This window comes from Tachypleus tridentatus, chromosome 1, assembly GCF_004210375.1.
Source record: "Tachypleus tridentatus isolate NWPU-2018 chromosome 1, ASM421037v1, whole genome shotgun sequence".
In the NCBI taxonomy this organism is placed as follows: domain Eukaryota; kingdom Metazoa; phylum Arthropoda; class Merostomata; order Xiphosura; family Limulidae; genus Tachypleus; species Tachypleus tridentatus.
Genome location: NC_134825.1, coordinates 172,438,303 through 172,510,391, shown reverse-complemented (window position 1 = coordinate 172,510,391; position 72,089 = coordinate 172,438,303). Strand labels below are relative to the sequence as shown.

At 34.0% G+C, this 72,089-nt stretch overlaps 1 protein-coding gene and 1 long non-coding RNA gene across 2 annotated transcripts in view; both read right to left on the bottom strand.

Moving 5' to 3' along the window:
* Nucleotides 1–4,488, bottom strand: part of LOC143257279 (uncharacterized) — a 5,399-nt gene extending 911 nt beyond the window's left edge. Inside the window, exons 1-3 of the long non-coding RNA XR_013031779.1 lie at nucleotides 3,269–4,488; nucleotides 1,271–1,404; nucleotides 1–240 (exon numbers count right to left, since the gene is read on the bottom strand). The exon at nucleotides 1–240 is cut by the window's left edge and continues 911 nt beyond it. This is a non-coding gene — a long non-coding RNA (uncharacterized LOC143257279). The remainder of the gene's footprint in view (nucleotides 241–1,270; nucleotides 1,405–3,268) is intronic.
* Nucleotides 4,489–32,320: 27,832 nt separating this feature from the next.
* Nucleotides 32,321–49,546, bottom strand: LOC143230354 (uncharacterized). The gene is made up of 3 exons (XM_076463788.1): nucleotides 48,817–49,546; nucleotides 38,058–38,271; nucleotides 32,321–33,499 (listed from the first exon to the last, which is right to left on the bottom strand). Exons 1-3 carry the CDS (start codon nucleotides 49,160–49,162, stop codon nucleotides 33,115–33,117), a joined length of 945 nt encoding a protein of 314 aa, XP_076319903.1. The 5' UTR covers nucleotides 49,163–49,546; the 3' UTR covers nucleotides 32,321–33,114.
* Nucleotides 49,547–72,089: the final 22,543 nt, after the last annotated feature.

The window sequence follows — 72,089 nt, the reverse complement described above, 5'->3', positions numbered from 1 at the left end:
AAAGGGATATGGACCTCGTCATCAGTTGGCTGTTTGTTCAATGTCGATGGAATATGGACCTCATCATTAGTTGGTTATTTATTTCTACGTCAAAGGGATACGAACCTTAGTTGGTTATATTTTCTCAGTCGAAGGGACACGGCTCTCATTATCAGTTGGTTGGTTTTCGACGTCAATGGAACACGAACCTCATCACTGGTTTTTTTGTAAGTCAATAGCCCACGAACCTCAGTAGCAGTTCTGTATGGTTAGAGTTTAGAAAAAAAAACGTTTTGTCACTGTAAGCGAGACTTCTCTTGATGCTTGGTGAAAACTACCTATATAATCAAATCATTTAGAATGTGTTTGACATGACACTTAACAACCAGCTGCCTTGCAGACCTGGTTTAAATACGACTCGTGTTTAGTTTGAGTTAAGTAAATTATTAACTGGTTATCCCTTGAGCTCGTGCACATCCCAGTTCCTATTTATGAAAATGTTTTCTGAATTACTTTTACGAAAACAACCCTTTGAAGAGGCATCAACATTAAAACAATTGTTTTACACTCTTTATTGACAAATATATAAAAAAGAACTGTTAAACTCTCGGACATCAATGTTAATTACTTTTATATATATATATAACACATTCAGTCAGTGACGGTCCTTCTTCTGACCAGCAGGGGTTGAATATTTTATCCGGTTTTACTACAAAAAGATGATCTATTGTGGCAAAGCTGCGAAATTATCCTGATGCTGTGCCAAAGACCGAACCTCTCAGTGGTCAGTTTGTTTGTTTTTGAATTTCGCACAAAGCTACTCGAGGGCTATCTGTGCTAGCCGTCCGTAATTTAGCAGTGTAAGACTAGAGGGAAGACAGCTAGTCATCACCACCCACTGCCAACTCTTGGGCTACACTTTAACCAACAAACAGTGGGATTGACCGTCACATTATAACGCCCCAACGGATGAAAGGGCGAGCATATTTGGCGCGACGGGGATGCGAACTCGCGACCCTCAGATTACGAGTCGCACGCCTTAACGCGCTTGGCCATGCCGGGCCAACACAAGTTTGTGTGTGTATGTGTGTATGTGTGTTTTTCTTATAGCAAAGCCACATCGGGCTATCTGCTCAGCCCACTGAGGGGAATCGAACCCCTGATTTTAGCGTTGTAAATCCGGAGACATACCGCTGTACTAGCGGGGGGCTCTCAGTGGTCAGAGATAATAGGCAGTCAGAAGGATACACCGTACCAACCAATGCACACGATAAAGAAGTGACGAACTCACAGCTCAAAGTAATGGGAGAATTTTGTCGTATTGAACGGATTCAAACCCGGCTTACGGCTTTGAAATTCAGAATTCTACCATAGTCCGCCCGTGGTCTAATGATCTACAAAGAGCAGCGGTATGATTATTCCTGTCTGTAATATACAAAGAGAGGAAAATGTATAATAAAACGTAACAGATAATAACGACACAGCACTTACTTCATAACATACAAAAACACCAAGTCACTAAGTGCTCTACACGTATAAATAACATATTATTCCACTTTCTTCACCACACAGCCTCCAGTGTATGTCATGACTGTAATGTGCGCTATAACATTAATTTTCTTTCCAGTCAACGATAATAATACTTCTAACAGCTGATCCAACTTTACACACCGTATTTCGTAAAACTCAATGACAATAGAATCAGCTTTAAAGTGGAGTAACAATAATCAAAATAGGCCAGTGTTCTTACAAAACCAAAATGATTTATGAAAAATCTAGATTTTTCCACGTAAGCTGATTTTTAAACTAGAGGGAATTCTCAATAGCCGCGGCTTTAATTAGATCTCAAATCGGTTTAGAGTTGGAGCTATAAGCTAAACTTTTGTAAAAATATTACCTCCATGAATAGTCATTATGTTTATAGTTTAGGTAATGCTTACATATCGAGTAAGTTTTTCTCTTGAACCAATTAAAGTTATAAAGGAAAGATGTATATACTGGTGTTGTAATATGGCATCATTGCTTATACACTGTATATTTACAGATTAAAAGAATGAATAAAATATTTTTAACCTTTCGTGTTAGACTTAATAGTTTTCTTTACCTTGAATTTTAAAGCAGCTGAGAAGAATATGAATAAGGTCCAGCATGGCCAAGCGTGTTGAGGCGTGCGACTCGTAATGAGGGTCACGGGTTCGCATCTCTGTCGCGCCAAACATTCTCATCCTTTCAGCCGTGGGAGCGTTATAATGTGACGGTCAATCCCATTATTCGCTGGTAAAAGAGTAGCCCAAGAATTGGCGGTGGGTGGTGATGACTAGATGCCTCCCTCTAGTCTTACACTGCTAAATTAGGGACGGCTAGCACAGATAGCCCTCTAGTAGCTTTGTGCTAAATTCAAAAACAAACAAGAATACTACAATAAAATATTGTTTATTTCAGAAGTTAACGGAAAGCTACACGTGGACTATCTGCGCTAGCCGTCCCTAACTTGGCTAGATCGAGGTCGACAGCTACCACCGCCAACTAATAAAGTATTTTAAATCAAATAATGGGATTTAACTGTCACTCTTATAACGCATGTACGTCCTAAGATCCAGGGCGTTATTTTGCGTTAACGGGACGCGAACCATGTACTACTGGACTTACAGTCCGGCACGAAAGAATAAATTACAAAATGAATAAAATACGGTTATTTAGAATATATTTGATTAAAATACTGCCATCTCAGTGGTATAGCAGTATGTCTTCGGACTTACAACGTTAGAAACTGGATTTCGATACCAAACTTGCTCCCAGTGGTATAGTGGTATCGCTGCGAACTTACAACGTTAGAATCCGAGTTTCGAGACCCCTGGTGAACAGACCACAGGTATCCCATTGCGTAGCTTTGTGCTTAAATACAAACAACAGCAACACCAATTGTGGGCAGAGCACAAATAGCCCATGCTGTAGCTTTGTGCTTAACCAAAAATACACAATTATTAAAATACTAAGAAAACAATATTTGAGAAAAACTGAATAGCTGTTGACTTCTTGCGACACCTAGAGTACATATAATACAATATACATATCAATGTTTTCACAGAAATAACTGAATATGTAATATACACAAGTCGTTGTCATTTACATTATCAGTAAATCACTTTAAATGTATTTCAAGCTTCGCTATTAAGTTACCCCGCTATTAGAAACTGGCCTAGCGCTAATCCCAACCATTAAGACTAACATTCAACCTTTTAAAACGACTTTGAACCCGAAAGCAATTGAAACAATGAGAAGAACGTACCCAATATTAGTGTCAAAGTTCACACTGGCTTATAAACGTCCTTCTTCAACATCCTTCCAAATCAAAGGCTTGCAGAAACAAGTTTTAATATATTCCTCCTCGCCACACAGCACTGTTCAGGAGGCCCTTCAATCAATATAAGAACTCATCAGCTGAGATGGACACGATCAGAGACAAAAGTCTATCTAGCAAGATGATACTGTCTAGTGACACGTTGTGTGTGTTGGAAACAGCGCCAATCCAGGTCACTGAACTTAGTGATACCCTTTATGGGTAAAGGGTATGTCTTCTATAATGTAGCTATGCTTATAGTTGTATAAATTGCATGTCTTTACCAATGTGGACATACGTATTGTTGGGTAAAGAGTATTCCAATGTGGATATGCTTACTGTTGGGTAAAGAGTATACCTATTCCAATGTGGATATGCTTACTGTTGGGTAAAGAGTATACCTATTCCAATGTGGATATGCTTGTTGTTGGGTGAAGAGTATACTTATTCCAATGTGGATATGCTTGTTGTTGAGTAGAGTATACTTATTTCAATGTGGATATGCTTGTTGTTGGGTAAAGAGTATACTTATTCCAATGTGGATATGCTTGTTGTTGGGTAAAGAGTATACCTATTTCAATTGCACATATTCCATTTCCGATACACTTTTCATGGGCCTTTGAACTTTTGATAGACAGGATCCTCCGTGTAGCACGAAGATACAAAATTATCATAAATGGACAACTTCAGATGCGCGTCAGTTCTTGTATATATAACTTTATACCCCACCAAGGAGAGTTCCAAACATAATCACGTTGTTGTCCTCCATACTTCCTCTTTCATAGGACAATTCAAAGTGTATTACCATCAATGTTGTCTGTGAAACATGGCTGATTTTGATATTGTTGGTTGTTTGTACTTAAAGATTAGCAATAGTTGTTTTTTTAAAGCCATTTTTATTCAACTTTATTGTTTCCTGATAGACGCGCTGTCTTATGTCCTTAACCAGACTCATGTTTCATACTTCAATCAACCAACCCTCTTCCAGAACCACTTTTGTGTTGTTGTTTTTTTCTATAACAGGGCTTCCTTTTGTTTTCAATAAATTTCTCGTTTAGTGAACATATTTCCATTCTCAATACTTAGCAAGAATAACACAAAATACTTGAGTAAAATACTGACATGAAAAACGCATAGAAAAAGAAATGAATTCCACAATGAAAATATAAAATAAACAGATTCAGTTTGCGTCAAAAACAAAACGACGCCATTTTAAATAAGAGAACGAGCCTGTCTGAATTAGAAGGAAAGCAAAAAAAAGAGAAGGCGGTAAAGGGAAAACTAAATACTCTGCGTGACAACTCAACTGTAAACTCAACGGTAAGTTAATTTCAAACAGTACGTGTTTAAACAGACCGAATTACTGTAACCCTGTATATTGAATTATAAATAATATGATAAATGTCCGAAAGAAACATGCGTCCAGGTGTTTGTTTGTTTGTTTTTGAATTTCGCACAAAGCCACACGAGGGCTATCTGCGCTGGCCGTTTATAATTTAGCAGTGTAAGACTAGAGTGAAGGTAGCAAGTCATCATCATCCACCGCCAACTCTTGGGCTACTCTTTTACCAACGAATCGTGAGATTGACCATAACATTATAACACCACCATGGCTGAAAGGGTGGGCATGATTGGTAGGAGGGGGATCCGAACCCGCCACCCTCCGATTACGAGTCGAACGCCTTAACCACTTGGCCATACCGTCAAGTATTCAAGTACGCAACCCACAACTACCTCCTTTACAGGTTACTATTGAACACGGCATTATGAATATGATGAGAGTTCTTTACAGAGGAGAGTATATATAATATACAGTGTACAGGGATACTGAAAAAAACAACACCTGTATACATGCAATTCATGGGTCATACAATATGTAAACTGTACTACTTATATTTATTAGTTACATTTACATCTTGTGCTTTTGGATCTAATCTATCTGCTTGTTACAACATACTTGTACATTTCTGTAAAGGCTTGCCATATTTCGATTATATACACGCAGTAAATTCGCATTATACCCAATATTTATTATCCGAGGTCAGGATAATGGATGGACAGAATACATTCGATATAAAAAAAAATATTTACATTGTCCCTGAGATACTCTCGGAACAATATCTGAATGTACATTGGTCCGTATTCAAGGAATTACGTTCACGATAATTTTGAAGTGTGTTTTGTTTGTTTTATGAATTTTGCGCAATGCTACTCGAGGGCTATCTGCGCTAGTCGTCCATAATTTAGCAGTGTAAGACTAGAAGGAAGACAGCTAGTCATCACCACCAACCGCCAACTCTTGGGCTACTCTTTTACCAACAAATAGTGGGATTGACCTTCACGTTATAACACCCCCACGGCTGAAAGGGCGAGCATGTTTGGTGCGGCCGGGATTCCAACCCTCGACCCTTGGATTACGAGTCGAACGCCTTAACACGCTTGGCCACGCCGGGCCTTTGAAATGTGTCTGCACGAGATGTGAGAATCTTTCAGTCAATAGTACAAGTGTGTACAGATATTTTTATCAAGTCCCAAACTTGTTCTGACTCTGTCGTGACGGAGCGCTAGATGATGTTGGTGTAAATAATTCAACAATTGTTATCACACACTTTGTATGTCTCCTATTCAACAATTGTTATCAATCATACACTTTGTATGTAGCCTATTCAACAATTGTTATCAATCATGCACTTTGTATGTCTCCTATTCAACAATTGTTATCAATCATACACTTTGTTTGTCTCCTATTCAACAATTGTTATCAATCATACACTTTGTATGTAGCCTATTCAACAATTGTTATCAATCATACACTTTGTATGTCTCCTATTCAACAATTGTTATCAATCATACACTTTGTATGTCTCCTATTCAACAATTGTTATCAATCATACACTTTGTATGTCTCCTATTCAACTATTGTTATCAATCATACACTTTGTATGTCTCCTATTCAACAATTGTTATCAATCATACACTTTGTATGTCTCCTATTCAACAATTGTTATCAATCATACACTTTGTATGTCTCCTATTCAACAATTGTTATCAATCATACACTTTCTATGTCTCCTATTCAACAATTGTTATCAATCATACACTTTGTATGTCTCCTATTCAACAATTGTTATCAATCATACACTTTGTTTGTCTCCTGTTCAACTATTGTTATCAATCATACACTTTGTATGTCTCCTATTCAACAATTGTTATCATACACTTTGTATGTCTCCTATTCAACAATTGTTATCATACACTTTGTATGTAGCCTATTCAACAATTGTTATCATACACTTTTGTATGTAGCCTATTCAACAATTGTTATCAATCATACACTTTGTATGTCTCCTATTCAACAATTGTTATCATACACTTTGTATGTCTCCTATTCAACAATTGTTATCATACACTTTGTATGTCTCCTATTCAACAATTGTTATCATACACTTTGTATGTAGCCTATTCAACAATTGTTATCATACACTTTGTATGTCTCCTATTCAACAATTGTTATCATACACTTTGTATGTCTCCTATTCAACAATTGTTATCATACACTTTGTATGTAGCCTATTCAACAATTGTTATCAATCATACACTTTGTATGTAGCCTATTCAACAATTGTTATCAATCATACACTTTGTATGTAGCCTATTCAACAATTGTTATCAATCATACACTTTGTATGTAGCCTATTCAACAATTGTTATCATACACTTTGTATGTCTCCTACTCAACAATTGTTATCATACACTTTGTATGTAGCCTATTCAACAATTGTTATCATACACTTTGTATGTAGCCTATTCAACAATTGTTATCAATCATACACTTTGTATGTAGCCTATTCAACAATTGTTATCAATCATACACTTTGTATGTAGCCTATTCAACAATTGTTATCATACACTTTGTATGTCTCCTATTCAACTATTGTTATCAATCATACACTTTGTATGTCTCCTATTCAACAATTGTTATCAATCATACACTTTGTATGTCTCCTATTCAACAATTGTTATCAATCATACACTTTGTATGTCTCCTATTCAACAATTGTTATCAATCATACACTTTCTATGTCTCCTATTCAACAATTGTTATCAATCATACACTTTGTATGTCTCCTATTCAACAATTGTTATCAATCATACACTTTGTTTGTCTCCTGTTCAACTATTGTTATCAATCATACACTTTGTATGTCTCCTATTCAACAATTGTTATCATACACTTTGTATGTCTCCTATTCAACAATTGTTATCATACACTTTGTATGTCTCCTATTCAACAATTGTTATCATACACTTTGTATGTAGCCTATTCAACAATTGTTATCATACACTTTGTATGTAGCCTATTCAACAATTGTTATCAATCATACACTTTGTATGTCTCCTATTCAACAATTGTTATCATACACTTTGTATATCTCCTATTCAACAATTGTTATCATACACTTTGTATGTCTCCTATTCAACAATTGTTATCATACACTTTGTATGTAGCCTATTCAACAATTGTTATCATACACTTTGTATGTCTCCTATTCAACAATTGTTATCATACACTTTGTATGTCTCCTATTCAACAATTGTTATCATACACTTTGTATGTAGCCTATTCAACAATTGTTATCAATCATACACTTTGTATGTAGCCTATTCAACAATTGTTATCAATCATACACTTTGTATGTAGCCTATTCAACAATTGTTATCAATCATACACTTTGTATGTAGGCATATTCAACAATTGTTATCATACACTTTGTATGTCTCCTACTCAACAATTGTTATCATACACTTTGTATGTAGCCTATTCAACAATTGTTATCATACACTTTGTATGTAGCCTATTCAACAATTGTTATCAATCATACACTTTGTATGTAGCCTATTCAACAATTGTTATCAATCATACACTTTGTATGTAGCCTATTCAACAATTGTTATCATACACTTTGTATGTCTCCTGTTCAACAATTGTTATCATACACTTTGTATGTCTCCTATTCAACAATTGTTATCATACACTTTTGTATGTAGCCTATTCAACAATTGTTATCATACACTTTGTATGTAGCCTATTCAACAATTGTTATCAATCATACACTTTGTATGTCTCCTATTCAACAATTGTTATCATACACTTTGTATGTCTCCTACTCAACAATTGTTATCATACACTTTGTATGTAGCCTATTCAACAATTGTTATCAATCATACACTTTGTATGTAGCCTATTCAACAATTGTTATCAATCATACACTTTGTATGTAGCCTATTCAACAATTGTTATCAATCATACACTTTGTATGTAGCCTATTCAACAATTGTTATCATACACTTTGTATGTCTCCTACTCAACAATTGTTATCATACACTTTGTATGTAGCCTATTCAACAATTGTTATCATACACTTTGTATGTCTCCTACTCAACAATTGTTATCATACACTTTGTATGTCTCCTATTCAACAATTGTTATCATACACTGTGTATGTCTCCTATTCAACAATTGTTATCATACACTTTTGTGTGCAGCCTATTCAACAATTGTTATCATACACTTTGTATGTAGCCTATTCAACAATTGTTATCATACACTTTGTATGTCTCCTACTCAACAATTGTTATCATACACTTTGTATGTCTCCTATTCAACAATTGTTATCATACACTGTGTATGTCTCCTATTCAACAATTGTTATCATACACTTTGTATGTAGCCTATTCAACAATTGTTATCATACACTTTGTATGTCTCCTATTCAACAATTGTTATCATACACTTTGTATGTCTCCTATTCAACAATTGTTATCATACACTTTGTATGTAGCCTATTCAACAATTGTTATCAATCATACACTTTGTGTGTAGCCTATTCAACAATTGTTATCAATCATACACTTTGTATGTAGCCTATTCAACAATTGTTATCAATCATACACTTTGTATGTAGCCTATTCAACAATTGTTATCATACACTTTGTATGTCTCCTACTCAACAATTGTTATCATACACTTTGTATGTAGCCTATTCAACAATTGTTATCATACACTTTGTATGTAGCCTATTCAACAATTGTTATCAATCATACACTTTGTATGTAGCCTATTCAACAATTGTTATCAATCATACACTTTGTATGTAGCCTATTCAACAATTGTTATCATACACTTTGTATGTCTCCTATTCAACTATTGTTATCAATCATACACTTTGTATGTCTCCTATTCAACAATTGTTATCAATCATACACTTTGTATGTGTCTCCTGTTCAACAATTGTTATCAATCATACACTTTGTATGTCTCCTATTCAACAATTGTTATCAATCATACACTTTCTGTGTCTCCTATTCAACAATTGTTATCAATCATACACTTTGTATGTCTCCCTATTCAACAATTGTTATCAATCATACACTTTGTTTGTCTCCTGTTCAACTATTGTTATCAATCATACACTTTGTATGTCTCCTATTCAACAATTGTTATCATACACTTTGTATGTCTCTATTCAACAATTGTTATCATACACTTTGTATGTCTCCTATTCAACAATTGTTATCATACACTTTGTATGTAGCCTATTCAACAATTGTTATCATACACTTTGTATGTAGCCTATTCAACAATTGTTATCAATCATACACTTTGTATGTCTCCTATTCAACAATTGTTATCATACACTTTGTATATCTCCTATTCAACAATTGTTATCATACACTTTGTATGTCTCCTATTCAACAATTGTTATCATACACTTTGTATGTAGCCTATTCAACAATTGTTATCATACACTTTGTATGTCTCCTATTCAACAATTGTTATCATACACTTTGTATGTCTCCTATTCAACAATTGTTATCATACACTTTGTATGTAGCCTATTCAACAATTGTTATCAATCATACACTTTGTATGTAGCCTATTCAACAATTGTTATCAATCATACACTTTGTATGTAGCCTATTCAACAATTGTTATCAATCATACACTTTGTATGTAGCATATTCAACAATTGTTATCATACACTTTGTATGTCTCCTACTCAACAATTGTTATCATACACTTTGTATGTAGCCTATTCAACAATTGTTATCATACACTTTGTATGTAGCCTATTCAACAATTGTTATCAATCATACACTTTGTATGTAGCCTATTCAACAATTGTTATCAATCATACACTTTGTATGTAGCCTATTCAACAATTGTTATCATACACTTTGTATGTCTCCTGTTCAACAATTGTTATCATACACTTTGTATGTCTCCTATTCAACAATTGTTATCATACACTTTGTATGTAGCCTATTCAACAATTGTTATCATACACTTTGTATGTAGCCTATTCAACAATTGTTATCAATCATACACTTTGTATGTCTCCTATTCAACAATTGTTATCATACACTTTGTATGTCTCCTACTCAACAATTGTTATCATACACTTTGTATGTAGCCTATTCAACAATTGTTATCAATCATACACTTTGTATGTAGCCTATTCAACAATTGTTATCAATCATACACTTTGTATGTAGCCTATTCAACAATTGTTATCAATCATACACTTTGTATGTAGCCTATTCAACAATTGTTATCATACACTTTGTATGTCTCCTACTCAACAATTGTTATCATACACTTTGTATGTAGCCTATTCAACAATTGTTATCATACACTTTGTATGTCTCCTACTCAACAATTGTTATCATACACTTTGTATGTCTCCTATTCAACAATTGTTATCATACACTGTGTATGTCTCCTATTCAACAATTGTTATCATACACTTTGTGTGCAGCCTATTCAACAATTGTTATCATACACTTTGTATGTAGCCTATTCAACAATTGTTATCATACACTTTGTATGTCTCCTACTCAACAATTGTTATCATACACTTTGTATGTCTCCCTATTCAACAATTGTTATCATACACTGTGTATGTCTCCTATTCAACAATTGTTATCATACACTTTGTATGTAGCCTATTCAACAATTGTTATCATACACTTTGTATGTCTCCTATTCAACAATTGTTATCATACACTTTGTATGTCTCCTATTCAACAATTGTTATCATACACTTTGTATGTAGCCTATTCAACAATTGTTATCAATCATACACTTTGTATGTAGCCTATTCAACAATTGTTATCAATCATACACTTTGTATGTAGCATATTCAACAATTGTTATCATACACTTTGTATGTCTCCTACTCAACAATTGTTATCATACACTTTGTATGTAGCCTATTCAACAATTGTTATCATACACTTTGTATGTAGCCTATTCAACAATTGTTATCAATCATACACTTTGTATGTAGCCTATTCAACAATTGTTATCAATCATACACTTTGTATGTAGCCTATTCAACAATTGTTATCATACACTTTGTATGTCTCCTGTTCAACAATTGTTATCATACACTTTGTATGTCTCCTATTCAACAATTGTTATCATACACTTTGTATGTAGCCTATTCAACAATTGTTATCATACACTTTGTATGTAGCCTATTCAACAATTGTTATCAATCATACACTTTGTATGTCTCCTATTCAACAATTGTTATCATACACTTTTGTGTGTCTCCTACTCAACAATTGTTATCATACACTTTGTATGTAGCCTATTCAACAATTGTTATCAATCATACACTTTGTATGTAGCCTATTCAACAATTGTTATCAATCATACACTTTGTATGTAGCCTATTCAACAATTGTTATCAATCATACACTTTGTATGTAGCCTATTCAACAATTGTTATCATACACTTTGTATGTCTCCTACTCAACAATTGTTATCATACACTTTGTATGTAGCCTATTCAACAATTGTTATCATACACTTTGTATGTCTCCTACTCAACAATTGTTATCATACACTTTGTATGTCTCCTATTCAACAATTGTTATCATACACTGTGTATGTCTCCTATTCAACAATTGTTATCATACACTTTGTGTGCAGCCTATTCAACAATTGTTATCATACACTTTGTATGTAGCCTATTCAACAATTGTTATCATACACTTTGTATGTCTCCTACTCAACAATTGTTATCATACACTTTGTATGTCTCCTATTCAACAATTGTTATCATACACTGTGTATGTCTCCTATTCAACAATTGTTATCATACACTTTGTATGTAGCCTATTCAACAATTGTTATCATACACTTTGTATGTCTCCTATTCAACAATTGTTATCATACACTTTGTATGTCTCCTACTCAACAATTGTTATCATACACTTTGTATGTAGCCTATTCAACAATTGTTATCAATCATACACTTTGTATGTAGCCTATTCAACAATTGTTATCAATCATACACTTTGTATGTAGCCTATTCAACAATTGTTATCAATCATACACTTTGTATGTAGCCTATTCAACAATTGTTATCATACACTTTGTATGTCTCCTACTCAACAATTGTTATCATACACTTTGTATGTAGCCTATTCAACAATTGTTATCATACACTTTGTATGTCTCCTACTCAACAATTGTTATCATACACTTTGTATGTCTCCTATTCAACAATTGTTATCATACACTGTGTATGTCTCCTATTCAACAATTGTTATCATACACTTTGTGTGCAGCCTATTCAACAATTGTTATCATACACTTTGTATGTAGCCTATTCAACAATTGTTATCATACACTTTGTATGTAGCCTATTCAACAATTGTTATCATACACTTTGTATGTCTCCTACTCAACAATTGTTATCATACACTTTGTATGTCTCCTATTCAACAATTGTTATCATACACTGTGTATGTCTCCTATTCAACAATTGTTATCATACACTTTGTATGTAGCCTATTCAACAATTGTTATCATACACTTTGTATGTAGCCTATTCAACAATTGTTATCAATCATACACTTTGTATGTCTCCTATTCAACAATTGTTATCAATCATACACTTTGTATGTAGCCTATTCAACAATTGTTATCAATCATACACTTTGTATGTAGCCTATTCAACAATTGTTATCAATCATACACTTTGTATGTAGCCTATTCAACAATTGTTATCATACACTTTGTATGTAGCCTATTCAACAATTGTTATCAATCATACACTTTGTATGTAGCCTATTCAACAATTGTTATCATACACTTTGTATGTAGCCTATTCAACAATTGTTATCAATCATACACTTTGTATGTCTCCTATTCAACAATTGTTATCAATCATACACTTTGTATGTAGCCTATTCAATAATTGTTATCATACACTCTGTATGTCTCCTATTCACTCTCCTAATTCTATTCCGGTATCCTTTTTTATTGTTTCCAACATTTTCTCCATTCAAAAATAACTTGTCAAATTAGGAATGTGAGTTAACATGAAATGTTAACAACTCTTACGTAAATTACGTAATACCATGTTGAAAGGTATTCTGTACAAAGTAATACCATGTTGAAAGGTACTCTGTACAAAGTCAGGACATGTCACCTAGATTCCTGGTTGAAAGGTACTCTGTACAAAGTCAGGACATACCTGGCTTCCTGGTTGAAAAGTACTGTGTACAAAGTCAGGACATGCTCACCTGGATTTTTGGTTGAAAGGTACTCTGTACAAAGTCAGAACATGTCACCTGGATTCCTGATTGAAAGGTACTCTGTACAAAGTCAGGATGTGCTCACCTGAATTTCTGGTTGAAAGGTACTCTGTAAAAAGTCAGGACATGCTCACCTGGATTCCTGTTCCATCACAAAAAGATATGAATGTCTGGATCACCGCTCTCCTAAGCAGAAATCCACTAGAATCCATCAGTTACGAATGTATGTTCACCATTTTACTGATAAGTCCAAGTTATTGACGTCACCATTTGTGCTACCTCTTGGCCTAACTGTGATTCACGAGCCCTGTATGTCATAAAAAAAGAAAGAAAACGTTTATCGGCATTTTCGCATGGTGGTTAGCATGCGATACGCTACTCGGCATATTCCGCACATTCAGTTATGGGGATGTGATAAGTGTAACAGTCAATTTCGTTGTCTAGTTAACAGTAGCAGTGAGTGCTGTTGACCGGCTGCAGCAGTCAGAAAATTTAGGATTAGGATAGTTATGTCTACATCTTAGGGATCTCATTGACCTGGTCATTTAGGCTCGTGTCGAATAAGATAGAGTTCAGAATGAAAAAAGAACCAATACCGACTGAGGATATGTTCATAAAATAAGCTTTACCTACGACACTATTCCTTTATTTTGTTACAATTTATAACTATATAACAACACGTGACTGCTGAAAAAAAACAAACAAACCCAACTAGAATTACAATTCTATAATGTATGAGAACAAATTATCGCATCGACTCTCCACACAACCTTGAACCAAGGATTTTCTTCGGGTGTTTTACTTAAATACCCAAGGTTTAGTGTTCTGTAATCCAAAGAGCCAGTCAGTAATCTAGCGTTTCAAGTTGCTATACGAAACTGGTTTGGAACGTTTTGGGGATCAGTGACGTCCAGTGGCGCCAGTCTTGGATACACCACGCCTTACTTGAAAATTGACGTCTGTTATGTGATAGACTTGCTTTTTTACGGAAGAAAGACTCTATGTAGCATCGTTTTCCCAACGAAATTACGCGGTTTCTTGGGTATGAGATGTCGGTCATGAGAAAGGAAAATCGAGGTTGCTCTTTTATTAGCGAAGATTATTTATTCTTTGGTTCTGCCCCACATGGACGATTAACCCGTAATTTAGCTCCAAGAATACCAAAAAACTGTAAAAATTGGAAAGATTTAGATTGCATATACATCTGTTCCTGCAAGATAATAACTATAAATACTGCAATTTCCCTCCACCCTTTTTTATCAATTGTGCAGACTGCACAATTGTCGCTATTAGTAAAATTGTTCTCTGTTTCCGACCAGTAGAGGGCTTTTATTGCATGAAAGATTATTTTAATAGAAAATTTGGAAAGTCCACGTTGAAAAGAGTCACTGATTCTGAATGCATGCACTTTTAAACCTGAAGAAGTAAAACGAACACACGTTTCACTACAATTTCTGATAATCAAATACTGTAACAGAGCAGAAAATGGTTGTTTTGTAAAGTTGGAAATTACATTTTGGAAAAAAAGGAAAAAAATTACGAATGCGTTTAAAAACATTGTTATAATCAACTACCAATACCACTTTTCATTGGTAAAAGAGTAGTCCAAAGTTGGCGGTGGGTGGTGATGACTAGCTGCCTTCCCTCTAGTCTGACACTGATAAATCAGAGACGGCTAGCGCAGATAGCCCTCGTGTAGCTTTGCGCGAAATTAAAAAACAAACAATTTATCTTTTATCTTGTATTATTTGTACCGTTTTTAACATCTTTGTATTCTCTGGCATTTTTTTCAGTATTATTTATTGTATTGTGTTGCCGTCGTCTGGTACTTTATAATGGCCTTGTTCTGTCAATGTTATTTTTATTATACAATATTTTATGTTGTAATTTGTTTTTATTTTACAGGATTATACTGTTTCCTTCCCTCTCTGGTATTTTTACCACCACCCCTCCCGGTGGGACAGCGGTAAGCATACGAACTTACAACCCAAAAATCAGAGGTTCGATTCCTCTAGATGGCCCCGTATGACTTTGCTCTGAAAACACATACACCGGTATTTTCAACATTACTTTTAATAGCTTGTGTGACAGCCCTATGGCTCAGCGGTATGTCAAATAACTCCAAACAGGGTTTTGATACAAGCAGTTAACAGAGCACAAATAACCAATTATGTTGCTTAGCGCTTAACAACAAACAAAATCATACTGTTTTCTAATCTTTTTTAATTGGTTACTTTTCCCAACAATGTATTTATTATATCGTTGTTGTGAAATTCCATTATTCGGTTAAACAAGAGTACCTTTAGAGTTGGCGGTGAGTGCTGCTGACCAGCTACCCTACATTTAGTTTTTCAGCTCAAAGACAGCTATATCTCTTCGTGCGTGAAGTGTTGTGGAAAAAATTTGAAACAAAACGACTTTTAGGCTTATTAATTTCTACCGCTTCGCCAGCTTCCAACATTTAAGTCGTAAGTTTTAATATACTGTACTGAATAAATAAATAACGTTTAAGATTGTTTTTGCCTCTCATAGTCCAACCCAACCGACGAGTTATGGCACGAAACGCTTCTTGGGCAGTGACTTGTAACAGACAAAAGATAATATAAATACAGTTCTTACACGTCTATAATTTTGAATCAGAAGTGGCAAAAGAAGAGAAATTTGAAAAGGAAAATCTCTAGTTAATCTGACTTTTGAAATAATCACTTTTGTTCTCTAGTGAATTAATGACGTCACCTCAAGAAATAGTTAACTTCCTGCAAATTTTCCCTTTTTATCAGATTTTAAATGGACAGTCTAGAGTCTGCAACCAATAGTAACCCAGCATTGTTGCCAAAACAATGCTACAGCCAAAACTTGCAGGTTTAACAATATATTCAGTTAAAGTGATGAGAGGGTATTAAAATGGGAAAGTTTACCAGTTAAGATGATAAAACATGTTACGTGTTTTTTAGTAATACCCGTGAGCTCTGGAAGTTCATGCGCTACTTTGATCACTCGTGATTCTTTCGTCAGTATTTTTTGTCAATACTTGAAAGGCAGCAAGTTTTTGAACAGATTGTTAAAAAAACAAAATACGTTTGACTCGAGTTTCTAATTCCTCGCATTGTTTAACACAAACTGACGCAAAGCACGTAATGTTTTCTTTACAATAGAATTACGAAAAATATCCAAACAAGTAACGTGTGCGAATCAAAGAATATATTAGTAGTCGTCATTCGGATCGTTTTATCGTTTCGTTAGATAGCCTCAAAGTGCATCACTGATTAGAGTTAATTGTCATAATTAACACAAACACAATAATCTGGTAACTAAGAAATTAGGCGCAGATAGCCTAACTGCTTCGCGTTATAAAACGCCAAACCAACCAACCAACTAAAAATTAACTTACATAAAAAAAAGCTACAATACAATCAGTAACACCAAACCAAATACAGTGCATATGCTAATTGTAATTGAACAGGCCAAATGTAATACATATACTAATGTACTTATGCGGGATCCCCGAAAATGTCCTGTTTCAAGAGTAAGTAAAATGGAAATTAAGCCTAACAAATATTTTTATTTCTCGCTTTTCAATTTCACATGTGATGCTGTGTTGTAACCTACAGAATATATAATTCTTCTTATGATATATCGCATTCTTACGTTTTACTGACGCCACGACAGTACAAGTTGCAACGTTAAACATTATGTGACGTCACTTTTAGTGTCTACTGACTGACTAACTGACAGAGTGTTGCAAGTGGTTAAAACAGGTGACCTCTCCAGATATGAAAAAAATAATGTATCTAAAGATTTTCACACTCACAAAACATTGCTGAATTCCTAACAAAATAAGATTGGTATACTTCTGCATTCTAGTAAAGTATTTCTCATTACCGTTCTACAGAATAAGTGCATGATGCGTGAGAACTCACAGATGTATTATATTGCAATTTAATTTTTATTGAGCCAAAATACGTGATTTTCTTTTTAAAAACTCACGATGAAAACTGCAGTAACTTAGCTGAGAAAACAGTTTATTTAGGCACTATTAATAGTGGGATTTATACGAAGGTCATTGAAGGACTTCAAGATGAAGAAAAGTTGTGTGCACCATGGTAGTTAAACACTTTTCTGAATGCAGTTAAGCACACCTACTGCACTTTTTTGGATGCAGCTAAGCACAACTACACAGTACCTTCTGATGATATTAGCATACACACACTGTAAGCTTTGATAGAAAGAAAGTGTGAATTTGGATAAAAATTATTTTGTACAAAAGCATCCTGACGCACACGCTGCACTTAATTTTATCTACCATTTTCTAAGAATAGAACTTGCTACGGAAAAGTAGTATCCGCCAGGCCCGGCATGGCCAGGTGGGTTAAGGCGTTCGACTCATAATTTGAGGGTCGCGGGTTCGAATCCCCGTCACACCAAACATAATGGCCCTTTCAGCCGTGAAGGCGTTAAAATGTGACGGTTAATCCCACTATTTGTTGGTAAAAGAGTAGCCCAAGAGTTGGCGGTGGGTGATGATGACTAGCTGCCTTCCTTCTAGTCTTACACTGCTAAATTAGGGACGGCTAGAGCAGTTAGCCTTCTTGTAACTTTGCGCGAAATTAAAAACAAACAAGTATCCGCCATGGTCGTCTTGGGTATAAAGGTTCAGGTGTCGTCTAAAATGATGACATGCACTGCCAATCTTCTCGATCTCCGTCTAAAATTCTTTTCAGCAGAACGTTTCTAGAAGTCGTTTACTTCTTATTCATAACTCTCCATACTTATATAATTTAGCCAATCTTCGTTTTATTGTATGCTCCTTTAAACTGGAAACATGCAAGGTTGACATTACAACTATCCCTTTCACGAATATAGCAAAACATAAATAACAGCTAGATGTGAACGTGGCTGAATACGTATTTTTGAATATAAACAGCATTCTTCTGTTTACCACCACGTTCAACTAAATGTTTCTGAAATCCTTAATATTGCTTTATAAATCATATAATGAGAGTTCTGTTTGGATTATTAATTACCAAGATACATTCAAAAAGAGAACTGGTCAGTAAGTAACTCCACATGTTATTGCGACTTTCGATGGAGTAGTAGCCACTCATCTGAATTGTTTTATTGTAGAAATGCTTTATAACTGTTGCCTTATCACTTGTGAAATTCATGGTACGAAAGAGTTGGTCAATAAGTTACAGGACTTTACGTATGGGTTACAAAACTGGGATAGAGGGACTTTTCAAATACCACTCGGTGTGATTTCTATTCAGTTTAGTTGCCACCCTCAATCCTTCCTGCAAGAAATCATTTTCCAATTACAATACCGAAAATATAACCTTTATGAAAGTACGTTTTCCAATCAACATCATCATGAAGGACACGTGACACCTTCGTTCTGTGCATGAAAGATCTTGTAAACGAAAATCTAAGATCTCACTTTTCATACTGGCACCCAATTTATTAACCACTGTTAGATCTCACTTTTCATACTGGCACCCAATTTATTAACCATTGTTAGATCTCACTTTTCATACTGGCACCCAATTTATTAACCATTGTTAGATCTCACTTTTCATACTGGCACCCAATTTATTAACCATTGTTAGATCTCACTTTTCATACTGGCACCCAATTTATTAACCATTGTTAGATCTCACTTTTCATACTGGCACCCAATTTATTAACCATTGTTAGATCTCACTTTTCATACTGGCACCCAATTTATTAACCATTGTTAGATCTCACTTTTCATACTGGCACCCAATTTATTAACCACTGTTAGATCTTACTTTTCATACTGGCACCCAATTTATTAACCATTGTTAGATCTCACTTTTCATACTGGCACCCAATTTATTAACCACTGTTAAATTCGAAGCTGGACTGCGACATATTACAGCCACGGTCCGTTGGTCATCACTGTCTCATCTTAATAACACATTCCTTTAAAATGCTTCCCTTCTCAGAACCAGAAAGTCCATCACACAGGAAATTTCATACTGATATTTTCCATCCAGCATTTATGGTCTTGTATTGCCATCGAGGCCAGTCCGATAACCAAAGAGAGCATAAACTTCTTTTAATGGCTATTTCCTTCATAAACATACGTTTTGTTCCCCACCCCAGCCCATATAACCTATTTGCGTATATACTACACATTTTATTTTCCCACGTTAAATGTTGTTACTACGTTATTTATTAGTAGTAATACTTGCGTGGTAGCTTTACAAAACTACATTTTCAGACCTGTTAATATGCCCCACTACTCAGAGCTCGGAGCCTTACAGTTTTCTCATCTTGTCCACAGTATACACAGCTAGTAACTTTACTTCCATTATACTCCAATGTTTTTACAACAGTACTTCACCAACTACGAAATTACGAACCTTATGATGATTAGTTACACATAGTTTTCGTTTAACAGGATCGAATGCTATTGAGACGAAACATGGACTACAATTGATTAATTTCTTCACTTTCTTAAGTAGCTGTTAAGCAGTTGGTGTCAACAAAAACCGCATGACTCCCTGATATGAAACCTGAATAATACGCCGTAGATCTGGGTATTTCCACTATATTTGTTCTTAACTAAACAAACAAAAACAGAAAGGCGTACAATTGCATTTCCTAAAATATAACAGATTGTTTCATAATTTATTCAGCTGTAAACATAATCAGTTTCCACAACTGGAAGAAACGTTGCGGAAAGTCAAAAAGCGGTAACCATAGCGTCCATTTACAGCCACCTATTTATCTGCCTTCCTCCCTCGAAGGTTTATGAACTCAAAATATATTAAAACACAAATAGATACTATCTTCTCACGTTTTGCTGTAATTCTTTAACAAGTAATGCACTACGATGAGAAAACTAAAAACATATATGCCATCTGTTTATAACTGTTGATCAATGTATATATATGTGTGTATTTCACAACGTATTAATATTATTTGTTTATATTATATGGTTTATAGACTTGGCACCCTTGAAACTCAACGAGTTAGCCTAACTACATCTCACTTTCAGATATAAATAACACAGCATTATATTTATTTAACTTAACACCTACTTAGTCAGTTACTAGTAAAATAAAATTTCGCTTTCCTTACTGTTTTTTTTTTATTATAACAATAAGTGTAATATTATTTTAAGATTTTGTAAGAATTTATTAGTACTTTAATAATACTCAGTTTCGGTCTGTCCACAAAAGACGCATTTGAACATATGTAAAAATTGTAAACAAAACTCGAAAGGCGAATTTAAATATATATACTTTAGTAGATATTTTGATCGACATATTACAAGCTTATCACATTTTTTCAAAAATTGCGACTTTACGTCGTAGGATAACATTACAAGTGTATTTGTTGATAGTCTTAAATACGGTAAAGTTTAGCCTTAAATAAACTAAAACATAAACTTACGCGAGTTACAATGCTAATTAACTTCCTTACTGCATAAAGGCTTAAATAACATTAGGCCTAAGGTAAATATACCTACATATTTCAGAAAGAGAAAAATGTTGTTATATATATATTGGTTGATTTCGTTGTCTACGATTAAAATTATTCTGTATTATCCTAGAAATCCTGTATTTAAAGAACTGTTCCAGTAAAGATACTGACTTGACTGCAGACGTTTTGTGAGTCTCTGCTTTTAACAAATATATTAATAACATAAAACGTATCCAACCTCTGCACCTCAAAAACAAATACCATGCAATAACGGCAAAACTGTTTTTGCGATTGACGACTCTACAACAGCGCCATTTCGGTTGCTAAAGTCTGTCTATTTGCAGCCCCAATATTTGTTAAATTAGCTAAGAATCAACTTATTTTTACAGTCGCAAAAACTTTATTCTGGTACACTGTCTCTCAGTGCATAACTTCAGAGGAAATTATTGTATCTAACCGAAATTTTGCGGAGTTATTCGTTACAAATAAACGAAGTTTCATTTTTATTTTGATAAAACCTTCTTACATTTCGTTCGCAGTTGTCTCATGCGGCGTGAAATAATCACTGCAGGCTTATCTGTTTTAAAAATTGTTTGTTACTAATAAAAGAGTTAATGGATATAAATATATTGTTTTACGTAATAATTTTACAACACAAGGCTTCAGCGTTTTTAACAGACAACAGTGATAACAATAAACATTAAATATAACCTCAATGACCCTAAGTTTATATTTATTTTTTCGGCTTTTGTATAATTCGTTTTGTGTCGAGATCTGAACCATAAACAACGAGGTATTAGGTTGAAAATTATATCGTACATGAACAAAGTTGAAACCATTAATTATATAAATTTTTCAATTGAATTAGACGCAAAAATAAATAAATAAAGCATGAGATACAAACATTAAATTTATCACACGAATGATAATACTGGTGTATGAACCAATCAAAACTAACCTTAATCCTGACATTCAGACTGAACTTCCCCCTCGACAAACTACTAATGGTCGTCAGTTCGTCGGCAAGATTTTGCAGCACATTTTAATATAATGTTGTTGAAGGAAGGATAATATTTCTCAATAACAGATTTACTTAATAACTCAGAAAATAAGTATGTATATATATATGTATATGTACATTAAAATTCCTAAACTTTACTTTTTCAAACAAAATTCAGTTATTGTTTGTAAATTAGCAAACTGGTTTCGTAACTCCATTGACTTTTCTTCAGCTGTATAATAAGCAAAAAAAAAAAAGTCAAACGTTTGCGAACATTTGGTTTAACACTGATTACATATCGCACATTTAGGTCTGACCTGAAAAATGTACTCGAAACTTACTATGTATATGTGCACATAAAGGTGCATTTCATTTCAATAGATGTAAAAAAAGGGCTGATGTAAATATATATTAGTAGATATTTTCTACAATAACACTGTAAAATCTTATCAAAGTTTTAAAAGGTCTAACAGTAGGTTGTGTAATAACATTATAAGTTTATTTACTGATTGTATTAAATGTTGTAAAGTTTATCCCTAACTAAACTAGGACAAAAAATATCCACAAGTTACAGTATTAATTTTCCTTTTTTATCGAATATAAGCCGTGCTAATAAAGGCTTAACTAATGTTAAGCCTAAGACAAGTGAACCTATATAGATTTCAGTGCCTGCAATTATATTGTTTTGTATTATTCTAAAAGTTCTGTATTTAAAGAAATACTATTGAAATAAAAATAATAATTTGACCGAAAATGTTTTGTGGGTCTCTCTGTTAGTGTTAAATATCTCACAAGTGTTAAACCAAATGTTACATTAATTTATTACACATGTTTAAACTAAATGTTCAAGAACGTTTAACACTTGTTTGTTTTTTATTGTTAAATGTAAGTAACCAGTGAAACTACGAAACTAATTTGCTCTTTATAAATGATAGCTAAGTTTGGTTTGGGAAAGGAAGGACTGGAAATTGAAATGTTATTATATATATAAATTTATTTTAATACACGCGTATATTACAAAGAAGATTACAAAAGTTCGAAACTGTCATTAGTAATATCAGAGGGCTGCAACATGTTTAGCACCAGTTGCATCACAAATCAGGTTTCGATGATCATGTTTACAAACAGTCAAAAGTCAAACAACCGCATGAACGCCATTGGAAACAACGTCCATATTCCACGTTTTACAAATATTGTTAACTTCAGTGACAGCTGTGGGATTAGACGTATTCTAATTAATTCTAGCTACTCGTTAGAAACTTAATATAAATATACACATCTTATTAGGATGACGATGAAATATCGAGTGGCATCGCTTTAACAAATTGTATGAGTTTATTTATACATTGTCTAAAACAAGAGTTTTGTGCCTCCTTTTCCCTAGTGGCTCAAGGGCAAATCTGCAGATTTACGACGCTAAAAATAGAATTTAGATGCTCTTGGTGACCATAGCACAATCCATTATGGATCTTGGCTCTTAACAACGACCAAACTGAGTTTGATGACACTTGTTTAAAGCTAATTCAACAATAAATATTTTCTTTCTTTGTAACTATAGTAATGTAATAGATATAGATATATTATAATAATAAGTAATCAATAAAACGAGTATATTTCATTGAAGGGCTTTACTTATTAACAAGTGAAAACATAATATTGATATTCTGGTGTCACCAGTAATGCTGTTATGAAAAAATATGTTTGCACTTTCAAGTATCACAGTAACCTGTTCATGTTTGTTTATTTGTTTCAGTAAAAGCTACGTAATGGGCAATCTGTGCAGTGTCTGCAACGTAACTCCAGCTCTGAATTTTACCTTTAAAAGCCCTCGAACTTCCCGTTGAGCCTTCAAGGGACAATTTGTTCATGCTAGTGTTACAAGTATGTGTAAATTAGAGTAATATTAAAAGTCGTGTGCATTTATTTTTTAACTGTCATATCACGGAGACATCTAACCCTTTGATACCCCGTTGGGACAACAGTAAGTATACGGATTTATAACGCTAAAATCAGGGGTTCGATTCCACTCGACAGACACAGCAGATAGTCCGATGTGGTTTTGCTATAAGCTAACACCCCCCTCTTCTAACTCTCTAAAATTCAAGATGCTCCAAATGTAAAGTTAAAATTAATTACAACCTTTCTCATCTATTTTTGATGGTATTGCATTACGATAGGCCAGTTTCATTACGTGACGATTAACGTATGGATTCCAGCCCCCACAATTCAGTAATGTTACATGTGCAAATGTTAAATATTTAGGATTCTTTTCCCTAAAGTAGAAATGTATGATTAAAATTTAACATGAGCCTACAACGTCTTACTAACTGACAAACTATTGTCGCTCATAAGTATCTTTTGATCAAGTGAATGTGTAATTATTTTTTCTTCTAAAGATCTCTGAATTACTATATATCGTTCCGGACATTGAACTATTACGTTCTAATAAGATCTTAATTTTTGGACTGTTTTACATCTCTGTTCTTTGGTGCAAGAGCGATGATCAATAATTTTTATTTTCTCAGTACATAATTGATTCTACTAGGCCTCCAGTGGCACAGGGTTATGTCTGCGGACTCACACAGCTAGAATCCGGGTTTCGATACCCGTTGTGGGAAGAGCACAGATAGCTCATTGCGTAGCTTTGTGTGTAATTGCAGAGAAACAGACAAAGACTTCACTAAGTAGTAAGTACATGTGTACTTGAACCGAAATTATCCCAGAAGATTTCATATAAAGTGTCTCGTATATATTCATTCTACACTGTAGCGAAGATAGTTACTATATATGGCTTTATACAATGTAGTTAGTGTAAGTACTATAAGTTACGTGTTACATTTTAGTTAGTGTAAGTACTATAAGTTACGTGTTACACTGTAACTAGTGTGTGTACCCTAAGTTACATTTTACACAGTAGCTAATTTAATTATTACACTTTACATTGCCCATTGTATATAGCAACTATAAGTACCATTCAAGTAATTATCTCAGTCGTATAAATAATTATGCCGTACTGAAACTAGGTCTATTTCTTGTATTCAAGACAGGTGTGGAAACGGATGGATGTGGTGAATTTTAGCTTATACGCTGTACTGAAAAATACTTATATAAATATCAAATATAACTAGTTTATTACCCATGGCGCCAGTGCATTAGATCCGAATGTGACGTATTCATGACGTCATATGTGCACTCTGAGAATGGAGAAAAATAAAGTTCTCCGTAATGGGAAACGGAGGCGAAATGAGAAAATCGTGATCACTATTGCAAATCTACATGCAAACAGGATAAAACATCGCAAAGTTGAGGGTTGCACATCGCGTAATAAAAAAGTTTTTCCAGTATCATATAAGCAAGAGTTCTTTCACAGTATGAATACTGTTGTACGATTTTTATTAATAGATATTATATTTGTAGTTTATAAAATAAGTTGGTGAGAGGGGGGTTTATTGTGTTTTACTTTGCCTTACAAATTTACCGGGTACTCACATTAAATTTATTAGAAATTCTCCCCAACTTTACAGTGCTCTGGTTGAGATTTTTTCAGAGGTATTTTTGAAGTTTTTTAATAGCACATATTGCAAAAGTTTCAAACAAAGTGCCATTACAATACAGATAATTTCAATGCTACAGGCGGAACAAATGATTTATTCGAAGCTCTCGTTTCATCAGACACACAAGTGAGAAGGGTAGTTTAAGTCGTTATGTGAAGAGAAACTCAAGAAAGTTCTCTCAGAACTGAGGAATTCAAATCAGTTTCACGCCCTTTACCATCCCACGAAGTTAACGGAACGCCATGCTTCGAGAATTGCCCTGATTTTCAAGCTCTTGAATTGGGTATTCCAAAATTTTCTTCGTGAGTTTCTGATTTAATAGTATAGTCTTAAGTGCTAATTTTCTTGCTCTGCTGAACTCTAATGGTTCGGTTGTCAGAGGCGTTTCTTCACTTTCTGTTCGTTTGATATTTTGACTTTTCTCACGGAAGTGTTTCATTTTTTCCACCAGAGGGCATCGTTGATATATCCTTAATTTTTGTTGGCTTGTTTGTTAAACACAAACCTACACAATGGGTTATCTGTGTCTTTAGACTTACCAATGATCCACTAACAAACTATATCTTTGATAGCAGTAAACGAGTATTCATAAACGATAGACTTATTCTGAAAACTACCCGTCCTTGGACGGAAGTTATGTAAATTAATGAAAGGTCATCTTAGGACATGAAAAAGCTGTTTCCCTCATACGCAGTTGTAAAAAACGCACATAAAAACTTCACAGCATAAAATGTAAAACCGCAAACTTGCAACTATCTCTCACCGGCCCAATAGCCTTCATGCCAAAGTTGGTTGAAGACCCATCAAAAGGGGAGGCTAAGCAGTGAAAAAAAAAAAACGCAAACAAAATGTATATCTCCCCATAGACCCAATTAATTCGCTGTTATTTTGCGTTTTGTGGCTCAAAACAACTACGCTATCTGAGCCCCCAATGAATCTCTACACCAGTTTTGGTTAAGATTCATCTATACCCTGTGTAGTAGTTATATGATCACACAACAGATAGTGCTGTTATATTTATGTGTGTATATAGACACACATAAGGTGGATTTATAGCAATACATCATGTGACGTAAAGGTTTTTTGGTTATTATGTCAGGTCACCATGTGACCACAACACCAAGATAAAGGGACCATAACCACGAAACAGACGAAGACAAAGGTGCATAGACAACATTAAAAGTTTACTTTGACAACCACGACAAAGATCTAGAAATATTTGACGCTTAGAATAAGATACCAGAAGTTGTTTGTATGACTATTCAATGTTGACCACTGAAATCCAAGCGGATTATATGCATCATGGAAAAACAGATTAACTACAACGTTTTATAAAATTATCGCTTCGTTTGAATTTTGCCCAAAGCTACACGAGGACTATCTGCGCTAGCCGTAAGACAAGAGGGAAGGTAGCTAGTCATCACCACCCACCGCCAACTCTTGGGCTATTCTTTTACCAACGAATAGTGGAACTGAACGGCACTTATAACGCCCCCACGGCTGAAAGGGCGAACATGTTTGGTCTGACGGGGATTCGAACTCTCGACTTTCAGATTACGAGTCGAGTGTCTTACCACCTGGCCACGCCGGGTCTTCATTGCTTCGTTACACTATCCCGTCATGTATTAGGTCTGTACTACATGCCCCCAGGTGGAACAGTGGTAAGTCTTTGGATTTGCAACACTAAAATCAGGGATTCGATTGCTCTCGGAAAGCACAGCAGATGGGCTGAATATAACTTTGCTATAACAAAACACACACACACAAACACTACGTTACGTAATTACACAGACACCTAAGATTTTCTAAGTATACAATTTAATCATCTGGCATGACATCGTCATGCAGTCATGTATGGTAATCTAATTTGACCTGCTAGAACTAACCATATTCTCAGACCAGTGGGAACTTCATTTATGAGACATTCACGTTCTACAATAATTTTTTCCTCTCAGTGGCACGCACTCTTATTTTCTCATACGAAGCTACAATTTTAAGCGTGTGCAACATTGATGTGAAAATATTTTTCTACAGTGTTGACCTGTTTGTCACCCGTTTACGGAGTTACGACGTTAAAATCCTGGATTCGATTTTCTCCTCGGTTGACAATGTAGCTTTGGCAAAAAGTAGTAACAAAATATGACATTCCAGTTAATACCAAATTTATTCAAAAACCAGGCACAAAACTGAGGTCTATACTATGTAAAAACTACACTGACAAACACCACACCAACATTATTTATAAAATACAATGTGATAACTGCTACGACTTCTATATTGGAGAAACAAGTAGAAAAATGGAAACCAGATTCAAAGAACACAAAAAGTCATTTTCACACATTTTCGAACACTGCAAATCAAATAAACATAACAATACCATAGAAAACACCCAAATACTGAATGAAGAAACAAACATAAACAAACGCACAATTAAACAAGCCTTACTCAAACAACAACCCATCACCAAAATAATCTAATACAAAGGCACACCTTTATACCTATATTAATAAATATAATCAAACATCTAAACACGCCCTCTACATTCCTACACTCAGTTACACAACTCCCTTCAAACACGTGGTCAGTTACCTCTTTCTTTCTTTGTGAACCTGACGATGATCGTTGTTCGCTCCTCGACATAAATTTTTCTCAACCCAAACAAACCGTTTTACATGTATATTTTTCTCTACAAGTGGGTTTTCTCGTCATCACTGATTAAAGTTGAACAGCTATATTTGTTGTTACTTGAGATAACAACAACAATCGAATATAAATATGAGTAGTGGGCTTGTAAGTTTTAGTTTTAATAATTAATTATTTGGTTTGTTTTGAATTTCGCGCAAAGCTACTCGATGGCTATCTGCACTAGCCGTCCCTAATTTAGCAGTGTAAGACTAGAGGGAAGGCAGCTAGTCATCACCACCTATCGCTAACTCTTGGGCTACTCTTTTACCAACAGATAGTGAGATTTACCGTCACATTGTAACGCCGCCACAACGAAAGTGGCGAGCATGTTTTGTGTGATGTGGATTCGAACCAGCGACCCACAGATTATGAGTCAAGTGTCTTAAACACTTGACCATAGAGGGCCAATAATTAATGAACTTCTACGTGTCTTCCGTCACTCGCTGTAATTAATTTAATTCTAAGTTCAAAGTATGAAATAACAACAGAGCTACTCAACTTCGTTTCTGTCTGCAGCGAATCAGTGGATATCTGATGGCTTATGACGCAAAAACACATATGTTTGTATGTGATACAGATTTACCAGTCGCACGTGTGCTTCTTTTCTTGAAAACAAGATAATCCGACGTTTTAAAAGTGTTTTATACAAATCAAACAAGTGTTTTCAAAACCTCACTTTAGGAAAAAAAACAACATACAACTACGTTTCGCTGGTTTACCTAACATCGCTTTGTGAATATAACAAACAGTAACAACCATTGTAGTGTCAAGAGGTACTTTCTCAGAAAAGTCAGATAAATCGAGCAGAACTGATAAAAACGGAAAAAGAGATACTTTGACTTTTCTTCTATTTATACTATTTTCTTTGCCTATGATTTCATCATCCGAAAAAAAAAAAACAGAAGGGTAAAAAATAATTATTTTTGTTCATATTTATTATTAAAAAAAACGCCATACAATATATCCACTTGTACTGAATACATATCTACGTGACAACTGGTATTCAAATATTTTTGCAAGTATTTTATTGTAAACATTAGTTAATAAAGTCCTAAACTATATGAACAGTGGACGTACACCAAAGAAAGTGCGAAATTATTTTTTTATGAAATTTCCATTCACAATGCTTTAGTTTTTTACGACATAAAAGTAATACAAGAAATGCTATCATGGGTAAAATCAGGGTGAACGTGTGTTTATAACAATAACTGAATTTGTTTGGTCTACACAATAACTGTAGTCAATTAGTCCTAACACGAAGACATACAAATAACTGAACATTCATATTTTAAAAATAAGAAAATATTTTACACATTATTTAAGATTATTTACAGAAATAAGCCAAGGAACCTCAGCGGCATTGTAAACATTCTCTCGACTGGAGAACTAAACCTATTTACTCATTAAATTTTATATATACAATCATACATAGAAAAAATAACAATTAATAACATTACGCAAAATACCATTGTTTAGACAATGTGGTCAGTTTCTTATTTCAACTTCCAGTTAATCATAGAATAGTGTATAATACCTAAACAACAAACAAACGTCACAGATGGGGCAAAAATCTTCAAGTGCGTACTATCCAGTATATACATATATGTTTTTACATTGTTTAGTATTTATTATTAGCTCGAATTTGTCTGAATAGTTTCAATGTTTTGCTATTTTCAGTTTTTGAGAATACGTCTAAACCTTTATCACCTAATTCAGAGTGTTGATGTAAATTATTTAAAAATTCTGTTTGTTTAATTTAGTAACCAACAGAAAACGTTTGGATTTCAGCTCAAAATAAAATCTAAATTTCACCTTTTAAACAACAGTTACTTCGAACACCCTAGTCTTCAAGTCAAAACCACCCAACCGTTTTTATTACAACTCTATGACTTCCCTCACCACTGTGACTCTGCCCTCGGATGCACATATGAAGGGAAGTCATCATGATCACTCTCTCAATAAGAGATCTCGTGAAACTTCGTGAAATGTCTTCAATATTTTAATTCTATCTCAATGTTAACGCCATGTCTAATCGACGTTTGAAGCTTGTTTTTAAAATTACTGCACATTCATGAACTAAACGGATTGATAAACCTGCTAAGTTTGGTTATTTATATAACTGTGGTCACATTACACTCATGAACTAAACGTATTGATCGATCTGCTAAGTTTGGTTATTTATATAACTGTGGTCACATTACACTCATGAACTAAACGTATTGATCGATCTGCTAAGTTTGGTTATTTATATAACTGTGGTCACATTACACTCATGAACTAAACGGATTGATCAACCTGCTAAGTTTGGTTATTTATATAACTGTGGTCACATTACACTCATGAACTAAACGTATTGATTGATCTGCTAAGTTTGGTTATTTATATAACTGTGGTCACATTACACTCATGAACTAAACGGATTGATCAACCTGCTAAGTTTGGTTATTTATATAACTGTGGTCACATTACACTCATGAACTAAACGGATTGATCAACCTGCTAAGTTTGGTTATTTATATAACTGTGGTCACATTACACTCATGAACTAAACGGATTGATCAACCTGCTAAGTTTGGTTATTTATATAACTGTGGTCACATTACACTCATGAACTAAACGGATTGATCAACCTGCTAAGTTTGGTTATTTATATAACTGTGGTCACATTACACTCATGAACTAAACGTATTGATCAACCTGCTAAGTTTGGTTATTTATATAGCTGTGGTCACATGACATTCATGAACTAAACGGATTGATAAACCTGCTAAGTTTGGTTATTTATATAACTGTGGTCACATTACACTCATGAACTAAACGGATTGATCAACCTGCTAAGTTTGGTTATTTATATAACTGTGGTCACATTACACTCATGAACTAAACGGATTGATAAACCTGCTAAGTTTGGTTATTTATATAACTGTGGTCACATTACACTCATGAACTAAACGGATTGATCAACCTGCTAAGTTTGGTTATTTATATAACTGTGGTCACATTACACTCATGAACTAAACGGATTGATCAACCTGCTAAATTTAATTATTTATATAACTGTGGTCACATTACACTCATGAACTAAACGTATTGATCAACCTGCTAAGTTTGGTTATTTATATAACTGTGGTCACATTACACTCATGAACTAAACGTATTGATCGATCTGTTAAGTTTGGTTATTTATATAGCTGTGGTCACATGACATTCATGAACTAAACGTATTGATCGATCTGCTAAGTTTGGTTATTTATATAACTGTGGTCACATTACATTCATGAACTAAACGTATTGATCAACCTGCTAAGTTTGGTTATTTATATAGCTGTGGTCACATGACATTCATGAACGTATTTATATATAACAGATATAAAGAGACTACATCCAAAATAATTGTAAAATCAAATTAAGAGACAGAGTGACTTCAGGGAAGAACAACGTCTCAGGGGTTCTTCCCCTCATGGGGACTTCCCCTCCTTTAGTGTTGACTCAACATTATTAATTATTTTAAAAAATCTTAACTTTCATATTACTTTATTACATTTAAATTTTCGGTCTCTAGTTATGTTTTATCGTGTAGGCTATTCTTTTAAACTCTAATGCCCAGGATATGCCCTAATTTCAAACAATTCGTACTCCATCATTTACGTCTGAACACAGAGAACATTTTTAATACACCAATGGCATTTGAAACTTGAAGCTAATTTAACGTTTTTATTTCTTTTATAACACCAGAACGCATTTGAACCTTTTCACATGTATATTTTTGATATGTGAAATAATAACCACTTCTTACTGCTAAGCTGTGTTTGAACATTCAGCCATTTCTCTTATTGTTTAAAAACATAACTTTAACTGCTTTAAACCCTTACACTTTGTGAATCACATTTTAGACGTTTTCAATCTATACCTAATGTTAGTAAATTCAAGTCACCTTCGTTTTAAATATGGCTGAATATTAAAAGCTACTTAAAAGTTCGTCGAAATCATAAGGACATTCGTAAACTGAGCCTTTTAAACACTTTCAGGTTCTAAACACAATGTATTTACATCACAAATTACAGGAACTTTAAGGAAAATAGGATACTGAGTCAGTAAAACTGGTTCTAATGAGGAAAGTATATATATTATTATTACTGCATTTCTGGCAGCGTTTCTCAGTTCCGTTATCATTATGATTTAATATTTCTATCACAGAATTATTAAAGCCCAGATTTTTATTGTACTGTAAAACTTCTGTAAAGAATTTTTCTCCGTTAATTTACTGTTATTAAATATTGGTTTTAACTTTAAAACGGCCTTCGATGTAAAATGTTTTAAAATGCCGTGTACACACTACGCAAAGGATTCGTTCGTCAATTTCATCTATCTAAATCTTAGTTGATTTTAGACTAAACAGCGAAACGTTCACAGTATAAAAAAATTCACACTCCGTTTGGCTAATACCACCATTCCACTCTCTTTAACAACTGTGATTCCTCGCTGGTTTTGTGTCACCAATCTCGCCTATCGTTCAGTGACGGCCAAGAAAGTTCTTTCAAATGTGCGTAAGAGCTAGAAGCAGCTGGCTGGCTGAGTGGGGTCTTCTCGGAGGTCTCTCGGGACGTCGCAGACAGAGGAACGACACTGCTGGGTGACGGCAGCCAGCTCATGGAAGGAGGATATAACTTGAAAGGAAGAGGTTTGAGAAGTCCAGCAGCGGACTGCTTGTAGTAAAAGTCCAGACTCGTCAGGCTGCCCAAAGGTGGGTGTGGTGGGGAAGAGGTGAACTTTGACAGCCAATAGGGCGTTGTCTGCACCATCCTTTGGACAGCTGCATAATTACCTGCTTCTGCAAGCAACTCCAATCCTACAGCAGTTTGTCTCTTCCACTTGGTTCTAGAACAAGCACAGCGAGTTTTCATTAAAATTTACTTGCTTCCACTGTATTTATCTCAAGAGTTTACTTAAAACTTAACCGACATGAAACTTTTATTTTGTACAACTATACAAATGATCAAGGTCATCAAACTTCCGTGATAAAGCTGACCTTCGTTGATGTGTTGAATTTCGCGAAACATTTTATTAAGTTATTGTCTATACGGTCAAGGTTATTATCTATATAAATCTGATATACCTTCCAAAATGTTATTGTCTATACAGTCTATAAACATCTAATATACCTTCCAAAACGTCATTGTCTAGATAGTCTTTCCACAATCCATATAATTTGCGAGTCTGACGGTTTTCTACCACCAGTTTCAACACTCATCGCACAGTAATATATAAACGACTTGACCGATATGGAATATGAAATAGCATGAATATATTTTTTCACTTCCCAACTACATAAATATGACTGAAAGCCTTAGCTTGGTGAATACATACCCTGCTGGTATCGATTTTATTCAGACGAAGATCCTTTCTCGATAATGATGTTAATGTTGTCTGGAATAAGAAGACGGATTCTGCTGTTGACCTTTGTGTTTGCGGATTCTATTCTTTTAAAAGATACCATACTTTTCTTACCATGAACAGGGTATGATTTGTTGCAGGTCTTTCTCTAGGTGGTTCTAATCCCCTATTTTGATCCACTATTCCTTTGTTTTTCAAATCCCCCACAATTAACTACAACGTATATCCCCGACTTGGGATTCTAAATTCCAGATCTGAAAACACCTTTGTTATGATCTGAGTGTATGAATATTTCACGTCGAAAAGAGTCATTATATTCCCCAAAGTGATAGATTTTCCATGCCGTTACACATTCGACGTAACATCAAAAATGTAGTTATGATACACGTCATATTATCGACTATGGTAATTGACAGACACACATATATATACATACAGATATAAAAACCTCAAATTCCGTTATATAAATCACTAAACCGTACAAATAACAGATTGACAACAATATACTCAACACCATCCTCACACACCTTCTGTACAAATAACAGATTGACAACAATATACTCAACACCATCCTCACACACCTTCTGTACAAATAACAGATTGACAACAATATACTCAACACCATCCTCACCCACCTTCTGTACAAATAACAGATTGACAACAATATACTCAACACCATCCTCACCCACCTTCTGTACAAATAACAGATTGACAACAATATACTCAACACCATCCTCACCCACCTTCTGTACAAATAACAGATTGACAACAATATACTCAACACCATCCTCACCCACCTTCTGTACAAATAACAGACTGACAACAATATACTCAACACCATCCTCACCCACCTTCTGTTCAAATAACAGATTGAACCAAATATACTCAACACCATCCTCACCCACCTTCTGTACAAATAACAGATTGACAACAATATACTCAACACCATCCTCACCCACCTTCTGTACAAATAACAGACTGACAACAATATACTCAACACCATCCTCACACACCTTCTGTTCAAATAACAGATTGAACCAAATATACTCAACACCATCCTCACCCACCTTCTGTACAAATAACAGATTGACAACAATATACTCAACACCATCCTCACCCACCTTCTGTACAAATAACAGATTGACAACAATATACTCAACACCATCCTCACACACCTTCTGTACAAATAACAGATTGACAACAATATACTCAACACCATCCTCACCCACCTTCTGTACAAATAACAGATTGACAACAATATACTCAACACCATCCTCACACACCTTCTGTACAAATAACAGATTGACAACAATATACTCAACACCATCCTCACCCACCTTCTGTACAAATAACAGACTGACAACAATATACTCAACACCATCCTCACCCACCTTCTGTTCAAATAACAGATTGAACCAAATATACTCAACACCATCCTCACCCACCTTCTGTACAAATAACAGATTGACAACAATATACTCAACACCATCCTCACCCACCTTCTGTACAAATAACAGACTGACAACAATATACTCAACACCATCCTCACACACCTTCTGTTCAAATAACAGATTGAACCTAAATATACTCAACACCATCCTCACCCACCTTCTGTGTACAAATAACAGATTGACAACAATATACTCAACACCATCCTCACACACCTTCTGTACAAATAACAGATTGACAACAATATACTCAACACCATCCTCACCCACCTTCTGTACAAATAACAGACTGACAACAATATACTCAACACCATCCTCACCCACCTTCTGTTCAAATAACAGATTGAACCAAATATACTCAACACCATCCTCACCCACCTTCTGTACAAATAACAGATTGACAACAATATACTCAACACGATCCTCACCCACCTTCTGTACAAATAACAGATTGAACCAAATATACTCAACACCATCCTCACCCACCTTCTGTACAAATAACAGATTGACAACAATATACTCAACACCATCCTCACCCACCTTCTGTTCAAATAAATAGATTGACATCAATATACTCAACACCATCCTCACCCACCTTCTGTAAAAATAACAGAATGACAACAATATACTCAACACCATCCTCACCCACCTTCTGTACAAATAACAGATTGACAACAATATACTCAACACCGTCCTCACCCACCTTCTGTACAAATAACAGATTGACATCAATATACTCAACACCATCCTCACCCACCTTCTGTACAAATAACAGATTGACATCAATATACTCAACACCATCCTCACACACCTTCTGTACAAATAACAGATTGACAACAATATACTCAACACCATCCTCACCCACCTTCTGTACAAATAACAGACTGACAACAATATACTCAACACCATCCTCACACACCTTCTGTTCAAATAACAGATTGAACCAAATATACTCAACACCATCCTCACCCACCTTCTGTACAAATAACAGATTGACAACAATATACTCAACACCATCCTCACACACCTTCTGTACAAATAACAGATTGACATCAATATACTCAACACCATCCTCACCCACCTTCTGTACAAATAACAGACTGACAATAATATACTCAACACCATCCTCACCCACCTTCTGTACAAATAACAGACTGACAACAATATACTCAACACCATCCTCACCCACCTTCTGTACAAATAACAGATTGACAACAATATACTCAACACCATCCTCACCCACCTTCTGTACAAATAACAGACTGACAACAATATACTCAACACCATCTCACACACCTTCTGTTCAAATAACAGATTGAACCAAATATACTCAACACCATCCTCACCCACCTTCTGTACAAATAACAGATTGACAACAATATACTCAACACCATCCTCACCCACCTTCTGTACAAATAACAGACTGACAACAATATACTCAACACCATCCTCACACACCTTCTGTTCAAATAACAGATTGAACAACAAATATACTCAACACCATCCTCACCCACCTTCTGTACAAATAACAGATTGACAACAATATACTCAACACCATCTCACCCACCTTCTGTACAAATAACAGATTGACAACAATATACTCAACACCATCCTCACCCACCTTCTATACAAATAACAGACTGACAACAATATACTCAACACCATCCTCACACACCTTCTGTTCAAATAACAGATTGAACCAAATATACTCAACACCATCCTCACCCACCTTCTGTACAAATAACAGATTGACAACAATATACTCAACACCATCCTCACCCACCTTCTGTACAAATAACAGACTGACAACAATATACTCAACACCATCCTCACACACCTTCTGTTCAAATAACAGATTGAACCAAATATACTCAACACCATCCTCACCCACCTTCTGTACAAATAACAGATTGACAACAATATACTCAACACCATCCTCACCCACCTTCTGTACAAATAACAGATTGACAACAATATACTCAACACCATCCTCACACACCTTCTGTACAAATAACAGATTGACAACAATATACTCAACACCATCCTCACCCACCTTCTGTACAAATAACAGATTGACAACAATATACTCAACACCATCCTCACACACCTTCTGTACAAATAACAGATTGACAACAATATACTCAACACCATCCTCACCCACCTTCTTTACAAATAACAGACTGACAACAATATACTCAACACCATCTCACCCACCTTCTGTTCAAATAACAGATTGAACCAAATATACTCAACACCATCCTCACCCACCTTCTGTACAAATAACAGATTGACAAATAATATACTCAACACCATCCTCACCCACCTTCTGTACAAATAACAGACTGACAACAATATACTCAACACCATCCTCACACACCTTCTGTTCAAATAACAGATTGAACCAAATATACTCAACACCATCCTCACCCACCTTCTGTACAAATAACAGATTGACAACAATATACTCAACACCATCCTCACCCACCTTCTGTACAAATAACAGATTGACAACAATATACTCAACACCGTCCTCACCCACCTTCTGTTCAAATAACAGACTGACAACAATATACTCAACCTTCACCATTACTCACCTTCTGTTCTGGTACCAAGTCTTGACTTGTGTGTCGGTTAGGTTTAACTTTGATGCCAGTTCCATTCGTTCTTGAACACTCAGGTATTTCTGTCGTTCAAAACATTTCTCTAATGTTTGGAGCTGGTGATCAGTAAAAGCTGTCCTAGCTTTTCTTTGTTTCTTACTTCTGAAGGAACCATTTGTGTTTCTTTCGTTTTCCTGGCTGTCTTCACCTGGAAAAAAGGAAACTAGGAAACACTGTTTCTCATATAATCGATCCGTCCAGTTACTCCTATAGTCGATCCGTCCAGTTATATGAATAAAATTGAATACTGTAAATCGAAACGTGAAACAATTGCCTTTATTTTTTACTTCTACGTAGTTAAAGTTTTCAAACGTCTAAAATGTTTTTCTTTGTTTAAATTTAAGCACAAAGCAACACAACACACCATGAGCTACGTGTGCTCTGCCCACGTATCAAGACCCGCTCCCTAGCGTTGTAAGCCTGCAAACGTACCGCTGTGCTACTGGAGGACCATCTTAACGGGTTTTATTTCACTACACATTTCTTAAAAGTTATCAACTTTGTACCTTTAATGTAAATACTTGTTACCTGAATGTTTTCATTTTTGAGAATAAAGAAGATGATGGGCCCCGGCATGGCCAAGTGGTTAGGGCACTCGACTCGTAATCTGAGAGTTGCGGGTTCGGATTCCCGTCACACCAAAGATGTTCGTCCTTTCAGTCGTGGAGACGTTAGAAAGTAATGGCAAATCCCGCTTTAGTGAGTAAAAGTGTAGCTCACGGTGAGTGGTGATAACAAGCTGCTTTCCTTCTTGTCTACACTGCTAAATTAGAGAGAGCTAGCGCAGATAACCCTTGTGTAGCTTTGCGCGAATTCAAAACCAATGAAGAAAACAAAGGAAAAGGACAATATATCATGGGCAGTATAAAACATCATGTCTGAAAAACTCTCAGCGCGTGCGGATACTTTTCTACCTTCATAATTAAGAAAATATATCTCATTATCAACAACACAAATACAAAGCTTCCCAGTTTGTCTCCATTTTGCGGACGAAGACGACAATAGATTTTGAACATCAATAATAAGACGTTACGTCATTCGAACTAATACTTACTGCTTTTTTAAGTCATTGTTATTACTGTGTATGAAAGTAAACTTCTCTGTTTTAAACCGTTTGTATATTATATTTCCTTTTACGATTATATATGTATTATATATGTATTCGATCAGCCGTTTAGAGAAAAAACAAATATTGGTACTTGTTGCTTTAACAGGTAGGTTTAACATTAGCTACTGGTTACTGTCCTCCACCTTAAATAATTATGAAGAGGTTTAACAGTGCAGCCTTGTTGTTGTTCTTACGTGTATAACTACAGAACTAGCATTGGCTGTTGTTGATGTTTTACCTTATTTAATACTACTACTAACAGTGTATCATTGTTGTTGTTGTTGTCACGTGACTACCTACAGAACTAGCATTGACTGTTGTTGATGTTTTACCTTATGTAATACTACTACTAACAGTGTATCATTGTTGTCGTCACGTGACTAACTACTGAGCTAGCATTGGCTGTTGTTGATGTTTTACCTTATTTAATACTACTAGTAACAGTGTATCATTGTTGTTGTTGTCACGTGACTACCTACAGAACTAGCATTGACTGTTGTTGATGTTTTACCTTATTTAATACTACTACTAACAGTGTATCATTGTTGTTGTTGTCACGTGACTAACCACTGAACTAACATTGACTGTTGTTGATGTTGTACCTTATTTAATACTACTACTAACATTGCATCTTTGTTGTTCTTGTCACGTGACTACTGAGCTAACATTGACCGTTGTTGATGTTTTACCTTATTTAATACTACTACTAACAGTGTATCATTGTTCTTGTCACGTGACTATTGAACTAGCATTGGCTGTTGTTGATGTTTTACCTTATTTAATACTACTACTAACAGTGTATCATTGTTGTTGTTGTCACGTGACTACTAAACTAGCATTGGCTGTTGTTGATGTTTTACCTTATTTAACACTACTACTAACAGTGTATCATTGTTGTTGTCACGTGACTAAATATTGAACTAGCATTGGCTGTTGTTGATGTTTTACCTTATTTAACACTACTACTAACAGTGTATCATTGTTGTTGTCACGTGACTAACTACAGAGCTAACATTGACTGTTGTTGATGTTTTACCTTATTTAATACTACTACTAAAAGTGTATTATTGTTGTTGTTGTCACGTGACTACCTACAGAAGTGATTAAGTAATGCATAGAAAAGGAAATACTGTAAATAATACCTTATTTAATAGCTTGGTAATTATTTATATGTAAAGTTCACGTTTAAAGATTATATTATAATAGGAGATGCATGTTTGTTGGTATTAACGGTCTAAGACACTCACAGAAGGAGAAGGCACGACCGTGTTTTAAAGCGCCCAGAATCTCACATGAATGTCCCCTGATGTCTCAACAGTAGTATTACAGAATTACACTGCTCAATATTGGGTTTCAACACATGCTGTGTGTACAGTATATAGTCTCAAAATGACCGAAGTAATAATTACATAAATTTCGGCTTGTGGTCGTTTCAGAGGCATAACGCCCAATGTTTGAAATCCAATATGAAGAAGCCTACAAAATTACACATGACCAGTGATATTCATAACGACAGAAATTACACCTTTAGGAAAGCTTTAAGAATACGTAGTTTATAATATTATAAATTATTTATTAAGGCATAGTAATACGATTTCAACTTTTTGTTACTGTTTGTAACATATATGATAATTGTTTTATTCGTGCATTGGTATTGTATACAATGTTTACATTGTTTCACGCCGCATATGTAAATAGTTCCGACACAATATAATGTTTCCCTAACCTACAGATACTGACACTTCAACTGTGTGAATAATATTATTTTTAAAGTACGTGCATACCTTTGATTTGCGTTGTGTGCTCTGCTACACGTCTTACCGCAACGCGTTGTGCAACTGCTCAAAAGTATTGTGGTTAAAATTAACCAGTATGAAACCCAATCGAATGTCTCGTGTGTTATGTAGCACATCCGAGTTGTGACAGCGATGACATTGAGAACAAGGACCCGAAATAAATTTCGATTTCGGTTTCTAGTTGCCTTGAAACATTCAAAACGCGTTTGATCGTGTTTCCCACCCTAACAATTTTACGATATTTCGAGTCGTCTCAGTAAATTAATGTGTAAATAAATTATATTAAAGCGCTGCAAGAAAAAAAATGTCTCTTTGAAAAATAAAACTTTTTTCTTATAATTCACCACAGAATATTATATACCGTACAGGTTGATATAAATACGGATAAAATAATCAGGTACAAAAAAAAAAATTCCGTACAGTTAAAGGTTCTATTATAATATGTTAATGGAGCGATGTCAGTAGCAGTTCCATACAGAATTACCATATGTAGACGGATGGGTGTCTCAGTCTAAAATCGCGCCCCAGTGACACAATGGTATGTCTGCGGACGTATATCACTAGAAAGTGGGTTTCGATTACCATGATTGGCAAGCATAGATAGACCTTTGTGTAACCTTGTGTTTAATAGAAACAGTTCAAAACCTCGTTTTCACATTGTCGATGGTTTTTATCTTGTATCAACCTTTGACCTGAAGGTACAATATCTCCCACTTTAATTTTTTTCCGATATATATGTTGACCTTGACATTAATATTGAAGGTTAATGAATTTATTTAACGACATATTTTGTTGTTTTATCTTTTCTTATTTTTTAAATTAAAAATATTTATAATATACTTCACATAACTTTGCTTAAAATATATGTCGATATAACATCGTCTCACAAAGATTTCAAACACGGTATCTCTTCCGAACGCCATGTCATTCCCTCGTCAACGAACTCATCACTAGTTCTCACATCTTCTGATAGATGAGGCGAACCGTCTTTAACCGACTACTGTTCCGCTAAGTGGAGTGATCCTGACCCCCAGAACAATCGACATTTTGATAGGTCAGTCTACTGCCCCGAAATCCAAATCAGGGACAACAGCGAAAGACGCTTTCTCATGGCTCACGGTTTGACCTCCCAAAGACCCGGGTCTTCACGACAAATTACAGTGCAGAAGCAATTACTAGGAAGGAAGTCTTCAATTAAGCTTGTCGGTGTCTTCTAGCAGTAAGCAGGTAGAACATACTACTGCCATTATTTCTACGTATGTTAGTCATCACGAGAAACAGGGTGTTTTGAGCGTCCATAATCAGCCAAAATACAGCTTTGATATATTCTGTAACAACAATTGTACAGGTTTCGTATATTCTGTAATGACAACTGTACAGGTTTGGTATATTCTGTAATGACAACTGTACAGGTTTGGTATATTCTGTAATGACAACTGTACAGGTTTGATATATTCTGTAATGACAATTGTACAGGTTTGGTGTATTCTGTAATGACAACTGTACAGATTTGATATATTCTGTAATGACAACTGTAGAGACGTGATATATTCTGTAATGACAACTTTATGGGTTAATTTTAGTCCAATATACGTTGCAGCATCTGACGTCTGAATAGTTAAACAAATTTTGTTTCAACATTGTTCAATAAACGTGATGCTAAGCCTAAATACATAAGTGTGTTTACATTCCTGGCAGTTCGGTGAACCGGTAAACATACAAACATATTTATAAATTTAATGTTTAGTTCGCTGTACGAAGTATTAAACGGAAATTGTGTAACGCGACTTGCTCTGTTTATTTTAGTTTCTACGATATACAGTGAGTTTAATCAGTCTGTATCGTATAATTCTAGTTGAGTAAAATTACTATCAATACAACTCCATTCTTGGCAGACGAACGTCAATACTTGCACAGCACTCTTCACACGAGAGTTAGGCCTTTTTTACCTTATAAATACGCGTCAGGTTTGGGTATCATAATACGCCTCAGAAGTGAGCACCAGTGAATAAGATAATTCTATACAGAAAGTACGAGGATATCCTTTACAAACAGAACTGAGATATACAGCTACATTACACTGAAGTTATTTTATTTACGTACAAGTTAATTACAAACTTAACAGCTGTCGCAGGCGTGAATGCAGTTCGGCAGGAAATTACACACACACACACACACACACACAAAATAGGCGTTATCTGACCGACAATCGCATTGGCTAAATTATTTGCGTTTTAAATGTGTTGTTAAACGATGCCTTCACTAAAGACAGATGTTTGAAATTTCTCTTTTGTTTGTAGGTACAGATAGCTTGTTCACGTACGAGCGATCATAAACGACGTTAATGGTTCGAAAGCGATTACTATCGGTAATGAGGTGTCGATGATTTTGGCAGTCTGGAGGATTCAGTCACCGGGAGTTCCTTTCTGAAGCTCTCAGATAATCTACTGACCTTATTGTTTTTATTGACTCTGGAAGGGGATGAACGGGCAAGCTCACGCGCAGGTGGACACCAAGCCTATGATCCTGGGGCTTCCCACGGTTTGAGTTTCCGGACCTCCAGGGAAAAGTTTTAGCTTCAATTACACCGTTAGGGTTAATAGGTGCTGGAAAGTTGCAGGCCTAACTTCCCAGCGTTTTGAATTTTTCGCTCACCATTGTGCACCGCTGACATGCCCCCTATATTAAACTTGTATGATTTGGTAATTTGTTTTCCTTAGTATTGCTAAACAGTGATCAAAAGACTGTTTAAAATGTATCATATTACTAGGTTTACGCGTGATAAGTTTAATAACAACGAACTTAATTCTATCTGTTACCAGATTATTAGACGCAATGTTACCGTTTACGCACGTGGTTAAGCCTAAGCGTGATTTGTTCGTAAAAAGAAGCCAATCTTAGACCAACACTACTGAAACATTTGTTTGTTTTTAACAGTGAATCTTGAGGTATTTAGAGCTATAAAAAGGCTTAGTTAAAGGAGTAGAATTTCCCGAAATTCATATAAACTCGGTGACAAGTCAACTGTTTGCTATATAAACGACTGTACATTCTAAAAGAATTTTGTTTTCCTCTAGGTATTTCATGAGTCACCACCAGCTTGCTGACGCGTAATACACCTGTCTCGTAACAAAATACCGTATCAATCCTTTATTTATGTGTGACGCGTAAGGTGAGCTATGTGTGATTTTATTCTTTTTAATCTCCACGAAGGCTTTTATTTTACTTTGTACGCGCATGTGTAGAATCATGCTTCATACTCCTAACACGCAACACAAACGCAAGTCTTCAGTAACCTGAAGAATGTACATTTCATTATTTTCACTTTAATATTAACAGAAATCACATAATTAAACATTTGCTATGCTTTATGCTTTTATTTAAACAGGTAGATAAACATGTAACGAACCCCTAATTTCAGGGTACATACGCTCCAACATACCGCCGAGCCACTAGGAGAGCCAACAGCGCTGAATCCCATGGCGAATTATTTATCGCAAACCCAACTCGGTCGGTCGGTTCATGCACTACTTTAAACACTTCAACTCTGGTACCGCTGTCACTTATATTACAATTATATAAGCTATAATATAACTTGCTGAAAACGTTGATTCAAGAATCAATCAGTGTGGGAGTACGAGGTACTCGAGTGGTACAATTAACGTATCATTGGTAATAAGTTCTGTACCAGAGGCCGAATATTAGCGAAATTCAAAGAAAATTGTTTCTCGATTGACCGTTATTGATCGGAACGTTTTTACTGTCAGTGACTCGTGCAGCGACGCGCGACTGTGAGCGAACAGGTGGTAGGCAGCCCGGCCATGTTAAGTCAGCTCTATATACAGCTGGATCTAGTGACCGGTTAAATTACAACAAAATTGGCTGTACAACAGAGATCAGTATCACGAGGGCTGGACGCTCCGGTGCAACGATTCTGAAACCATATTATATAAAACACACAACTTAATCTAATTTACAATAATTAGTTGGTTACAAAAAACAGACGAAAATAACCTCTCATAAATGTTTTACTAATCGTTATAACTGAATTATAAAGTTAGAACTTATCTGAACACCAACTAACAAAATTGGTAAACTTTATACCTCTGCGCCTCATTCATAATCCATCATTGGTAAAAGCGTGTCAAAATCCATTATTATAGCATTTTTAACACTGACTTTTACCTTCCGACGATATATAATAATAAACAACACAAACCAAAGCCACAAGGAATGAACGTAAATTTTTAAAGTTTCAACAAATCTTGAGTTGTAAGGAAAATACACGACTTTGTAATGATACAGTTTCGAAAGCTGACACTAAGAATAGAAAACAACTGAGCATGCGTGGGTTTCTAATTGGAAAAGGCGTGAGTTATGAATGTATGGTAAATGAAAGGCTAAAACGAAACTGATAACTTTGGTTATACCGTCTCCGGTAAATCTCACCTCTTCATTCTTATTTCTAGTATTATATAACCACTTGCTTACTGAATAACTCAAAAGAATAAACTAGTAGCGTCAATGCTAAATGTTATTTAAGTTCTATGTAAATATAGATTCACTGTGGTGAGTAAAACAGCCATACACATAACAAGTAATTCAGTAATTTATTTACTATGAACAAGGCTTAAACTATAAAAGGTTAACAAGCGAACATGCGTAATCCTGTAATTATATACAGGGTGTATAGAAATTGCAATTTGAAGGGAAACAAGTATACATGCGAGTTTATACAGTTTATCAACGGTTAAAGTATGAAGAGAACTAAACATGAACATGCATGTCTGGGAAATTATAATCTTAACAAATCATGGAGTAACAAAATGAGTGGCTTTATGTATGTTGAGTGTATAAAAGAACAACATATAAATATATACATGACTGGGGAACTGTACTGTTTCAACATACACATGACTGGGGAACTGTGCTGTTTCAACAATGCTTGGAGGACGTACGCACCTGTGCTTATTTTCAAACATGGCTGACATACACACATCAAGTTATTACATCGACCACAGAACTATAAGGAAGTGGTTTTCTCTAGGTGCACATCCAACCTGAGTCGAGTGGGTCACGACTATTAAGTCATAAAACTTTTCAGACGGCTAGAAGTAAAATGACCATTAACTGACCATTCAGATGGAGGCCAGTAACTACTTAAAGCCAAGAGTGATTTCATAAACTGTATCTTACCAGCTACAAAGTGTACTCCACAATGTACTAAGTATACAAATCCAATAAGAAGTTCAATGAGCTTGACCATTTACCAAGTGACACGTAATTACAGATTGATTTATGTTGTGACCTGTCGTTGTAGGTAACCAGGCCAGAAATTTGTGTCACACTATAGGCGAGCTCTCTTCATACTTAGCCTTTGGTCACCTGAATTCTAATAACGGTCTCTCTCTCTTAGAATGTAAATTTTGTAACATACATATCATGATTTATGAGACATGTTATCCCCGTCTGAAATGTTATAGCCTAAAGCTGGAAACAGTGTATGAAACGATTCACAGAGAAAAACTGATAATTATGGCATGGACATAAATCGGTAAATATTCTCTCCGATAACTAGAGTTACATGTTTAATAAAACAATAATACAGTTTGATATGAATTATAAGACCGAAGTATGTATATATGGAAACTTAGAAAAAAAAAACACAAAGAAAAAACGAAAACCTACAATACTATGGATTTTCACCATCATTGCACAAGTCTCAGTAGGTATTGTGTTCTGTTGAATGGGGCACTTCTCCATTTGACGTAAGCCAGGTTAGGAGATATTAAGTTTGAGCAAATAAATATAACATACCCGCTGATACAGCGGACATACGTAGATTGCTTATGAAAAAGTAGGTCTATGCATTACAAAGTTTTCAGAGCCGGACTAAGGGACAATCTAACCAAACTGAAGCTTGGGACTCCCTCAGAAGTAGTCCCTTCCCCATTCAAAAGAATCAGCAAAACCTCTTCCAGTAGGCAACAACCATAATTACTGTTCACAATTTTCGTTTTGTTGATTCGTTCCACAATAGACCAGTTTCAAGTTACTATCTAAACATACACAGATGAGACGGGCAGACGACAAGTAACGACGCATAGCTTTAATTATTTAAAAGTTTATTTAGTTAATTTCGAAAAATAATTAATCACTTAATTATGTCCACCTATTATACTTGATTGTGAATTTGTTCTTTAAAGTATATATATATATTGTATGCGAATGAATATTTTCTGCTTTCCCTATACTGCTTTTGTTTGTTTACTTTTGAAAGTTAAAAGTACCAGTCTTACGTATATAATTCTATAATACACATATATGGACGTACATATATAGGTGCTCTTATATCACATGTTATCTTCCCCCCCCAAGAGTTTAATCCGGCCCCCACAGTTGTTTTTATTCAATACCAACTAACTCATAAAACCATCTATGATAATACCTAACTAATCTGAGGGTATAAAGTAACTCGATCCATAACGTTTGCTGGTTTTTCGTTAAAATTCACGCCTTCAGTAAATCTGTCTTGAGATTTTAACCCTAACCCTTAGCCTAACTGTAGAATATCCGGTGGACTCCATATGCCAATCGGAATTCTAAACACATTTTTCTGAACTCTTAATATACCAAATTATTAGTGGGTCAATGATTTTGTTAGTTACGGGTAACTTAATACGATTCATATACAAAATTAACCAAAGGTTCCAATAATAATAACAAATGTCCCACTAATTGCTGTCGAAGTTTCAAGTGTATTTTATTTAGAAATGTACTCAATTTTTGTCTTTACATCTGGTGGTGTAACAGACCGAAAGATAAATATTACTCTTTACTGTGTAATATACGAGCCTCGACGGTTGTGAATGATATGTAAATACGTCGTGAAGTTAGGTTTAACTTTCATTCAATTTACCGATAGGAGTTCAAGTGATAATACGCATATCTATTAGCTATCACAGCAATGAAGATGTAAACCCACGTCTCATGATCACCGTGTCAAACAACAGAACAAACAAAAAAATTACTTTGTACAGTTCTCTTGCGTTATACTTGTCGGATATCTACCATGTTAATTTCTATTTAACCCTTCAGAATACAGGATTGGGAAACGAAAAGCCAAACATCAACATTACAACTACTAATTACGTATAAAAAAACGTCAATTATATACTGCTCTAACAGTTCACATACTTTAGATCAATATACGTTACATCTTAATGTGTATCACACATCGCTAGTAATGTGTAAAAGATACAAAACTAACAAGTATGACAATGTCCTTTTAAAGAAGAGTTGCGCCAAACCTGGACAAGTCATTGGTTACTCAACTCCAACAGAAAACAAACTTTTATAGAAACATGATTTAAAGACAAACATATATCGATTGCTGGTAGATTGTATAGCTAAACGTACTTCAAAATATTTTCACTACGACAATGTTCACATTATTTATTTTTGCCAATATTACAAATCTGTGAACTGATCATATTTACATATTACTATTTATAATACAATCTAAAAATACTTTTTATAGACAGGCTTAAAGCTTCAGCCATTTTAGACCTAAAATTGTAAACAATACAATGAGGACGTTGACTTACGTTTGTTGAAATGATTAAAATATCTTAATGTTTTAAACTCATTTTGTATAAACAAATTGAACAGGTAAATATACACCTTTGTAGGAATTCATTAAAAACAAACCCTGAGATGTAATATTTACGTTATCAGAATTGTTCGTCGATAACTTACACAGTTACATTACAGTACATTTCCTACCAACCTGTCACTATGTCTTCTTCATCGGTTCCCGTGTTCCCTCCACGGTTTTCGTCATAATCAACTAGAGGATAATTAGGCTTAACACGACTGTCTTCCCTCATTTCTCGAGTTAAATCAGGCTTACACTCACTGAAGTCGGATAAATCTGTCGAAATTTCATTCTCGTGTCCTTTCTCAACTAAACTATATCTTGTGTCGGACGTTTCGCTCAAAATATCTCGAATCAGAAATGACGACTGTTTAGGACTCTCCATAGAAGTTCGACGATCGTGAGGGCACATGCCGTTTTCGTTATTTCTTTCTCCGGCGGACATATGCTCAGTAGGTGTGCGGACTTCAATGGTCATGACTATCAATTCGCCTCGTTGTCTAGCTCTTAGCCAACAGCCCGTAAAAGAAACAATTAATATAGCTTGTACACAAACTGAGGCTAAACTCTAACGACCTGGTTTCGATTCTTCTTACTGAAAGAAACAACATGCATCGCTAATGAGCTCACTCGCAACTCTCCGTTTGTACTCGGCCTCGTGATTGACAACAACTCTTGCGCCTACAGCGTATTTTCTAATACATGGTTACGGGCCCTCTGACCAATCACACGGTTTCATAAAAAAATCAAATCAAATCTCTGTCTTTGTTGAGCCAATTAGAAAACTCGCCCACAAAACATGGAAATATATCGTCATCAAGCCAACAGCTTTCGACATCCAATGTTTTTGTATGAATTGCGAGTCAGTGGTGGCCTTATCATTAAATGTTTTAAATTAAATACAAAAGAGCAGATTAACGTATATTATAAAATATTTCATAAAACTAGAAAATTACAGCACTTTTAATGTCAACCATAACACATTGGCCTGAACACGGACTAAGTATGTACAGTTGAGAAATCTAACATAACTAACACTAAACACTGACATGGACACATTGTTTGTTTATTTTTGAATTTCGCGAAAAAAGCTATACGAGGGCCATCTGAGCTAGCCGTCCCTAATTTAGCAGTGTAAGACTAGAGGGAAGGCTGCTTGTCATCACCGCCCACTGCTAATTCTTGGGCCACTCTTTTACCAATGAAGAGTGGGATTGACCGTAACTTTATAATACCCCCACGGCTGAAAGGGCGAGCATGTTTAGTTTGAGAGACACGAAATAACCATGTATATTGAAAATGTTAATATCAAACAGTAAGTCCTAAACTGAACACAGAGCAACCATCTATTTTGAAAAATTTAAATAAATGCAACAGTTTTCCTTAACTTATTTGTGAACACATAAAAAAACTGACATCAGAAGCGTTACTTTTCTCTGAGTTACTTGCGAATGTATAACATACAGACACCATAAAAAACACTAAATTTTTTTGACCCCACGAACAACATTATCAATAATAGCTTCTTTACAAATTTATTAGATTGTGACCATATGTTACTATAAAATAAACATATAAAAGAACTAGCTTACATCTTAACGAAATTCAGAACAAACAAACAAACAATCTTAAGCAGAAATGGTATGGCTGATTTTTATTTTTAATTTATCAGATCGACTTCCCAGATATTCTTTGATAGCGTCTAACATAAAGTAACAAAAAGTGTTTGTCTAATCGTGCGTATAGGACTGTAAAAAAAAAAAAAATTCTGTGTGAACACGGTGAAATACTTTTAACAACACAGATTTCTAAACGTGCTATATATGACATTAACTCCTAATAAACGTGACGCACTAACTACACTGACCACCCCTGCATTTTTAAACTGTGACGTCCCTGAAACATGGAAAAGCACTTTTATTGTTTAGAAAGAAAGAAAATGTGTATTTTTAGATTTTATATTGTTTAAAATGTAAAACAACAATATGAGCATTTTTATGTTTTATATTTGTGGAAGTAACTAAAACGTAGTCTAAAGGTTTACGTTGGTTGAGTTGGACAACAGTGAGACTAATTTTGTATATTATATCGTGGATGCTTGCCTTTGGAGTATTGAAAATAATGTATGATTATTAGACCTTACGTTATGGAACATGAATAGCAGTAATAAGTTTGGGTTATATTAAACTTAATAAGTTTTATTTAGAATATGATTTATTTAAACAATGTCCAATCATAATGTTTATCTGTTAGGTCTGAGGATTACATCACCTTATTAAAGAAATGTTCCTGATCTCGTCTGTTATAGTTAGTCACCGATGGACTTCTTTCACAATTAGAACAACGTGCCAAAACCCATGTTACCTATGGACTACTTTTTTCAATTAGAACAATATTCCAAAACCCATGTTACCTGTGGACTACTTTCAGAATTAGAACAATGTTCTAAAACCCATGTTACCTGTGGACAACTTACACAATTACAATAATGTTTTGAAATCCATGTTACTTGTGGACTACTTTTACAATTAGGAGTGTTTTAAAATCCATGTTACCTGTGGACTATTTTCACAATTAGGACAGTGTTTTAAAATCCATGTTACCTGTGGACTACTTTCACAATTAGAACAGTGTTCTAAAACCCATGTTACCTGTGGACTACTTTCACAATTAGGACAGTGTTTTAAAATCCATGTTACCTGTGGACTACTTTCACAATTAGAACAGTCTCTAAAACCCATGTTACCTGTGGACTACTTTCACAATTACAACAATGTTTTAAAATCCATGTTACCTGTAAACTATTTTCACAATTAGAACAGTCTCTAAAACCCATGTTACCTGTGGACTACTTTCACAATTAGGACAGTCTTTTAAAATCCATATTACCTGTGAACTACTTTCACAATTACAACAATGTTTTAAAATCCATGTTACCTGTGGACTACTTTCACAATTAGAACAGTGTTCTGAAACCCATGTTACCTGTGGACTACTTTCACAATTAGAACAGTGTTCTGAAACCCATGTTACCTGTGGACTACTTTCACAATTAGAACAGTGTTCTAAAACCCATGTTACCTGTGGACTACTTTCACAATTAGAACAGTCTCTAAAACCCATGTTACCTGTGGACTACTTTCACAATTAGAACAGTGTTCTGAAACCCATGTTACCTGTGGACTACTTTCACAATTAGAACAGTGTTCTGAAACCCATGTTACCTGTGGACTACTTTCACAATTAGAACAGTGTTCTGAAACCCATGTTACCTGTGGACTACTTTCACAATTAGGACAGTGTTTTAAAACCCATGTTACCTGTGGACTACTTTCACAATTAGAACAGTGTTCTAAAACCCATGTTACCTGTGGACTACTTTCACAATTAGAACAGTCTCTAAAACCCATGTTACCTGTGGACTACTTTCACAATTAGAACAGTGTTCTGAAACCCATGTTACCTGTGGACTACTTTCACAATTAGAACAGTGTTCTAAAACCCATGTTACCTGTGAACTATTTTCACAATTAGAACAGTCTCTAAAACCCATGTTACCTGTGGACTACTTTCACAATTAGGACAGTCTTTTAAAATCCATATTACCTGTGAACTACTTTCACAATTACAACAATGTTTTAAAATCCATGTTACCTGTGGACTACTTTCACAATTAGAACAGTGTTCTGAAACCCATGTTACCTGTGGACTACTTTCACAATTAGAACAGTGTTCTGAAACCCATGTTACCTGTGGACTACTTTCACAATTAGAACAGTGTTCTAAAACCCATGTTACCTGTGGACTACTTTCACAATTAGAACAGTCTCTAAAACCCATGTTACCTGTGGACTACTTTCACAATTAGAACAGTGTTCTGAAACCCATGTTACCTGTGGACTACTTTCACAATTAGAACAGTGTTCTGAAACCCATGTTACCTGTGGACTACTTTCACAATTAGAACAGTGTTTTAAAACCCATGTTACCTGTGGACTACTTTCACAATTAGAACAGTGTTCTAAAACCCATGTTACCTGTGGACTACTTTCACAATTAGAACAGTCTCTAAAACCCATGTTACCTGTGGACTACTTTCACAATTAGAACAGTGTTCTGAAACCCATGTTACCTATGGACTACTTTCACAATTAGAACAGTGTTCTAAAACCCATGTTACCTGTGAACTATTTTCACAATTAGAACAGTCTCTAAAACCCATGTTACCTGTGGACTACTTTCACAATTAGAACAGTGTTCTAAAACCCATGTTACCTGTGGACTATTTTCACAATTAGAACAGTGTTCTAAAACCCATGTTACCTGTGGACTACTTTCACAATTAGAACAGTGTTATGAAACCCATGTTACCTGTGGACTATTTTCACAGTTAGAACAGTGTTCTAAAACCCATGTTACCTGTGGACTACTTTCACAATTAGAACAGTCTCTAAAACCCATGTTACCTGTGGACTACTTTCACAATTAGAACAGTCTCTAAAACCCATGTTACCTGTGGACTACTTTCACAATTAGAACAGTGTTCTAAAACCCATGTTACCTGTGAACTACTTTCACAATTAGAACAGTGTTCTAAAACCCATGTTACCTGTGGACTACTTTCACAATTAGAACAGTGTTCTGAAACCCATGTTACCTGTGGACTACTTTCACAGTTAGAACAGTGTTCTGAAACCCATGTTACCTGTGGACTACTTTCACAATTAGAACAGTGTTCTGAAACCCATGTTACCTGTGGACTACTTTCACAATTAGAACAGTGTTCTGAAACCCATGTTACCTGTGGACTACTTTCACAATTACAACAGTGTTCTAAAACCCATGTTACCTGTGGACTATTTTCACAATTAGGACAGTGTTTTAAAACCCATGTTACCTGTGGACTACTTTCACAATTAGAACAGTGTTCTAAAACCCATGTTACATGTGGACTACTTTCACAATTAGAACAGTCTCTAAAACCCATGTTACCTGTGGACTACTTTCACAATTAGAACAGTCTCTAAAACCCATGTTACCTGTGGACTACTTTCACAATTAGGACAGTCTCTAAAACCCATGTTACCTGTGGACTACTTTCACAATTAGAACAGTGTTCTAATTGTCATCATTTTTTAAAGACCCTGCTTAATAATTATTTCTGTGGTTTCTTCACGACATCTTGTGAGTTCCATGAGAAGTACATAGAATGTAAATCATCAAAATATATCATAGATCTACTAACCTGCTTCTATAACAGATTAGACAGGTAGATTCCTGGTATGTTCACGAAATTTCAAAATATTGGTAGTCTATTGTGAATTTCTGTCAAGAAGTTTTCTTTACAATATTAGAATATTTGTAACACTAATGTTGAGAGGTGGACACCTGTGGATCCATCTATGAACTATTCAGATTGATACTTATTAATTTGCACTTTCTGAATAATAACACCCTTATTTTTTCTGTTTTCATTTTTTTCTTTCGCCTGAACTAACTGTTGGTTCCAATTTTAAGTGTTCTTTGTTGATTTTTCCCCTGACTTCTTGTTGTTGGTCACTACCATATTACCGTATTCGTTCAACCGTTTTTCATACATGAGAATGAAGAGAAATGGTTATCAAATAACCTGGACGACACTGGTTGCCATTATAAACAACTGCCTCGCACATAACCTGTGTTTGTCGATTTTCTAAGGTTATGTTAAGTTGTATATGATGGCTGATTTTGTTCTGCTTCCTCTCCTAACCACGAAAGGTTAATAGTGTTCTATTTGGATAATTTACATTTGATAATATCACTTGCAATATGAGGGTCGTGGGTTCGAATCCCCGTTCCATCAAACAAGCTCGCCCTTTCAGCCACGGGGGCGCTATAATTTGACAGTCAAACCTATTATTTGTTGGGTGATTGATGATGACTAGTTGCTAAACTAGAAACAGCTGGCACAGATAGCGCGTGCGTAGCTTAACACAAAATTCAAAACAAACAAGCAAAGTGTCTCACGGTGAAGTTCTGACGATTCATTACATAATATTACACACATACTTATACAGACATAAATGCTTTCGAGAAGAAATGTTCCCAACGCAAGGGTGATAAATAACACTGCACAGCAAAGTGTTTGTTTCTTGAACACTGTTGGGTGTTCCTTATAGTTACACTGCACAACAAAGTTTTTGCTTCTTGAACACTGTTGGGTGTTCCTTATAGTTACACTGCACAACAAAGTTTTTGCTTCTTGAACACTGTTGGGTGTTCATTATAGTTACACTGCACAACAAAGTTTTTGCTTCTTGAACACTGTTGGGTGTTCCTTATAGTTATACTGCACAACAAAGTGTTTGCTTCTTGAACACTGTTGGGTGTTCCTTATAGTTACACTGCACAACAAAGTGTTTGCTTCTTGAACACTGTTGGGTGTTCCTTATAGTTACACTGCACAACAAAGTGTTTGCTTCTTGAACACTGTTGGGTGTTCCTTATAGTTACACTGCACAACAAAGTGTTTGTTTCTTGAACACTGTTGGGTGTTCCTTATAGTTACACTGCACAACAAAGTGTTTGCTTCTTGAACACTGTTGGGTGTTCCTTATAGTTACACTGCACAACAAAGTTTTTACTTTTTGAACATTGTTGGGTGTTCCTTATAGTTACACTGTGCAACAAAGTGTTTTCTTCTTGAACACTGTTGGGTGTTCCTTATAGTTACACTGCACAACAAAGTGTTTGCTTCTTGAACACTGTTGGGTGTTCCTTATAGTTATACTGCACAACAAAGTTTTTACTTTTTGAAAATTGTTGGGTGTTCCTTATAGTTACACTGCACAACAAAGTTTTTGTTTCTTGAACACTGTTGGGTGTTCCTTATAGTTACACTGCACAACAAAGTTTTTGCTTTTTGAACACTGTTGGGTGTTCCTTATAGTTACACTGCACAACAAAGTGTTTGTTTCTTGAACACTGTTGGTGTTCCTTATAGTTACACTGCACAACAAAGTTTTACTTTTGAACATTGTTGTGTTCCTTATAGTTACACTGCACAACAAAGTTTTTTCTTTTTGAACACTGTTGGGTGTTCCTTATAGTTACACTGCACAACAAAGTGTTTGCTTCTTGAACACTGTTGGGTGTTCCTTATAGTTACACTGCACAACAAAGTGTTTGTTTCTTGAACACTGTTGGGTGTTCCTTATAGTTACACTGCACAGCAAAGTGTTTGTTTCTTGAACACTGTTGGGTGTTCCTTATAGTTACACTGCACAACAAAGTTTTGTTTCTTGAACACTGTTGGGTGTTCCTTATAGTTACGCTGCACAACAAAGTTTTGTTTCTTGAACACTGTTGGGTGTTCCTTATAGTTACACTGCACAACAAAGTGTTTGTTTCTTGAACACTGTTGGGTGTTCCTTATAGTTATACTGCACAACAAAGTTTTTACTTTTGAAAATTGTTGGGTGTTCCTTATAGTTACACTGCACAACAAAGTTTTGTTTCTTGAACACTGTTGGTGTTCCTTATAGTTACACTGCACAACAAAGTTTTGCTTTTTTGAACACTGTTGGGTGTTCCTTATAGTTACACTGCACAACAAAGTTTTGTTTCTTGAACACTGTTGGTGTTCCTTATAGTTACACTGCACAACAAAGTGTTTGTTTCTTGAACACTGTTGGGTGTTCCTTATAGTTACACTGCACAACAAAGTGTTTGCTTCTTGAACACTGTTGGGTGTTCCTTATAGTTACACTGCACAACAAAGTTTTTACTTTTTGAACATTGTTGGGTGTTCCTTATAGTTACACTGTGCAACAAAGTGTTTTCTTCTTGAACACTGTTGGGTGTTCCTTATAGTTACACTGCACAACAAAGTGTTTGCTTCTTGAACACTGTTGGGTGTTCCTTATAGTTATACTGCACAACAAAGTTTTTACTTTTTGAAAATTGTTGGGTGTTCCTTATAGTTACACTGCACAACAAAGTTTTTGTTTCTTGAACACTGTTGGTGTTCCTTATAGTTACACTGCACAACAAAGTTTTTGCTTTTTGAACACTGTTGGGTGTTCCTTATAGTTACACTGCACAACAAAGTGTTTGCTTCTTGAACACTGTTGGGTGTTCCTTATAGTTACACTGCACAACAAAGTTTTTACTTTTTGAACATTGTTGGGTGTTCCTTATAGTTACACTGCACAACAAAGTGTTTTCTTCTTGAACACTGTTGGGTGTTCCTTATAGTTACACTGCACAACAAAGTGTTTGCTTCTTGAACACTGTTGGGTGTTCCTTATAGTTACACTGCACAACAAAGTGTTTGCTTCTTGAACACTGTTGGGTGTTCCTTATAGTTACACTGCACAGCAAAGTGTTTGTTTCTTGAACACTGTTGGGTGTTCCTTATAGTTACACTGCACAACAAAGTTTTTGTTTCTTGAACACTGTTGGGTGTTCCTTATAGTTACGCTGCACAACAAAGTTTTTGTTTCTTGAACACTGTTGGGTGTTCCTTATAGTTACACTGCACAACAAAGTGTTTGTTTCTTGAACACTGTTGGGTGTTCCTTATAGTTATACTGCACAACAAAGTTTTTACTTTTTGAAAATTGTTGGGTGTTCCTTATAGTTACACTGCACAACAAAGTTTTTGTTTCTTGAACACTGTTGGGTGTTCCTTATAGTTACACTGCACAACAAAGTTTTTGCTTTTTGAACACTGTTGGGTGTTCCTTATAGTTACACTGCACAACAAAGTGTTTGTTTCTTGAACACTGTTGGGTGTTCCTTATAGTTACACTGCACAACAAAGTTTTTACTTTTTGAACATTGTTGGGTGTTCCTTATAGTTACACTGCAAAACAAAGTGTTTTCTTCTTGAACACTGTTGGGTGTTCCTTATAGTTACACTGCACAACAAAGTGTTTGCTTCTTGAACACTGTTGGGTGTTCCTTATAGTTATACTGCACAACAAAGTGTTTGCTTCTTGAACACTGTTGGGTGTTCCTTATAGTTACACTGCACAACAAAGTTTTTACTTTTTGAACATTGTTGGGTGTTCCTTATAGTTACACTGCACAACAAAGTGTTTTCTTCTTGAACACTGTTGGGTGTTCCTTATAGTTACACTGCACAACAAAGTGTTTGCTTCTTGAACACTGTTGGGTGTTCCTTATAGTTATACTGCACAACAAAGTGTTTGCTTCTTGAACACTGTTGGGTGTTCCTTATAGTTACACTGCACAACAAAGTTTTTGTTTCTTGAACACTGTTGGGTGTTCCTTATAGTTATACTGCACAACAAAGTTTTTACTTTTTGAAAATTGTTGGGTGTTCCTTATAGTTACACTGCACAACAAAGTTTTTGTTTCTTGAACACTGTTGGGTGTTCCTTATAGTTACACTGCACAACAAAGTTTTGCTTTTAAACACTGTTGGGTGTTCCTTATAGTTACACTGCACAACAAAGTGTTTGCTTCTTGAATACTGTTGGGTGTCCTTATAGTTACACTGCACAACAAAGTGTTTGCTTCTTGAACACTGTTGGTGTTCCTTATAGTTATACTGCACAACAAAGTGTTTGCTTCTTGAACACTGTTGGGTGTTCCTTATAGTTACACTGCACAACAAAGTTTTACTTTTTGAACATTGTTGGGTGTTCCTTATAGTTACACTGCACAACAAAGTGTTTTCTTCTTGAACACTGTTGGGTGTTCCTTATAGTTACACTGCACAACAAAGTGTTTGCTTCTTGAACACTGTTGGGTGTTCCTTATAGTTATACTGCACAACAAAGTGTTTGCTTCTTGAACACTGTTGGTGTTCCTTATAGTTACACTGCACAACAAAGTGTTTGCTTCTTGAACACTGTTGGGTGTTCCTTATAGTTACACTGCACAAAAAGTGTTTGCTTCTTGAACACTGTTGGTGTTCCTTATAGTTACACTGCACAACAAAGTGTTTGCTTCTTGAACACTGTTGGTGTTCCTTATAGTTACACTGCACAACAAAGTTTTTGCTTCTTGAACACTGTTGGGTGTTCCTTATAGTTATACTGCACAACAAAGTGTTTGTTTCTTGAACACTGTTGGGTGTTCCTTATAGTTACACTGCACAACAAAGTGTTTGCTTCTTGAACACTGTTGGTGTTCCTTATAGTTACACTGCACAACAAAGTGTTTGCTTCTTGAACACTGTTGGTGTTCCTTATAGTTACACTGCACAACAAAGTGTTTGCTTCTTGAACACTGTTGGGTGTTCCTTATAGTTACACTGCACAACAAAGTGTTTGCTTCTTGAACACTGTTGGGTGTTCCTTATAGTTACACTGCACAACAAAGTTTTTACTTTTTGAACATTGTTGGGTGTTCCTTATAGTTACACTGTGCAACAAAGTGTTTTCTTCTTGAACACTGTTGGGTGTTCCTTATAGTTACACTGCACAACAAAGTGTTTGCTTCTTGAACACTGTTGGGTGTTCCTTATAGTTATACTGCACAACAAAGTGTTTGCTTCTTGAACACTGTTGGGTGTTCCTTATAGATTTTTGGCTGCTTATCACGAAAATCACATCCAAATTTATCCATCACGTACGGTTTAATCGAAATATTCAGTTTTGTCATGTTTTTTCTTATATTTGTGTCCAAAAATTTTGTGTCTGTAAGAGACTTATGAACAATGTTTTTGTGTAGTCTGGGCATGTCCAGGCATGAAATCAGACCAGGTTGGAAGCTATTCTGTGGAAGTATGCAGCCTTGGCAGGCCGGAGCCAGCTTGACACTGTCTCAGCAGGCTATAAAAGTGGCTTACATACACAGATACTGCTCATTGGATTAATATAGACCTTATAGTGTGTTCATATTGTTTCATAATATAGCATTGCCTCAGTAGCACTGTAACAAGTAAGTTAGATGTTATAGACGTTTTACAGGACGATTGGTGTCGGTCAATATGTCTCGTCAATGTCGTAACAGCCACGATACATTCTGTTATATTTGTGTCGAGTATACGCTTGTTCATCAGAGACGCTCAACGACTGCTCTTGTGAAGAAAGCATATCATCTGTACTTCGGCTGTAAAATTGGTGATCAAGACCAGGAATGGGCGCACTACATTTATTGTGTGACATGTGCTGTCTGTCTGAGAACTTGTCTCAGAAGTAATCGATAAACGATGTCGTTTGCTGTCCCGATGATATGGCGAAAACAGAAAGACCATGTGACGGACTGTTACTTCTGTTTGACTAATGTGTCTGGTTTCTCTGGTTGAGTCTAACAACGCAAGATGCATATTTTTTCTTTATGTTCATTGGCCTTAAGATTTTGGCCATCAGTGCATGTATCAGTTAGGCCAAGCTAACTAGATTAGTAATTTTTAGCTCACATTTTCAAAAGAATCATACGAGTAGGCGGTTATTATTATTATTATTGAATATTCGTTTCCAACTTTTACCTCATATTTACTATATTTTATGACATTATCCTAATTAAAGAACGTTTAGCATCGGGTGATATTATCTTAAGTAATTAGCTTAAATAATAATGTTTGACAACACGGCTTTACCGATTACATATGGGTGAGGACAAAAAACTGTCAATCTAAATTCCATGGCGTTACTACAGTGGTAACTATTAACCTATTAACACTATTTTTAGGAAGGAAAACTATCCCTATATATGTTTAAAAAATGGTTGGTTCCGTAGCGTATAGGTCTGTCTCAAATAATAGGGTTAAGAATAATATTTGTTACCATCAAGTGTTGTGTTCTTACTTGCTGTGTTTTATTGGTGTGTATTGAGAAACAGTAATGATATCTAATTAAAAACACCTTAGGTGTGAGAAAACAAAAGGTCCAACGTAAAAAAAAGATTGTATTTGTGGCTTAAAGGAATGAAACCAAAACTGGCAGTCAAATTGGTAAAACTACATTTATAGCATTGACAAGAATTTTCCAGAAACATTAATTCATTTGATGTCATTTTTCCCCACACCTAAGATATTTTTATCAGATCGTTTGTTTCAGAAAGGACTATCTCCGTATAGCCATTCATAATTTTGAACTGATAGACAAGATAAAGACTGCTAGTTAACATAATTTTGAACTGATAAACAGGACAAAGACTGCTAATAAACATAATTTTGAACTGATAGACAGAACAAAGATTGCTAATAAACATAATTTTCAACTGATAAACAGGACAAAGATTGCTAATAAACATAATTTTGAACTGATAGACAAGACAAAGACTGCTAATAAACATAATTTTGAAATGATTGAGAGAACAAAGATTGCTAATGAACATAATTTTGCACTGATAGACAAGACAAAGACTGCTAATAAACATAATTTGGAACTGATAAACAGGACAAAGATTGCTAATAAACATAATTTTGAAATGATTGACAGAACAAAGATTGCTAATGAACATAATTTTGCACTGATAGACAAGAAAAAGATTGCTAATAAACATAATTTGGAACTGATAAACAGGACAAAGATTGCTAATAAACATAATTTTGAACTGATAGACAGGACAAAGATTGCTAATAAACATAATTTTGAACTGATAAACAGGACAAAGATTGCTAATAAACATAATTTTGAACTGATAGACAGGACAAAGACTGCTGATAAACATAATTTTGAAATGATAGACAGAACAAAGACTGCAAATAAATATAATTTTGAACTGATAAACAGGACAAAGATTGCTAATAAACATAATTTTGAAATGATTGACAGAACAAAGATTGCTAATGAACATAATTTTGCACTGATAGACAAGAAAAAGATTGCTAATAAACATAATTTGGAACTGATAAACAGGACAAAGATTGCTAATAAACATAATTTTGAACTGATAGACAGGACAAAGATTGCTAATAAACATAATTTTGAAATGATAGACAGGACAAAGACTGCTGATAAACATAATTTTGAAATGATAGACAGAACAAAGACTGCAAATAAATATAATTTTGAACTGATAAACAGGACAAAGATTGCTAATAAACATAATTTTGAAATGATTGACAGAACAAAGATTGCTAATGAACATAATTTTGCACTGATAGACAAGAAAAAGATTGCTAATAAACATAATTTGGAACTGATAAACAGGACAAAGATTGCTAATAAACATAATTTTGAACTGATAGACAGGACAAAGATTGCTAATAAACATAATTTTGAAATGATAGACAGGACAAAGACTGCTGATAAACATAATTTTGAAATGATAGACAGGACAAAGACTGCAAATAAATATAATTTTGAACTGATAGACAGGACAAAGATCTTGCTAGTTAACAGAGCCCTCTATCAACTATTAGACTCCTCTTCTCTGACAGAATATAGAATTTGATTGTCTCCTATAGGGCGCAATTTGCGGGTCACAGGTTCGAATACCCGTTCCACCCAACATACTCGCTCTTTGATTCGTGTGGGCATTATAATGTTTGATCAATCCCACTTTTCGTTGATAAAAGAATAACTCAAGAGTTGGTAGTTGGTGGTAAGGATCAGCTGCTTTTCTTCTAATCTTTCACTGCTGAATTAGGAGAGGCTAAAGCAGATATCCCTCGTGTAACTTGGCGCGAAATTAAAAAACAAAACAAAATAAAGCTGATCATTATACATATATATAAAATGAATAAAAAAAATTAAAAAAGTGCCACCAACAAACCTGACATCCAACTGATAGGGCAAAATAATAACTATATATGTACCACAATACATAGACATTGCCTGAAAAGGGTCGGAGTAATATTCAGTTCACTCCGACCCAAAACTGAAGTAACTATCACTATCAAATACTGCAAGACCACGTAAATACGGAGAGAAGGAAAATGTCAAAGAGAACCTGACCCTCCAGGGTACGAACATACAATACCCAAACACCCAGAGAGAGCCTATCGGGTTTAGCTAATATTTATTATAATTTTTCAAACAAAATATAAAGTTTCTGAAAAATTATTAGATAAGGTCTGAGAATTTCCTAAAAAAAAACCTATAGTACTACTGTAGTTAATTATCAGTTATCTATTTTATTACAGATTTTAGGTTCTCCGTTATTAGGTAATAAAATTTCGCTCTGACTGAAATACGAACAATAAATCTTTCGCTTTAAGAGCGTCTGGATCGTCTGATTTTGAAAGTGTGTCTACAAAGTCAGAAGAGAAAAACACGACATTCTTGGGGGCGGACGTAGCAATTTAAATACACACCAACAGCTGTCTAATAGAAGTGTCTTGGCTACCTTTTAATATTACATTTAACAAAAAAATCTTTTAAAAAACTGTAGTAACCTCCGTATCTAATTTGCGTTTGTTACGGTGAGTTGAGCTTGTCCATACATTTTGTGCCGCCAGCTACACTCACATTCGCTGCATTAACTTGGATAGAAGGAGAGGAAAAAATACACTTTATTACATCTTCGCTTTGAAACCTATTTTATAACGCAACTCTTTCATTTAAAATAAAATTGTGGCCCACAAGCATTATCATATTATTATTATACGCCAGCTGTTGTTAGTGTGCTTTCTCTTGTGAAAACGTGCGAGAGACGTGCTTGATGAAACAACCCGGAAATTGGACTTTCTGATCTCCCTGTATTCATTACCGCATGCTTATTATAAGACATTTGTGTGTATAAATTGAGCATGTACTATACAATCTAATATGCATTTAGGCGTCTTGAAGTTTATTTAAGTATCTGTCCATTTGCTGAGGTTGTGATGGTGTTACGTTATTAACACATGTTATTCACATGTGACAACTTTCACTGTTGTAACTGAAAACGAACGAACAACAAAAAAGAACAAAACATGTCCTCGTTGTTAATACGTATTGCAACAGAGCTACTGGTTGTCTTTCACTACAGGTACACTCAGTGCTTGTTGAAAATTTTTGGGTATCGTGTGTCACAGATTCACGTATTGTTTATTGAATGTTTAATTATGAGTGTCACAGATGTACGTATTGTTTACTGAATGTTTAATGGTATGTGTCACAGATGTACGTATTGTTTATTGAATGTTTAATTATGAGTGTCACAGATGTACGTATTGTTTACTGAATGTTTAATGATATGTGTCACAGATTACGTATTATTTATTGAATGTTTAATGATGTGTCTCACAGATGTACGTATTGTTTATTGAATGTTTAATTATGTGTGTCACAGATGCATGTATTGTTTATTGAATGTTTAATGATATGTGTCACAGATGTACGTATTGTTTATTTAATGTTTAATGGTATGTGTCACAGGTGTACGTATTGTTTATTGAATGTTTAATGGTATGTGTCACAGATGTACGTATTGTTTATTGAATGTTTAATAATATGTGTCACACATATACGTATTGTTTATTGAATGTTTAATGATATGTGTCACAAATGTACGTATTGTTTATTTAATGTTTAATGATATGTGTCACAGATGTACGTATTGTTTATTGAATGTTTAATTATGCGTGTCACAGATGTACGTATTGTTTATTGAATGTTTGATGATATGTGTCACAGATGTGCGTATTGTTTATTGAATGTTTAATTATGTGTGTCAAAGATGCACGTACTGTTTATTGAATGTTTGATGATATGTGTCACACATGTACGTATTGTTTATTGAATGTTTAATGATATGTGTCACAGATGCATGTATTGTTTATTGAATGTTTAATGATATGTGTCACAGATGCATGTATTGTTTATTGAATGTTTAATGATATGTGTCACAGATGTACGTATTGTTTATTTAATGTTTAATGATATATGTCACAGATGTACGTATTGTTTATTGAATGTTTAATTATGCGTGTCACAGATGTACGTATTGTTTATTGAATGTTTAATGATATGTGTCAGAGATGTACGTATTGTTTATTTATGTTTAATGATATGTGTCACAGATTTATGTATTGTTTATTGAATGTTTAATTATGCGTGTCACAGATGTACGTATTGTTTATTGAATGTTTAATGATATGTGTCACAGATGTACGTATTGTTTATTTATGTTTAATGATATGTGTCACAGATTTATGTATTGTTTATTGAATGTTTAATGATATGTGTCACAGATGTACGTATTGTTTATTGAATGTTTAATTATGCGTGTCACAGATGTACGTATTGCTTATTGAATGTTTAATGATATGTGTCACAGATGTATGTATTGTTTATTGAATGTTTAATGATATGTGTCACAGGTGTACGTATTGTTTATTGAATGTTACTGTTGAATGTTATTGATGTGTGTGTTACCAATGGAGGTGTTACAAAAAGAATGACGGTATACAATAGGACAAAATTCACATGTTGTTCTATTTGTATTATATTAATACCTACATAGTTTGTTATTTGCGTTATATTTACATCAATATAGTTTTTATCTGCGCCATAGAGAGATGAAAAACCACGAAGGTTTGAGTTTAAAACGTATAACAAATCATATAGAATTATGTATAGTACAGGTAATTTATATAATAACACGTCGATATTTCTATATATAGCACGGATAACAAAACATATAAAATTATGTATAGTACAGGTAATTTATATAATAACACGTCGATATTTCTATATATAGCACGGATAACAAAACATATAGAATTATGTATAACACAGGTAATTTATATAATAACACGTCGATATTTCTATATATAGCACGGATAACAAAACATATAGAATTATGTATAGTACAGGTAATTTATATAATATCACGTCGATATTTCTATATATAGCACGGATAACAAAACATATAGAATTATGTATAGTACAGGTAATTTATATAATAACACATCGATATTTCAATATATAGCACGGATAACAAAACATATAGAATTATGTATAACACAGATAATTTATATAATAACACATCGATATTTCTATATATAGCACGGATAACAAAACATATAGAATTATGTATAACACAGATAATTTATATAATAACACATCGATATTTCTATATGTAGCTCGGGTAACAAATCATATAGAATTATGTATAACACAGATAATTTATATAATAACACGTCGATATTTCTATATATAGCACGGATAACAAAACATATAGAATTATGTATAACACAGATAATTTATATAATAACACATCGATATTTCTATATATAGCTCGGGTAACAAATCATATAGAATTATGTATAACACAGATAATTTATATAATAACACGTCGATATTTCAATATATAGCACCGATAACAAAACATATAGAATTATGTATAACACAGGTAATTTATATAATATCACGTCGATATTTCTATATATAGCACGGATAACAAAACATATAGAATTATGTATAACACAGGTAATTTATATAATATCACGTCGATATTTCTATATATAGCACGGATAACAAAACATATAGAATTATGTATAACACAGGTAATTTATATAATATCACGTCGATATTTCTATATATAGCACGGATAACAAAACATATAGAATTATGTATAACACAGGTAATTTATATAATAACACGTCGATATTTCTATATATAGCACGGATAACAAAACATATAGAATTATGTATAACACAGATAATTTATATAATAACACGTCGATATTTCAATATATAGCACGGATAACAAAACATATAGAATTATGTATAACACAGATAATTTATATAATAACACATCGATATTTCTATATGTAGCTCGGGTAACAAATCATATAGAATTATGTATAACACAGATAATTTATATAATAACACGTCGATATTTCTATATATAGCACGGATAACAAAACATATAGAATTATGTATAACACAGATAATTTATATAATAACACATCGATATTTCTATATATAGCTCGGGTAACAAATCATATAGAATTATGTATAACACAGATAATTTATATAATAACACGTCGATATTTCAATATATAGCACCGATAACAAAACATATAGAATTATGTATAACACAGGTAATTTATATAATATCACGTCGATATTTCTATATATAGCACGGATAACAAAACATATAGAATTATGTATAACACAGGTAATTTATATAATATCACGTCGATATTTCTATATATAGCACGGATAACAAAACATATAGAATTATGTATAACACAGGTAATTTATATAATATCACGTCGATATTTCTATATATAGCACGGATAACAAAACATATAGAATTATGTATAACACAGGTAATTTATATAATAACACGTCGATATTTCTATATATAGCACGGATAACAAAACATATAGAATTATGTATAACACAGATAATTTATATAATAACACGTCGATATTTCAATATATAGCACGGATAACAAAACATATAGAATTATGTATAGTACAGGTAATTTATATAATAACACGTCGATATATATATGTATATTTCTACATGTAGTACAGATTTATGCATAATAAAGCTCACAAACAGAATATAAATTTATATGTAATAAATATCTGTAAATGTATATTATAGATTTATGCATGGTTCATATAATATAAAATGATTTGATTGGTTGACGTTAAGCGTAGAACTTAATTAAGCATTTTCGTTTTCTCTTATTTTTCTGGGTCCCGGCATGGACAAGTGGTTAAGGCACACGACTTGTAATCCGAGGATCGTGGATTCGAATCCCCGTCACACCAAACATGCTCGCTCTTTCAGCCGTGGGGGCGTTATAATAACGGTCAATTCCATTATTCGTTGTTAAAGAGAAGCCCAAAAGTTGGCGACGGATGGTGATGACTAGCAGCCTTTCCTCTAGTCTTAAACTGCTAAATTAGAAACATCTAGCGCAGATAACCCTCGTATAGCTTTGTGCGAAATTCAAAATAAACAAAGCTGCACAATAAAGTCTCCAGACATTACCACCGTGCTACTGAGAGCAATACAAAACACACGGTGAGGTAACACAACTAAACACTGAGAGCAATACAAAACACACGGTGAGGTAACACAACTAAAAATACCAAACGTTGTTTCTGTGTAATGTATATAACTAATATATATAAAATTTTAAAATATATTATTTGTTTCTTCTATATTACAGAAATCTCACGTATATACTCTACATAAGCATATATGTCTTATCCTCTCTAATTTACAATAAATCTATATAGTTTGTTGTCTTTAGTATAATAGTTATATATGGTTTGTTGTCTTTAGTATAATAATTATATATGGTTTGTTGTCTTTAGTACAATAGTTATATATGGTTTGTTGTCTTTAGTATAATAATTATATATGGTTTGTTGTCTTTAGTATAATAGTTATATATGGTTTGTTGTCTTTAGTATAATAGTTATATATGGTTTGTTGTCTTTAGTATAATAGTTATATATGGTTTGTTGTCTTTAGTATAATAATTATATATGGTTTGTTGTCTTTAGTATAATAATTATATATGGTTTGTTGTCTTTAGTATAATAGTTATATATGGTTTGTTGTCTTTAGTATAATAGTTATATATGGTTTGTTGTCTTTAGTATAATAGTTATATATGGTTTGTTGTCTTTAGTATAATAGTTATATATGGTTTGTTGTCTTTAGTATAATAGTTATATATAGTTTGTTGTCTTTAGTATAATAGTTATATATGGTTTGTTGTCTTTAGTATAATAGTTATATATGGTTTGTTGTCTTTAGTATAATAATTATATATGGTTTGTTGTCTTTAGTATAATAGTTATATATGGTTTGTTGTCCTTTAGTATAATAATCATATATGGTTTGTTGTCCTTTAGTATAATAGTTATATATGGTTTGTTGTCTTTAGTATAATAGTTATATATGGTTTGTTGTCTTTAGTATAATAGTTATATATGGTTTGTTGTCTTTAGTATAATAGTTATATATGGTTTGTTGTCTTTAGTATAATAATTATATATGGTTTGTTGTCCTTTAGTATAATAGTTATATATAGTTTGTTGTCCTTTAGTATAATAGTTATATATGGTTTGTTGTCCTTTAGTATAATAGTTATATATGGTTTGTTGTCTTTAGTATAATAGTTATATATGGTTTGTTGTCTTTAGTATAACAATTATATATGGTTTGTTGTCCTTTAGTATAACAATTATATATGGTTTTGTTGTCTTTAGTATAATAGTTATATATGGTTTGTTGTCCCTTAGTATAATAGTTATATATGGTTTGTTTGTCTTTAGTATAATAATTATATATGGTTTGTTGTCTTTAGCATAATAGTTATATATGGTTTGTTGTCCTTAGTATAATAGTTATATATAGTTTGTTGTCTTTAGTATAATAGTTATATATGGTTTGTTGTCTTTAGTATAATAATTATATATGGTTTGTTGTCTTTAGTATAATAGTTATATATGGTTTGTTGTCTTTAGTATAATAGTTATATATAGTTTGTTGTCTTTAGTATAATAGTTATATATGGTTTGTTGTCTTAGTATAATAATTATATATGGTTTGTTGTCTTTAGTATAATAATTATATATGGTTTGTTGTCTTTAGTATAATAGTTATATATGGTTTGTTGTCTTTAGTATAATAGTTATATATAGTTTGTTGTCTTTAGTATAATAGTTATATATGGTTTGTTGTCTTTAGTATAATAATTATATATGGTTTGTTGTCTTTAGTATAATAGTTATATATGGTTTGTTGTCTTTAGTATAATAATTATATATGGTTTGTTGTCTTTAGTATAATAGTTATATATGGTTTGTTCTTTCCACTACATTAAATTTATGTTTTATTTTCTTTATTACAATGAATCTTTATGGTTCAATGTTTATATTACAATAGATATATATGGTTTGTTCTCTCTACAACAATAAATGTAAATGTATATATATTTTTCGTATAATAGTTATATGTTGTTATTTCTCTCCACTACATTGAATTTATATAGTTTGTTTTCTTTATTACAATAAATCTATATGACTCATTGTTTATATTACAATAGATGTATATATATTTGTTCTCTCCACTATAACAGATCTGTGAAAACTGACAAGTTAAGTTTGATTCAAATATAACTTGTCTAGAGGTAATAACTGCGTAAGTCGATCACTTTGTTGTCTGTTGTTAATTTGGACTATTTATACCTGTCCAGACTGTACAACTTCAGTTTGACGTTTTTATTATCTGTATAAATTTACAGGTTATGTTTGGCTTGTTTATTATCTGCAAAGAGGTATCTATTTGTTATCTGGTGTCAACTTGGGCCATTTATTACCTGTACAGAATACATAACTTAAGTTTGACGTTTTTATTTGTGTACATTTACAGGTTATGTTTGGCTTGTTTATTATCTTCAAACAATGTACTGGTTAAGTTACGTCTTTTTTTATCATACTAAACAACCATTTCGGTTCTGCGAGCACTAACAGACGTAACGTTTGGTGAATTATTTTAAGTGTTATAAGTTTCTTTTGGTTTCAAAATAAATCGTAACGTGTATACATTTACAAGTCGTATTAAACCTGGGGAATAGGAACATTTGTGTGGTCCAGTTGCAGTGAAAGAGTATTAATCTGTTGGAAATATAAACACTTCCAAGATAATCTATGTGTAAAAACAAACACAAATATAAACACTTCATAGATAACCAATGTGTAAAATAAACACAAATATAAACACTTCCTAGACAATCTATGTGTAAAACAAACACAAATATAAACACTTCCTAGACAATCTATGTCTAAAATAAACACAAATATAAACACTTCCTAGACACTCTATGTGTAAAATGAACACAAATATAAACACTTCCTGGACAATCTATGTATAAAATAAACACAAATATAAACACTTCCAAGATAATCTATGTGTAAAAACAAACACAAATATAAACACTTCATAGATAACCAATGTGTAAAATAAACACAAATATAAACACTTCCTAGACAATCTATGTGTAAAATAAACACAAATATAAACACTTCCTAGACAATCTATGTGTAAAATAAACACAAATATAAACACTTCCTAGACAATCTATGTATAAAATAAACACAAATATAAACGCTTCCTGGATAATCTATGTGTAAAACAAACACAAATATAAACGCTTCCTGGATAATCTATCTGTAAAATAAACACAAATATAAACACTTCCTGGACAATCTATGTGTAAAATAAAATCAAATATAAACACTTCCTGAATAATCTATGTGTAAAACAAACAGAAATATAAACACTTCCTGGACAATCTATCTGTAAAATAAACAAAAATATAAACACTTCCTAGACAATCTATGTGTAAAATAAACACAAATATAAACACTTCCTAGACAATCTATGTATAAAATAAACACAAATATAAACACTTCCTGGATAATCCATGTGTAAAAACAAACACAAATATAAACACTTCATAGATAACCAATGTGTATGAATAAACACAAATATAAACACTTCCTGGATAATCTATGTGTAAAATAAACACAAATATAAACACTTCCTAGACAATCTATGTACAAACTCGGATTACTCTCTTCTTTAAATATTCTATAATTTACCTGTAATCTTGATGAACAGATTACCAAGTGTTGAAATTTGTATTATTACTGGTCACACATGAAATCTCCACTTGTTTCTATTAAAGTTGTACATTTGTATTATTACTGGTCAGACATGAAATCTCCACTTGTTTTTATTAAAGTTGTACATTTGTATTATTACTGGTCACACATGAAATCTCCACTTGTTTCTATTAAAGTTGTACATTTGTATTATTACTGGTCAGATATGAAATCTCCACTTGTTTCTATTAAAGTTGTACATTTGTATTATTACTGGTCAGACATGAAATCTCCACTTGTTTCTATTAAAGTTGTACATTTGTATTATTACTGGTCAGACATGAAATCTCCACTTGTTTTTATTAAAGTTGTACATTTGTATTATTACTGGTCAGATATGAAATCTCCACTTGTTTCTATTAAAGTTGTACATTTGTATTATTACTGGTCAGATATGAAATCTCCACTTGTTTCTATTAAAGTTGTACATTTGTATTATTACTGGTCAGACATGAAATCTCCACTTGTTTCTATTAAAGTTGTACATTTGTATTATTACTGGTCAGACATGAAATCTCCACTTGTTTCTATTAAAGTTGTACATTTGTATTATTACTGGTCAGATATGAAATCTCCACTTGTTTCTATTAAAGTTCTACATTTGTATTATTACTGGTCAGACATGAAATCTCCACTTGTTTCTATTAAAGTTGTACATTTGTATTATTACTGGTCAGACATGAAATCTCCACTTGTTTCTATTAAAGTTGTACATTTGTTTTATTACTGGTCAGACATGAAATCTCCACTTGTTTCTATTAAAGTTGTACATTTGTATTATTACTGGTCACACATGAAATCTCCACTTGTTTCTATTAAAGTTGTACATTTGTATTATTACTGGTCAGACATGAAATCTCCACTTGTTTCTA

Bases quoted from the DNA above. Each gene is read 5' to 3' on its own strand.
- LOC143230354 (XM_076463788.1), bottom strand. From the start codon at position 49,162: ATGACCATTGAAGTCCGCACACCTACTGAGCATATGTCCGCCGGAGAA. The intron at 38,272-48,816 runs GTTGGTAGGAAA...CCTTTTTTCCAG, and splicing joins TGAAGAAGACATAGTGACAG to GTGAAGACAGCCAGGAAAAC. The intron at 33,500-38,057 runs GTGAGTAATGGT...TGCTTGTTCTAG, and splicing joins ACTTGGTACCAGAACAGAAG to AACCAAGTGGAAGAGACAAA.